This window comes from Felis catus, chromosome B1, assembly GCF_018350175.1.
Source record: "Felis catus isolate Fca126 chromosome B1, F.catus_Fca126_mat1.0, whole genome shotgun sequence".
Classification (NCBI taxonomy): domain Eukaryota; kingdom Metazoa; phylum Chordata; class Mammalia; order Carnivora; family Felidae; genus Felis; species Felis catus.
The window spans coordinates 48,035,449-48,107,537 of record NC_058371.1 but is presented as its reverse complement, the minus strand read 5'-3'; the positions used below and the strand labels follow the sequence as shown (position 1 = coordinate 48,107,537).

Below are 72,089 nucleotides of genomic sequence, written 5' to 3'. Positions count from 1 at the left end.
GACAGCTCAGAGCCTGGAGCCTGCTGTGGATTCTGTGTCTCCCTCTCTCTCTGCCCCTCCCCGCTCATGCTCTGTCTCTCTCACTCTCAAAAATGAATGAATGTTAAAAAAATTTTTTTATAGGTTATAAAGATGCACGCTTGCAATCAGAACAAGAATGAAAACATCCTTGGCTCTACCTTCAGTCCCTTGGCCACACAGAAACATATACCCATGTTGTTCTGCTTCCACAAAAATGACATTACCCTGAATTCTGACCTAGAGGAGGATGTACCATAAAGCTAGTAAAGCCTGTCCAAGGCCCTGAGAAACATTCCATCCATGGTTTCACATGGTTATGTGCTTTGGAAATTTTGCAAAAGTCAGATTATTATTTTTTTTTAACGTTTATTTTTGAGACAGAGAGAGACAGAGCATGAATGGGGGAGGGTCAGAGAGAGGGAGACACAGAATCTGAAACAGGCTCCAGGCTCTGAGCTGTCAGCACAGAGCCCGACGCGGGGCTCGAACTCACGGACCGCGAGATCATGACCTGAGCCAAAGTCGGACGCTTAACCGACTGAGCCACCCAGGCACCTGAAAAGTCAGATTATTTTTAACTGTGAATGGTCTTTTTCCACTTCAGCTTTCCCAGTCACCCACTGTCCCCATTGACTGGGCATTTCAAGGATCTCCCTAAAGGAAGTTGAGCTGAAGACATACTTAGTAAAAACAACATTTACATGATTATCTGTTCCTTCCATGCAGTTAAGTTACTGTCAAGTCAACCCAGTGTAGGCTTCCAGGAATACTACCACCAACTGTGTAGCCTCGGGGCAAACTGGGTCATTAGAAGGTTGTCACTTAAAAGAGGAATTAAGGTAGTCACTACACAAGAACATTTGAAATGCCCTGAAATCTTACAAATTCAGTATAAAAGGAGCTTGAAGAGGCATCTCCACACTTGGCAATCTTAAACATATGCGTGACATTGTTAATATTGATTCGTGATGCTGAAACTTTTCTAAACTATTGGCAATGAAAAGGAATTTTGAGCAACCAAAGCTAGATGAAAGATTCAATTATTTTTTTCTATTCTCTTTATGGCAAATTCTTTTTATAACATTGTTCTCGTAGGAAGAGGTGATCAAAGAGAGAGTTGTCAAAACTGGGGAAAATCTTACAGATGTGTGCCACAAGGTTAATTAACGAGAATATGTGTTTTTTTCTGGATTTTTGTGAGGTTTGTGACATCTTCCAGGCTTTAAAAAAATTTATAATTTGTTATAATTACTTTTCTCACTTATTTCTGGGCCCTAATTTTGCAATCTTTTTCTTAAAGGGGTCCTTCAAAGTTGTAAAAGTTTCAGGCTCCACAAAACCTGGATCCTTCCTTGGTCTGACTTCTCTGTCATCAGCTCACCAGGTCTTAGACATCAGCTGAATGTGGCTGACTGAGGTATCCAGTGGTTACGTGAGGTTAAATTCTGAGCAGATTTCAGGTTCTGGAGACTGGGTTTCTAGCCAGTATGTTAGCTACAACCTGGTGGTAGCATGATCCATTTTCCTTCTTGTTAATCCTAAATTAGCTACTTGCCAGGTAGGAAAAGGATCAGAATGTTTTGGAAAGTTTCTGGAAATCATGACCCCTACTGGTTTGGAAATTGAATCTTGATATAGTTACTGGGGAATCAGTACAAGCCATCTAGGACCTCTGTCTGGGCGCTTTGAGATTAATGAGTACTTTTAAGGTGAGCAGGAAAAAAAAAGCATTAGGACAAGGTCAGGTTAAGAGTACAATCTTAATATGAAATACACTAGAATATTTCTATGATTAGAATTCTAATCTGCTATCTTAGTCTCTGACATACTCATATGCTGCTTTATGTGGAATTAATATACCCACTTCAGCTTTCTTTTGATTAGTGTTAGCATGGTATATCTTTCTCCATCCCTTTACTTATTTATTTATTTATTAAAAAGCTTTTTTAATGTTATTTTAGTTTAGAGAGAGAGAGACAGAGTGCAAGCAGTGGGGTGGGGGACAGGGGGAGGGAGGCAGAGAGAGAGGGAGACACAGAATCTGAAGCAGGCTCCAAGCTCTGAGCTGTCAGCACAGAGCCTGACACAGGGCTCAGACCCATGAACCGTGGAATCATGACCTGAGCTGAAGTCAGTGCTCAACCTAGGCGCCCCTCTTTTTTACTGATAAATATTTGACACAAAACATTATGTAAGTTTAAGGTATATAACATGTTAGTGTGATACATGTATATATTGTAATACGATTGCCATTGTAGTAATAATTAGCACCTTTATCATGTTACATAATTATTTCTTTTTAGTGGTTGGCGTACCTAAGATCTAGTCTGTTAGCAAGTTGGATGATCACAATACAATATTGTCGTCTATGTTCACTATACTGTACATTAGATCTCTAGGACTTATTTACTATTCATTGCAAGTTTGTATCTTTAAGCAACATCCCTTTTATCCTCCAACCCCTGCCTATGGTAACTAGCCATTTACTACTCTGTTTCTGCAAGTTTGACTTACCTAGATTCCACATGTAAGGGATATCATACGCCATTTCCTTTTTCTGTCTATCTCACTTAGCATAATGTACTCAAACTCCATCCATGTTGCAAATGACAGGATGTCCTTCTTTTGCATAGTAGAATAATATTCCATTGTATGTATGTATATGTATGTGCATCAATATATCTATATATATCTCACATCTTCTTTATCCATTCTTCCATTCATGAGCACTTAGGTTGTTTCCATATCTGGCTGGTATGAATAAAGCTGCAATAAACATGGGAGTGCATATATCTCTTTGATACTCTGTTTTCATTTCCTTTGGGTATATACCCAGAAAAGAAATTGCCAGATCATGTGGTAGGTCTATTTTTAATTTTTTGAGCAACCTCCATGTTGTTTCCTGATGGCTGTACCAATATACAATATCACCAACAGTGTACAAGCATTCCCTTTTCTCTATATCTTCACTGGTGTTTGTTATCTCTTGTCTACTTGATGACAGTAATTCTAACAGGTATGAAGTGATACATCCTTATGGTTTTGATTTGCATTTTCCTGATAATTGCTGACGTTGAGCATCTTTTCCTATTGGCCATTTGGATGTCTTTGGAAAAATGTTTGTTTAGTTCCTTTGCCCATTTTCAAATTGGATTGCTTGTTTGCTTGTTACTGAGTTATTTGAGTTTCTTATATTTTGGATATTAATCCCTTATTTGACATATCATTTCAAATGCAGTAAAATTTCAGGACATTAAATGAACATACAGAAATCAGTTAAAATTCTATATACTAATAATGAAATATTTAAAAAAGAAATGAAGAAAACTACCCCACTCACAATAGAATTATAAACAATAAAATACCTAGGAATAAATTTCACCAAGGAAGAGTAAGATGTATACAATAAAAATTATAAGACTTTATTGAAAAAAATTAAAGAGGACACACACAAATGGAAAGACATTTTGTGTTGATGGACTGGAAGAATTAACATTGTTAAAATGTTCATACTACCCAAAGCTATGTATATGCTCAGTGCAATTCCTATAAAAATTCCAATGATAGTCTGCACAAAAATGGAAAAAAATCTTAAAAGTTGTGTAGAGCCATAAAAGATCCTGAATGGCCAAAGCAATCCTGAGAAAGAACAAAGCAAGAAACAACATACTATCTGGTTTTGAACTATACTATAAAGTTATAGTAATTAAGACGGTATGGTACTGGCATAAAAATAGATACATAAACCAATGGAACAGAATAGAGAGCCCAGAATTAAACCCCTGCATATACAACTAATATTCAATAGGGAGCCATGACACCTAATGGGGAGAGCATAGTCTCTTCAACAAATGGTGTTGGGAAAACTGAACAAACATATGCAGAGCAATGAAATTGTACCCCTATTTTACACCACTCACAAAAATTAACTCAAAATGGACAGAAGACTTAAACATAAGACCTGATACGGTAAAACTCATAGAAGAAAACATGGAAGAAGCTCCTTAACACTCGTCTTAGCAATGACTTTTTGGATATGACACCAAAAGCACAAACAACAACAAAAGCAAAAATCAACAAATGGGACTACATCAAACTTAAAAGCTTCTGCACAGCAAAGGAAACAAAATGAAAAAGAAACCTACAGACTGGGAGAAAGATTTTGCCAATCCATCCTTTTAATTTTAATCTACTTGTGTTTTATAGTTTTAAGTGAGTTTCTTGTAAACAATATAAAGCTGGATCTTGTTATTTTATCCACTCTAGCAGTCCCTTTCTTTTTAACTTATGTATTTACATCATTCATGTTTAAAATGCTATTGATAGGGGCTCCTGGGCGGCTCAGTCAGTTAAGCGTCCGACTTCAGTTCAGGTCATAGTCTCACGGTTCGTGAGTTTGAGCCCCGTGTCGGGCTCTAGGCTGGCAGCTCAGAGCCTGGAGCCTGCTTCAGAGTCTGTGTCTCCCTCCTTCTCTGCCCCTTGCCTGCTCGTGCTCTGTCTCTCAAAAATAAATAAACATTAAAAAAAAATAAATAAAATGCTATTAACATAGGTGGCTTACCATATTTGTCATTGTATTTTATTTGTGGCTCTTGATTTTTGTTTCTTTTTTTCCTTCCACTCTTTTTCTGCCTTTATTTTAATCAAACATTTTGTATGATCCCATTTTCTCTTCTTTCTTAGCATATCCTTCCTGTCACTCATAACATTCCTGTCATTTCTTTCACTTATCCATAAGCTATAATCACTGAAGACACGGTGGGGCTCCTAGGAGTAAAACTCACAAGAGTGTTGGGGGTTTCTTCTGACTGGGCCCTTTTGGAGTTTCTGACTCTCATACTAGGTTATACTGAGCCTCCAGTAATTTGTCAATTATACTTAATTTTTTTCCTTCCTTCCTTCCTTCCTTCCTTCCTTCCTTCCTTCCTTCCTTCCTTCCCTTCTCTTCCTTCCCTTCCTTCCCTTCCTTCCCTTCCTTCCCTTCCTTCCCTTCCTTCCCTTTCTTCCTTCCTTTTTGTCAATTATACTTAAAAAGTGTTCCTACCAATGCTGGATTCTGTGTGGGATTCTCGCCTGGGCTTCTGCTTTGTTTAGCTGTGATTCTCTATATTTTTCCACCTGTCTCCAAATTTGGTGGTAGCAGTTTTGATTTTCTGCTGGATCTAAGAAGAGTTACTGATTTTCAGTTTGTTCAAAATTTTTCTTGTTGTGAGAATGGGAGCGATGGCTTCCCAGGTCTTTATAGGTTGGGCCAGAAACTGGAAGGCTTACTTTACTTTGTAAAATGGATCCATCTTAGTGGGGAAAAAAATCTTACTTTAAAAAAAAATTAGAAATTTCTTTGATAAAAGAACCACATGTGGAGATAGATGAGACAGTCAGGGTTGACAATGTTGTGTCTCATTTGATTTTATGTTAGATGTTGTCTAAAATAAAAAGGTCTCTCTCTTGCTTGCTCCCTTTCTCCCCTTCTCTCTTCCTTTTTCCTTCCTTTCTTCAACAAAAAATTTTAAAACATAGTTTCAATCTGTGGTAGGCACTGGGGACAATGGTAAACAAGATATGGAGATCCCTTGCCCTGTGTAGAAGTAATTTTTCCCTTTGTTTGAAATTATGAAGTGTAGTAATCATAGTTGGGGTAGAACTCCCGCCTTTCAGTCGGTCTCCTGCAAAGCACCCCTCTGCCGAGGGTGAGTGATTACACATAATGAATCAGTCCTCCCTCTGACTGTTTCCAGAGTCAACATCTTAGTGGGAATGGATCTGGAGAAGCTTATTTCAGAATAGTCACCATGCAGGTCAATTAAGTACTAGTGCAGAGTGATCCTTGGAGGGCTTGATTATAGGAGCATTTCATGGTGAGGTGGAAAAGATGATTAGAGAAAATCATACTGAGTCTCTCAATCTGCACAGCAGCTCTGTCAAATGAATGCCTTCGATGTCCTCATTAAGAGGTAAAAATTGAGACTGAGAGACATTAAGTGACTGGTCCCATTTATGCAGCTGGTAAATGGTGTATTGCAACTTGAAGATAATAAGTCTGTGTCCAGAGCTTACCCACTTATCTATGAGGTCATACAGTCTTCCAATGAAGGCTATTTGGTTGAAGAGGTTCAGAAAGGAGAAGGACTCTTTTTTGCTTTAATGAAAATGGTAGAAGAGATTTGATTACAGTTATGGTGAGATTGTTTCTGTACAACATGGATCTTCTCTTTCTCTCTCTCTCTTTCTTCCTCCCCCCCTCCTCCCACCTCATATCTGAAAACAGAACGACCTCTTTTCTCCTTGGTCAGTCCTTTTGTGAATATCAGCTTGGACATTTGGGACATTTGTTTGGATTTACTATGTTCTGGGGCAGCACTGGGAATCAGTTGCTACCTGTAACGGACTGAATTGTTTTTCTGCCAAATTCATATATTGAAGTCTCAACTCCCAGTATGACTGTATTTGGAGAAAAGACCTATAAATGAGGTCATAAGGATGGGCCCTAATCTTAAAGGACCCTAATCTCATATCCTTAAAAGAGGAAGGGACACGAGAGAGGTCTTTCTCCCTCCCTGCATGTGCACAGAAGAAAGGCCATGCATATGTACAGTGAGAAGGTGGCCATCTACATGCTGGGAAAAGGTGTCTCACCAAAACCCAATACTGATAGAAACATCTTGATCTTGGACTTACAGCCTTCAGAACTGTGAGAAAATAAATTTCTACTGTTTAAGCCATTCAGTCTATGACATTCTGGTATGGCAGCCTAAGTAGAGTAATATATTACCTATTTTATATAATATACTGGAAAATGCAGGAATGAAGAGTTTCCTAGCTCAAAAGTGATTGATGTACCCTAGAATTGAAATGATTACTTTCTAAGAATTTGCATTGTGTTAGATGCCTACCTCCTTTTAAAGGAGTCCTTTGAAATGATTCATATCCAAATGCTGGTTAAAAAAAACAAAGGAAACACATCTATAACCTTACAAAGCGAAAATACAGTCTCGAAACTTTTCTTTGTATCGCAACTACTTTGCAGAGGGCCAAAACTTCTGCACCAATGCTAATCCAAAAGCCAACAAAGAGACAGAAAATGAGGGGTGAAGTTTATAAATGAAAATTCGTCAAGGTAGAATAAAATTAATGCAGTCAATTATGAAGACACATGTTGCACAGACTCTTTGCAGAAAGCATGCAAAGTGGCAGATGACCAAGTTGAATGTGCTTGCTGAATTGGACAGAGGGCGGGGAAGATGGTCAAGTGCCCTGATGGGGAGGACCAATTCCAACACTCGCTAGTACTGTGGTCGTGTTACATTGTCTCACTCCTCCAACTTTATTTTTCTTGGAGACACACGCAGATAACCACCTGGCCCTGACTACATCTCAGTATATTGGAAGGGAATAAGTGAGATTGAAAGTGTAAAGGCCTTGGCTTCCTACATCACTGGAGGCTGTGTCCTGCCACAATGGATAAAAAGGGCATATGTAAGTGGAAGCTTCTATTATAGAGCTCAGCCCAAGTAGGCACCCTAGAAATGGTTATTGAATAAACGATGAGTATTGAATAGCCTCAACTGAAACTCTGATACTCCGGATTCTAATCTTCTAGGGACTCCGAAGAGATGCTTTTGGACTTCTGCAAATGTAACTGGTGCGGTGAATGTAGAACTCCCAGGATACAATCAAAATGTCATCCTTTTTTTTTTTTTTTCCAACCCTGATCCATTAACAATTTTTCCGTGGGTGAGTTATTTTTCCTTGTCCCTAGATGGAAAATTTGGCATATCTCATACTTTTTCTGCTCATTTTTAGGAATTTGACAGTCTTATGATTGTGAATGAAAAAGAAAAAATGCTGCTTTTTTCATGGTCATTGGATGCATCCTACCCAAGATATTAATTAATTTTCTTCAATATTCCACTCAGTGTCCTCATTTCCTTTCCTTTCCCTGGGTATATAGTTGGTTGTAGCCCTTCTTTAGTTTTTTGGTTTTTTTTTTTTTTTTTTTTTTTTTTTTTTTTTTTTTTAATCTGTCACTTAATCCTTTACACACTAGCAACTTAATGTATTTTGGGCCCCTGGTTGTGAGGCTAGAGAACTGGTGAAGAGATAAGGCAGGCTTCGCTTGGCTGAGCTACTTCCAAGCAACCTGGGTCTGGCCAATGGTTAGAATTGACTCTCTCTTGGTACTTTAATGGATTCTTCAGATCTTTCAGTTGTTGGCAACTCCTAAGACCTAGGCAATGAATTCTATTTCTCAAGCTGTCACATACCTTTCAGCGCCCGATTCTTTGGTGTTTTACCCCAATTGCTATTCTTTTATGTTTCCACTGAAACTTTTGGGCAGGATTTCAAAGCGTGATGGCCCAGATCTCTTTCTCATGAATAGTCTAAATTTGCAAGGACGTACTCTTGTAACCTTTTTTCCTTGAAAGATCATAAAGGAATAGAACAATCACATTGAAGCCACCTCTTCCTTCTGCCATAGGACAATTACTTTGGCTTCGTTAGGATTGCATGGAACACACAGAAAATGCCTTTAAAGTTCCATTTTATTCACTTACTTCCTGGGTAAAATGTTAGTACCTCTCTCACCATCACTGCCCTTCCCCCCCCCCCCCCCCCCCCCCCCCCCCCCCGCGCATGCTTTGCAGGGGAGGACTCAGCAGATCAACAGCTCTTCTAAATAAAATGTTACAAACCTTTTTCTTTCTCTACTTTCTGAACCTGTTTATATCCTTGATCTTTCTGAGGGATCCAAGATTTATGGAACCTTGTCTCAATTATCTGCTATAAATCTAAGTGATGTTCATAGTGATGCTTTAGTTGAAACTTCGGTATTTACATCCTATTATATAAACAATAAACTGATATCCATGAAACTATAGAGAGTCAATACCTCTGTTCATTGTTTGTAACTGTTCATTGTTTGTAAGGAAAGAAGCAAGGGATGAAAGAGGGATCTGTTCATTGTTTGTAACTTTTTATGTAATGGAGATCAGCAAAGATTGTATCTGCAAAGAGTATTACTGCTAAGAAGAGTGGAAAATGACAGCATTAGTGAAACCACTTTGCTCAGGAGTTTTTCCATATTTCCAGTTGAATGACTATTCCTCATTTAATAAAATATGAGTCTCTTACATGAATAGCACTGAGCTAGTTTCTGGTCAGGTACCAATGCCATCCTGACTACTATTAAAACCAACATTAAGGCAACCAAAGGGTCCCGTAGGGGTTCTGTTGCCCTTCAGATCGGAGTAAAAAATTCCATCACTTTGGATCCCATGGCCCCAAACCCTATCATCTGACTTTCAATCATTCCATTAGTTAGTAACTTTGTTGGAGATATGAGGCTGAGGATGAGGAGAGAGGGTCACAAGGAAGGATCACACGAATAAATATGCAGCTTTCTGATCTCACACAATATTCATTCTCTCCTCTCTCCCCCTTCCCTCCTCCTCCAGAGAAAGTGGCAATTTCTTCCCTGCTTTCTGCTCAGATCAATTCTATCCTCAGACTACTTGGAGTAGTGCCTTGTACACTCAGCTCTTTAGGCAGAAACAGCTTACTTCATAAGGGATGTTTTGGTACATCTAATGTATCCCCCACATTATATTAATAATAACCTAATCCACATTTTTAGAATACTTTGTACTTTCTTTTCCTTCCTTCCTTTTTTTCTCTTTCTTTTTTCTTTCTTTCTTTCTTTCTTTCTTTCTTTCTTTCTTTCTTTCTTTCTTTCTTTCTTTCTCTTTCTTTCATTTTTTCTTCCTTCCTTCCTTCCTTCCTTCCTTCCTTCCTTCCTTCCTTCCTTCCTTCTTCTTTTCCTTCTCCTTCCTTCCTTCCTTCCTTCCTTCCTTCCTTCCTTCCTTCCTTCCTTCCTTCCTTCCTTCCTTCTTTCAAAAGAGAGAGCATGGGGGCGCCTGGGTGGCACAGTCAGTTAAGCGTCCGACTTCAGCCAGGTCACGATCTCGCGGTCCGTGCGTTCGAGCCCCGCGTCAGGCTCTGGGCTGATGGCTCAGAGCCTGGAGCCTGTTTCCAATTCTGTGTCTCCCTCTCTCTCTGCCCCTCCCCCGTTCATGCTCTGTCTCTCTCTGTCCCAAAAATAAATAAACGTTGAAAAAAAAAATTAAAAAAAAAAAAAGAGAGAGAGAGCATGAGTAGGGGAGGGGCTAAGGAAGAGAATCCCAAGCAGGCTCCACGCTAAGTGCAGAGTTCTATGTGGAGCTTGATCTCAGGACTGTGAGATTATGACTTGAACTGAAATCAAGAGTCACTCAACCGACTGAGCCACCAGGTGCCTCAGAACATTTTGCATTTTCTAAAACACACATAACTCTACATGTTTTCTTGATCCTTATCATTTTCTTAGGGTTCAGATAATACAGGCATTAGTATCTGCTCTTTACAGGCATGGGGACTGCTAAGATATATTACCTATACTATGAGAATTGATAATCTAGAGACGGAGACAGACATACTGATTATAAACTATGACAAAAAGGCAAGTTTAAAAAAATGCCTTTGAAAGTTGCTAGGAGAGTAGACCTTAAAACTTCTCATCACAGGAAAAACAATTTTTATAACTGTGTGGTGATGGATGTTAATTAGACTTACTGTGGCAATAATTTGATAATATATACAAATATCAAATCATTATATTGCACACCTGAACTAATATAATGTTATATGTCAATTACACCTTAATAAAAATGCATAGCATAGTGTTATACATCATAGATTAGACAGCAATTACTTCAGATTTGATAAACCATGAAAAGACTTTAGGAAAGCGAAAATAACTGAGTTGACTACTAAAAAAAAAAAGAATTTTATCCAATCAGTCAAGAAAGGAAGAAAAAACATTTTAGGCAGATATGTTCATAAGAGTATGTGAGAAAGTATATCATGTGTTTGGATCACCATCTAGAAGTTGAGCTTCAGAAGGATTAATATTAATTAATCAAATTGTTTAATGTTAATATTGTTCAATATTCTATTTTAATTAGATAAAAACTGCTATTCAGTGTGTACAACCAGATTCGTGTGTGGCTGTGAGTTGGCGCAATTAGTTATGTAGTCTCTGTTTAAAAACCAAGTTCATAACACCTAACAGAACTACTTGGAATTGTTTGTAGGAACCTTTGATTCCTATAGGTGCATGATACTTATGCTGTTGACAAATTTAATAGAAGTCTACTCATGCAACTCCTTTTTGAAATTCTCTTACTGAAGAAAGGCATTTCTTATTCCTTTAAATAAGCATCGTCCCCAAACTGCAGACTCTAGCCTGCTGTAGAAAGTAGTTACAAAAACAGAAAGAAGGGAAGGGAAGGGAAGGGAAGGGAAGGGAAGGGAAGGGAAGGGAAGGGAAGGGAAGGGAAGGCAAGGGAAGGCAAGGCAAGGCAAGGCAAGGCAAGGCAAGGCAAGGCAAGGCAAGGCAAGGCAAGGCAAGAAGTTATAGGGTATATTGTTGATGGTCTTAAGGGCTACATTAAAAAATTTGCATTTTAATTGTCTGCCTAAGGGAGCCATTAGAGGTTTTAAACAGAGAAGAAAATTGTCTAACCTTGCTAGGTATGAGATAGTCCAGTAGATTCCTTAGGATGGTGGAGAATAGATTTTTTTTTTAAAGTAATCTCTATGCCCAACTTGAGGCTCAAATTCATGACCCTAAGACCATGAGTTGTATGCTCTACTGACTAAGCCAAGAAAGTAGGATTTTTTTAACCTGACTATAATTGAGTGGTGGTGGGTAAGAAGGTGTCTATATAGTATTCTTTCTTTCGGTAATTGTTATTTGGGCACCCACTATGTGTCAGACTCTCTTATAGGGAATGTTCAAAGGGATGTAAGTATACTCATTCCAGTAGGGGCTCTTACGAGGTATACATGGATCCACAGCCACATCCCCCCCTCCTCACCTGCAGGATTGTGAAAAATTGCAGAAGCTGTCTAGGACCAGATTTGTATCTCATCCTGGCACACTAACCTCTGGAGCTGTGCTGTCTAAAGTGGTATCCACTAGCCATGTGTGCCCATGAATACTTGAAATGTGCCTAGTGCGTGTAACGAAATGAATTTTATAGTTTTTAAAGTTTTAACTAACAAGCTTAAACATATTTGATTTAAAACTTGAAAACTTTTTAAAATGTTTGGATCAGTTTATACATGTGAACCTACTTTTTTGACAGTAAATTTTATAAAATCTAGATACAGGTCAAGTCTTTCCAATGATAATATAGTATCCAAATTGAGAACTGCTATGAATGTAAAGAATGAAAAAGATTTAGTAAAAGGAAATGTTATACTTCTTATTATAATGAAAACAAATTTTTAACTTTTTTTTAATTTTATTTTTTGAGAGACAGAGCGTGAGCAAAGGAGAGGCAGAGAGAGAGAGAGAGAGAGAGAGAGACAGAATCCAAAGCAGACTCCAGGCTCTGAGCTGTCAGTACAGAACCTGATGGATGCCGGGCTCGAACCCACAGACAAGGGATCGCTACCCAAGTCAAAGATGGACGCTCAATCTACTGAGCCACCCATGTGCCCCTCTTATTATAATTTTTGTGTTGATTACATATTGAAATAATATTTAGATGCATTGCATTAAATCAAGTAAAATATTAAGGTTAACATAACTTTTTAACTTTTTAAAATGTGGCTATTAGAATATTTAAAATTACATATGTGGCTTGCATTTTATTTCTTTTGGACAGGGATGCTTTAAACCATTACATGAGAAAAGAAAATAAATTCCAATCTTTTTGAAGCCATTTTATTTTTCTTTATTTTGTAGCTAAGCCTATACCCAAACAAATTCAGCTGTTTTTACCATTTGTGTATGTGTTTGATGTTCTATAGCTTCACTATAATATAGCTAGGTGTAGATTTATTTTTATTTATTCTGCAGAGGATTTGGTGTGCTTCTTTTAATGTGTCTTTCTTAAATTCCAGAAAATTCTTTCTCATTAGCTCTTTGAGTAACAATTTTCTCTTTTACTCTGTTTTTCATTCCCCCATCAGGAATGCTTCTTTGATGTGTGTTGTGCCTGTTTTTTCTCTAGCCTGCATATCTCTTAATTATCTTTTCTATGTGCTGAATTATGGATGATTCTCTCAGATTTTTCTTCCAATTCATTAATTTTATTTTTGTCTGTACTGATAAATCCTTCTATTATGTTTTAATTTCCTGGGCTGTATTGTTCATTTGCAGAATTCCCTTTGCTTCTTGAAACTCTGCCAAATTCTTCATCCTGTCGTATACTCGCCTTAGGTTTCTATGTGTTTTCTGTCCTTTTAAACATTTTAAACATAATACTTTAAAAGTTTCTTTCATGTTGGTTTACTCATTTTTAATTTTTTGGCTGCACATTCTTTCATCCACTTATGTTTCCTAATTGTTTCTAATTATATTTTATTTCCTCATGCTATTTATAATATTTGGTTATGAAACCAGATTCAACGATGGCCATTTTCCATGGAAGTATTACTTATAAATCTTGCCTAGAGAAGCATCCTTATGATGCATTTTTACACTGGTTTCTGATAAAATCTATTTTCTTTCTTTCTTTTTTTTTTTTTTAGCATTTATTTATTTTTGAGAGAGAGAGAGAGAGTGTGTGCACGGGGGAGGAGCAGAGAGAGAAGGAGACACAGAATCTGAAGCAGGCCACAGGCTCCGAGCTGTAAGAGCCTAAAGCAGGGCTCCAACTCACGAACGGTGAGATCATGACCTGAGCCGAAGTCGATGCCTAACTGATTGAGCTGCCCAGGCGCCCCGATCTAGATCATTTTTTAGTGCAGATTCCTTGCTTTGGACTTCATGTATCCTTTGAGTGTATGAACTCAGATATCACTCCTACAAATGGCATTGGCCTCGATTCAGACACTTTTTCTTAAGATGGGCTTAAATGGATGGAAGCGTTCCTTGTCACATACCTTAGCGTCAAGGAGGATTTTTTTTTAATCCCTGTTTTACAGATAGGGTAAGTCTTTGTGCCTCTTAGCTTCACGCAGGTAGCACAGCCCAGGCTCCCTACACTTTGCAAGATGATGGCCTGGACTGACCCCTCTGCAGGAGTCAGACAGTCTTCAGTTTCCTAGTTTTTAAAGCCTATTTTTATTTCTAAAAATCTGTGAAGTGTTTTCATTTCAGTTCTTATTATTTTACTTCCAGGTGCTTTTGTTTCTAGCACCTGGGGATTTTCCTTTCTTGGTGTTAAGTTTGGTTATGTTTCCCAAAACTGAAATTGTTCTATTTTATTCAACATTCTCAATTTGTTTGAAGTGATGGTGTATGTATATCTCTATGTCAGCTTGATATTCCAGAAGTGTCTTGGTCGATGATATTTGCTGTTTTTCCAATAATCAGAAGTCTTCCATGATTTTGCTATGGGTTAATCATAAAAGTTGAAAACAAACAGAACTCACCTATTAATATAATTTAATATGTAATAATGCACATTATATATAGTTTTCATTTGCATATATATAATTTGAATGTGCATTATTAATAATATAATTATATTAAATTACATTCATTTCTTATATTAAATTATATATAATTATATTATATTCATATTTGTTACATAATTATATCATTATATAATGTAGTTATATGTAATTATAATGATATAATTACATTAAATACAGATAGTCATAGCCATAGGTTATAGTCTTGGCTCATGAGACTTTGTTTAGAGACAATTCTTCATGGGATTCTCATGCCTCTGCAGGTCTTAGGAAGAGAGGTACTAATGGCCTTTATCTTCAATTATTATTTTCAACAAGACATAGTGATCAGCCTTGGAAGATGGAGATAGTGTCTACTTCTGAAGCAAATGGCAGGCACGTCTACTGCCCATTGTAAACACTGGGGCTCCCTAAGCTCAGAGTTCTGCTCTTATAATGCAACCCCTTCCCTGTGCAGCATCTATCTGGTCCCATTGATGTCACCCCTGTGGGACTTAGAAACAAGAGGGTCTGACACAAATATCCTGATACTTATGATGCTTGCTTTGCCCTGGCTAATAAAGGCCTTGATCTGTGACCCAGGAGTTTCATCTGTTCTGCCAACATCCATGAACCTGTGACAGGTTAATGTGTTAGCTTGCAAGTAAGGTAAATTCTCAGACCCTTCCCAGTTCTTGACGGAGATTTACACGAAGTTAAGCTAGGAGGCTTCTGGGATAAAAAGTTTTTTTTTTTTTTTAAAGAACAGGTTTGGTACAACTTCTCACTTTTCTACCTGCCTCCTGCCCATTGTAAACCTGAATATAAATTCTGGAGCAGGGAGTAGCTAACTTGAGATCATTAGATAAAGATGAATTCTCTCATCACTGACTCATTTAACAAATGTCAGCAGGTTTATAGCTTACCATTACCAATACTTCATGATAATGTAAAGAAAAAAAACACGAGCAAAACCAAACTCCCAAGTCAACAAAACCCCAAAACAAACTGTTTAAACCGTTGGATAGATGGGCTGTTTCTTTGACCAACACCTTCAGTACTGTTGTTATTGATCATTGCCCCAAGGACTTGATGTTTATACTGTATACAATATTGGGCTAGGCACTAAAAAGGATAATAAATGTTTGTTATCTTTGAGGAGGATACAGCTTTCTGGAGAAAATGGTAACTAGGAAAATGAGGCAGCGCTGTAAATTTCCACGAGAGTACAACAAGTAATAAAAAGCTATCGGAACTGAGGGAAAGGATCAGCACTGAGCTCAACGAGCTTGGAGGGCAGCTGTGAAACTGTGGAGTGTAGGGAAGCCGTTTCCTCATCTATACGGTCAGAAAGCTGGTGAGACTCAGATGTTTTTGAACTGTAGTTTTCATAGCAAAGCTATGTTTGTTAAGGAAAATTTACAAAGACCTTCAATCTCTAAAACAGGTAAATGCATAGACTCATTGCAGCTTAAACCAAGAGTCTGATCACTGGACCCTCCTCCCCCAGACTGTCTCCATACCCCTCCCAAGTCCCCAGGATACCTCTCTGAAACTCCAGAAGTCACAGGATACAGTTTGAAAATCATCAGGCATGATGATTGCAAAGAATTACAGAATGAAAGGAACGCGTTCTGTAAGGATCAAGTGTATCTGTTTGAGCTTCAGTCGGGTAGCTGGGCTGGCTTTATGACCACAATGCCAGAGCCCAGCCAGGCCTTCCCTTGCTGGCTAACTTGGCTGACTGCTTAGTCACAGACAGCAGCCTAAGCAGATCTAGCCAACCTGGAGACACATGTTATTTGCTCACAGGGTGGGGAGAGTCGGGGGGAGGTCAGAAGATGTGAATGGATCGGTTCAAAATCCATCATCACTCACTAGAACAACAACGCACAGCTCATTCCTTTCTGACTGCGGGTCCTTGAGGTATCTCTACCTAAGGGAGTTCAGCTCTTGCTTGGAAGTCAGCATGTTGCCGAACATCATGAAAGGAAAAATGCTCTTTAGATTGGCTCCCCCCCCTCCTCCCCACCAACTGTACCCAGAGGGGGAGGCTATTGTGGTCATTAGCTTTTCCTGCATTAAATCTGCTTGGTGTGACTAGGCCATTTGATTTCGGGTTTATCCTGAAGCCACAGAAATTGAGTTGCTAGGTATTTACTTGGGATTAATGGCCAGTTAGGGGAAGCTGTGCTTTATACCATTAACCCGAGCCAGGTGCTAATTCCTAGAACATGCCCTGTAAGCAGAGGTTATTATTGCTATTTGAAACTGTGAATGCTACCTTAGGGACTACAGGCTTTATTTAAAGAGGAAGCCATTTTGATTGGTCAACATGGCATACTTCTGGAGAACTGATGCCCTGTGTATAAGCCAATCTGATTGCCTAGAAACATCTCCCAGTGCTTGTGCTGTTCAGCTGATAATCCACTTCTAGACATGGGGCAGCCGGCTGGAAACTGTAGCAGGTTCTATTTTTGGCACCTAAAATCAATGCCCCACTCTGGCAGCCTGGTCTGTTGCCTCATTATCCCCCCACCCTGACCTGTGCGCTGAGCACAGCTTCTCTTTGCGGGAGATTAAAGCGAGTCAGGGAATGTGATAAATGCTTTCAGTCATATCTACTGTCATTTGAATAATACTAGGTGTCAGGAAGAAATACATCCCTGGCCTGTTGTAGCCAACCATGCTCTTTTGATTCTGTCTTTCCACGTTAGTGCAGCAAGAAGGAGCTACTGCGAACACTACAAACCTCTCCTTCCACAGGTCAGGTTCAAACCTTCAGGCTGGCTTGGATGGTCTCTCTGGAAAGATCCTTTTCATTTTATCCAGCAAAATCCTACTTGCTTGGGGAGGGGCATCTCCTCTATTTACCAGAAGAGAAAGTCCTTCCATTTTGCCAGAACCTTCTAACCTTTTGGAACATGACATCACATTTTCTAACTAAATCTCGATCTGTATCTGTTTAAATTGGCCTCAGTGAATATGCTTATTCAAGGTTTGGTTTTTCTGTGACAAAAGAGGCAGAAAAATGAAGGTATGGTTAAAAGGCACGATTGGATGAACAAGTAGTATATGAGGCATGCGTTCTGGCCCTCCCTCTCAAGTCACACCATACTGTGACTGTCTACACTGCCTTCTTGTGCATTCAGACCCAGCCATGGCAGCCCTGAGGCCGGCCAAGTGGGTCTATGGTCCCCCCGGGGTCTCCCTTTAGAGGCTGTTTGCCACATAGGTGAGTTTTTCTTTGCCCCTCCTTTCTGTAAGTCAGGGTGCCTCAGTCCTCTCTCCCCTTTCTCCTCTGAGACCAGATCATGGGGAGGGATCTGATGGATTTGTTCTTGATGTCATGTTGATGGCAGGAATTATCACTGGGTAGTGGAAGACTGGCTGTCCTCAAATGCCAATGGGGTTGAGTTGTCTGGTCATTTAAGACCTATGAATGGCTCTCAGACACTGGGATGTCAGGCATTCTTGGATTCCAAGGCTGAATGCCTAAGGGCTCTGCTGTGTATGCTGGTAAGTTGACTCTCTGAGAAAAGAAAGCCCTGATTTATAGCTTTTGCTAAGTTCAGTGGTGTAACTGTTGCCTTGGTGGCTGATTTCAAGCCCCAGCATAAAGTCACTAAACTTGAAGTTGGAAGGCTCCAGTTGAGCCACTGTGAGCCCTTTCCTGGCCCTTTTTGGGGGAATTGTTCAGTGTGGGTTTTGCATTTGCTTCTCTATAGCTTTCTGATTTTACTGGAGAGGAGATAGAGTGGTGTTAAGGTTTAGACAGACAGCCTTCGCTTTGAATCCTGAATCTCTCCATTGCATACCAACTTTATGATTTTGGACAACTTAACATCACGGAGCCTTTATTTCTTTGGCTATAAAATAAGTATAATACATAACACTCAGAGGTGTTCTGAGAATGAAATTTTATACAATATGTGAAAGAAGCCAGCACGTTAGTGGCTCAAAAACCGTTTTTAGAATCTGCCTTTTATTTAGTAATACAATGTCTATCCTATTTCTTGACTTCTGTTTAATCCTAATAGAAAAAAGTAGGAAATAGCCATCATTGAGGACATCTAGAAATAGCCATTTGCTTCTACATAAGGAGGCTGGATTATTCCTTTCTCTGGTTTTTTCTTAGATCTATCCTGATCCTTGGTAAATCTCTGATGTGGAACTTAGTTGCGAACAAACATCCTTCCTTTTTCGGGTGGTGATGTATATGACAAATATGATTATTTCTCCCTCTTCTTGCCTGAAAGATAACTCTGTATCATGGTCTTGGCAATTGCTCTATTTATTTTTCAGAACTATCCAGTACTTCCATGAGAAGATTTTGCTTTTCAATAAAGAAAAGCAGTTTTAGTCAAGAGAATGGATATAATAGCTGACGTCCTTTCACGCTACTGCATGTTAGAGACTATACTCAGCCTTTTTAAAGGATTGTCTCATTTGAGCCTCACAACAACTCAATGAGATGGGCACTATTATCTCACTTTACAAGTAAAAAACGTGAGACTTAGAAATGTTAAGTAATTTGCTCAAGGCCACAAAGCTGCAGAGTGATTAATCTTTAATTATGGAATTTCAAGCATCAATGGATTTGTGCATGAGGCAAATTGGTGAAAAAGAAACCTCTTTAGGATTCCAACAATCAAGACTCATGAGTAGTCTTTGTAGGGCTAACTGTATTAATATTTGAGTATAATAAGCCCTTGGAAGGCAGGAATCATGTTCTATTCATCACCATATCTTCTCATCTGTACTTGGCACACACTTTGGACAAAGTAAGGGCTCAGTAAAGGATTGTTGAGCTGAACCTTTAATTTACTCAGTAAGTTTTCATAAAACACTTATTATGTGGTAGATACTTGTCTAGGCATTAGAGTTTGCATAGTAGAAAAACCGAAGTCAGAAACAATTCCTTGTTCTTGTAGAATTTATATTCTTTTAGAAAGAGACAAAGAATATAATTTACTCAAACTATTTCATGTATTAGAAGATGATTGCTATAAGAAAGTAAGTTAGAATAAAGGGGAAGGGAAATTGGAGAAGGGGAGTTCAATATAACTATGGCATTTGAGTAAAGATCTGAAAGAGCAAAGGAGTTAGCCATGTGGACTCATAAGCAAGAATGTTCTAGACAATGAGAAGGCCCTGAGGTGGAAGCACATTTAATTTTTTTTTTTTTTTTTTTTTTTTTTTTTTGGTATTGCAAGGAAGCCTCTGTGGCTGGAACAGAAGGAACAAAGAGAAGATGAGTCAGAGTTGGGAGGTGTCCATTTTGCAGGGCCTGTGGGGACTTTGGCTCTTACTGTAATAAAATAGAACGTGATAGAGATTTTTGAGACAAGCACCAGTGAACTTACATCTTTTGTTTATTGATTGATTTTTTTCACAGAGTATTTTCACTGCTCTAAAAATTCTTTATATTCTGTCTATCATCTCCTTCCCCCAACCTCTGGCAACCAGGATGTCATATAATTAGAATCATACAATACATAACCTTTTCAGATTGACTTTTTTCACCTCATAGTATGTATTTCCTTTATGTCTTTTTAGTACTCGTACACTTTTAACATATTGATCAGTCAGAAAAGTCCTATCAAAGTGGCCTTGAAGAACACTTGCCAGTCTTGACATCACAGGGGCTGCAACATTGCCAGATATCCATCTGACCTGACATTGACTGTCGTGTTGAGTGTAGACTACAGAGAGGAAAAGGCTGAAGGCAGGAAGACCAATTAGGAGACCATCATAATAATCTAGGTAAGTAATAATGGTGGCTAGGACCAGGGAGGTAGAAATAGAGTTAGTAGAATTTGAAAGACAGTAGTCAAAAATGATTCTGAACAGCTGGAAGTTTGGGGTTGCCATCATCTGAGGTAGAAAGACTCCCAATGGAGCAGGTTTTAGAGGCAAGATCAGAATTACAATTCTAGACATGTTAAATTTAAGATGTCTGTTGGGGATTTGTCTAGTGGGCAGCTGGGTGTAGGAACTAGAGTTCAGAGGAAATGATTAGGATGGAGATTTTTAAGATAATTGGGAGTGATCAGCATCTGGGTAGAACTTAAAGCCAAGAGATTGGAAGGGAGCCCCAAGAAGAGAAGGTTTTCAAGGTATTCAAGAGAAGGTATTCAACCCTTTGGCTCTGAAGTCGGGGAAAATAACAAGAATTTACAAAGGATAATAAGAAAGTGTGGTCAGAGTTTGGAGAAAAATCAGAACTAAAAGTTGTCCTGAATAAAAATGAAAAAAAAAAAAAAAAAAAAAAGAAGTGCATCTAAGAGAAAGCAATGAACAACTGTGTTAAATGATGCTGATATATCTTTTTTTTTTCAGTATATGAAGTTTATTGTCAAACTGGTTTCCATACAACACCCAGTGCTCATCCCAACAGGTGCCCTCCTCAATACCCATCACCCACCCTCCCCTCCCTCCCACCCCCCATCAACCCTCAGTTTGTTCTCAGTTTTTAACAGTCTCTTATGCTTTGGCTCTCTCCCACTCTAACCTCTTTTTTTTTTTTTTCCTTCCCCTCCCCCATGGGTTTCTGTTAAGTTTCTCAGGATCCACATAGGAGTGAAACCATATGGTATCTGTCTTTCTCTGTATGGCTTATTTCACTTAGCATCACACTCTCCAGTTCCATCCACGTTGCTACAAAGGGCCATATTTCATTCTTTCTCATTGCCACATAGTACTCCATTGTGTATATAAACCACAATTTGTTTATCTCTATCATCAGTTGATGGACATTTAGGCTCTTTCCATAATTTGGCTATTGTTGAGAGTGCTACTATAAACATTGGGGTACAAGTGCCCCTATGCATCAGTATTCCTGTATCCCTTGGGTAAATTCCTAGCAGTGCTATTGCTGGGTCATAGGGTAGGTCTATTTTTAATTTTTTGAGGAACCTCCACACTGTTTTCCAGAGTGGCTGCACCAATTTGCATTCCCACCAACAGTGCAAGAGGGTTCCTGTTTCTCCACATCCTTGCCAGCATCTATAGTCTCCTGATTTGTTCATTTTGGCCACTCTGACTGGCGTGAGGTGGATGCTGATATATCAGTTAAGGTGAGAACACTTAACCTAGGCTTCAGCAACATGGAAGTGACTGGCGACCTTGACATGAGCAGCTTCAGTGGAGTTTTAGCAGCAAAAGCCTCAGTGGAATGAGTTTAGGAAAGGATGGGGTAAGAAAATTGAAAAAAAACAAAACAAAACTTCTGCGAGAAAACATAATTTCATGATTTAGGATTAGCAAAGTTTCTATTGCAAACATGTCAGCAAAGTGATCATGTTGTGTCATATGGTATATATGTATGTTATATATGTGTATCTTTATTAGAAAATTCAAATCAGCAAATTATGGTTTTGTTAAATATCCTAAAAAACAGCTTGTCAAGGTTCACAACACATAAGAATGAAGTATTTGGGATTTTAGCTGGTGTTAATGGAATCTAAGAATGAGTTTGTAGATAATTGAAATTATTACATTATTGGTGATTCCAATCTAATAACATTGTACTCTTTTATGTATTTAGATATTCTTCAATGAATCTCAAAATTTACGTATAATTTGTTTCATGTGATAGAAATGTATATGAACTCTTTCTTAAAGTTATATCAATCTGTATACCTGCCATTAGGTGTGACTACCAAGCAACATAAATTTGTGATAAAATAGGGATTTTATTTTTCTCACTACATTAAAAATATATCATCTTATATTGAAAAAATTGAATAGAGAGACAACTTGCAAGGAGTTTTATTATAAAGGGGAGCAGACTTGGGGCGCCTGGGTGGCTCAGTGGGTTGAGCGTCCGACTTCGGCTCAGGTCACGATCTCGCGGTCCATGAGTTCAAGCCCTGTGTCGGGCTCTGGGCTGACAGCTCAGAGCCTGGAGCCTGTTTCAGATTCTGTGTCTCCCTCTCTCTGACCCTCCCCCATTCATGCTCTGTCTCTCTCTGTCTCAAAAATAAATAAAAAGCATTAATAAAAAAAATTTTTTTTAAAAATAAAGGGGAGCAGACATGGGACTGCAGCTGGAGGGGAAGAGGGACTGAAAACAAGTTTATTATCATTATCTCTCAAGTTGGAGAAGTAGCAAGGTGCTTTATGCTGATAGGGAAAATACAGCGGAGATGCAAAATGGATGATGAAAGAGAGAGGCAGGTTATATGTCCTTGTAGGAGAGGGGATATGGGATGCTGTGTGAATTAGGGGGCTGGCTGTAGGTAGAAGCATGGGCAGTTCATTCATAGTGACAGAAGGGAAGTCCAAGTATATGTGTATTATTTCTTCTAGGCTTCTTTGGTGAAAGATTGCTCAAAGATTATGTATTCTTCTTGTGAAGAGTGTGTGCATGTATTACAAATATGTGTGTGTTACATATATAATACAATGTAAAAATTCCTCATTTGGGATATAATTTGTCTATATATACACACATACATATATACATATACTATATATATATCGCACTATACATATATATGTATATAGTGCTATTCTCTCTAAGGTGGAAAATAATAGCAAACAAATGAATTCCCATTCCAGGAGATTTTCAAAGTCTTCAGCAATACAAAGCCACTTAAAAATTGCCAACCTTTCAAAGGTATATTGTTAAAGCTCAATTAGTTTTTCCCCCCTGTACCTCCCTGTATTAATTTAAAATGAAAGAGCAGTTAAGTATATTTAGGACACTTTATTGAAAGTGTTTTCCAATCAATGACTTTATTTATTTATTTTTTTTAATAGGGTGAATCTTTGAAGTGAGTCAGCTGCAGCTTCGCTCTCCTATAATTGAAGAGAGAGAGAATTACAGAGAAAGAGGCCAGGCACTTTTTCCTCCAGACAAAGCTGTGGTGAGTAGGAGAATGAATTGCAAATGAGGAAGACAATAGGGAAGAGGGTTCTTTTATGGAGGGAGAGAGGGTGGGTATGGCAGAGAGGGCTCTTAATAATTGCAATCCAGGCTCAGAAAGCCCTTGGGGATGGGAGTAATTCTGCAGCCATCAGAGAAAAAGAAACCTTTGGAAAGTGTCGATCTCTGGACACTAAATTGTACAGTGTGGGTGCAACATCTGTGTCCTCACAGAATGGGCCTTGCTGAAAATGGATAGGAACAACAAATGCAGTCAGTTTATTAAGCACTCTCAATTAAGAAAGGTACAAACATGAAATGATTTTATTTTTCTACAGTTAGTCTCCCAACCGTTCTATGCCAAATCTCCCTTCACTCTAGATAGATCCCTTAGTTCATCTGGGTCAGATTCCATAATTTCCCAGAGACTTTCACTTATTAAAAGGAAATACATTTTAAACTTTAATATCTCATTCAAAGTTTCCTTTGCTATCATTATATGCCAAGCTTATGACCAGGGAAATAGGAAGTGGGGAGGCAGATCATTCCAATGCAATGTCAAGCTGGCTGTCTTCTGGATGATTCAATATGTGATATGACCACTGGATCCCATGGTTATGGGTACATCCCAGGACCTCCTTCATAGAGAAGGAGGGTCCCTTGGTTAAACACCATGTTGTGTGTGATTTCTGTTTATATTGGATGAACAAATGGCTACTCTAAGCCATTTTCTTCTACTTGCAGTCAACCTCCGATCTTTACTAAGGCACTTGGCTGTGGACAGTAGAGAACACCTCTTTCCCTTCCCCTACAGGGGACAGCCTGGCCCCCATGACTGGAGAATCTCAGTATAATGTGGAACAGTTACTGGCGTTCTGTCCTCAGCTCTGGTCTCTAGTCACCAGTTCTAGGGGAAGAGAAATGGCAGTTTCATCTTGTAGTCAGTAAAGAATAAATGGACAGGAGAGCTTAAGGAGTCTGTGTTTTGTGCTATAAGTATATAGAAGTCTGCCCAGCTTGACTTCTTGGCTGGTGGTCACAGAGAGTAGAGCCCATCCTGAGTGCGAGCCACTTCTCTAGTAGCAAGGAAATAATGTGGGGGGGGGGTAGGGTGATGTATTGGTGGGAAGAGCCCACATGGCAGTTATCAGGAAACCTAGATTAGAATCCAAGTCTGCCACATACTTACTGCTTGACATTGGGAAAGTCACATATCCTTTGTGAACTGTTTTCCTCATTTTCATTTTTGAAGTGGGTGGGTCACATTTTTCCCTAGGTGTCACAAAGGACTGTTTTGGGAATTAAGTTGGGTTTGGGTATGCAAACACAGTGTAAAATAATTACAAAAAAAAAAAAAAAGTTTTCCAAAGGCAAAGGCCATATTCTTGTGAAAGGAAATGGCTGCCAAAGTTATTGTTGAGGGTCAAAGTTGATTGAACAATTGTACCTATTAGGCTATCCCTTCCACCTATCCACCCATCCATCCATCCATCCATCCATCCATCCATCTGTTGGTTCATTCATTCATTTATTCACTCATTCATTCAATAATCACTAAGCCAGTATCATGTGCTTCTTGCTAGAGATGAATGAAACATGCCTCCTGTCTTCAAAAAACTGACAATAGAGTGCATGAAGAATACATGTAAACAAACAGAATGAAGTGGGGTAGAGGTTTTGATGGGGGCAGGGTGTGGGGTATTGGGAGCAGATGGGGGGCTCCCTGACTTCTGAGTGAGTCCAATGCAGTGAAGATCTCATTACATGTGAAGGCTGGGAGAATGAACACATTTTGAATTAGGCTGGATGTCTTCTGAGAATTGTCCCAGGATGAAAATGACCTCCCGATGTGTGTTCGATGCTGCCAGTTTTCCTGCCAGGCAACACCTGCTGTAGCACCTGTAAGCCTTATGCTGATGACTATTAATGATACTCTCTCCCTGCATTGTGGTCAATTGCAGGGGAAAGCAACATCAACAGCCCCTCCATATCACGTGTGCCTTGGCCACTACCAAAAAGACCTGTGTCTCCCCTGGTGCTGCTGGGGGGCAGGTCACCCATTTCAGCAAGTCGCTCGGGTCATAGGTGACAGCAGGTGACTCTTGCCTGTAGCAAGCAAGGCTTTACCTTTCCATATGACTCCTCTTCCCCAAATGTTCGTTTTGTATCTTTGGATTTTAAGCTCTTCTCAGAAAAGGGACTTAGTTTCCCTATTTACGATTTTTTCCATGTTATCCATTCAAAACACCACGAGCAACAAAAAAGCAAATTCCCATATGTACTTATTCATTCAACAAATTTGTGCAACAGTGGGTGTGACACAGAAGTCACTGATTCACTACCCGGAACAGCCCCTGTGTTAGCCTCTTGGGTATGAGAAATAAAGACTTTTCCTAACTTCGATACGACATGTGGGTGTAAGGTAGTTTTTCTGGAGTCTGGTGGAACTAGGCTTGGATCCCAGATTCAATATTTTCTAGCTGTAAGACCTTGGACAAGTTGCTTATTTCTGCAAACCTCAGTTTCTTTCTATAGTCCTGTTTCCACAAGATACTAAGGAGGATTAAATGAGATAATGGGCATAAAATACTTATCTCAGTGCAGGCATTTCACAGAGCATGATAAATGAAAATATTATAGCTATTGCTGCTTTTTCTGTTGTCCCCATCTCTCACGCCTTGTTGTTTTCCTCTGGGATTAAGATTGATGTTAAATGGAAGATCCTGAAAGACAGAAGGGGACATGCTGGAGAAATCATGCCCACGGCCTTATTTTCAGTAGTGGGAGAAGGGTGGTTGCTTCATGATCTGAGGCAAACACTGTGATCATTTCTAAGTCTGAAGAAATGACCTAACACTATGGGAGCCTCTACATATGTGCTGGCTTTGCCTTTTTTTTTTTTTTTAAATTTTTTTTTTCAACGTTTATTTATTTGTGGGACAGAGAGAGACAGAGCATGAACGGGGGAGGGGCAGAGAGAGAGGGAGACACAGAATCGGAAACAGGCTCCAGGCTCTGAGCCATCAGCCCAGAGCCTGACGCGGGGCTCGAACTCACGGACCACGAGATCGTGACCTGGCTGAAGTCGGAGGCTTAACCGACTGCGCCACCCAGGCGCCCCAAGGCTTTGCCTTTTTAAATTCTGTTTTGTTTCTTGTAAAGAGTGAATTCCTAAATAGGGCCAGCTTTCCCATCCCTTGCTGAATATCATGAGGCATCTTTCCCTGATTGTTAAGGGCCCTCATCAACCCTACCTGAGACTAGTATGGTCTCTCCTCCGCTGGTGGCCATGGGCAATTCTCAAAGTAGGTATCTGGACACACTGCTGGGAAAAAGATGCAGAACAATTGGTGTGTTAATGAACTGGGCTCCGTTCTACCTGGAGAACACTCCCTCCTTCTGTCTTGCAAAGCAGTGCTTATAAATAATCGGGCATTACTTTTGAACTGTGAGTCTATAGGATTATTTCCACACCCTATTTTATTTCTTAAGAGAGACTTTCCTTTGGGTAGGGCCATCATTTTCTTTTTGCTGTTTATCTCTCCATTCACATTGCTGTCATTCTGATAACAAAACATCAATTAAGAGTTACATAAGAATAGTAGTAGACATTCAAGTCACGCTTGCAGGCACTAGGCTAAATACTTAGTGAATCAGCACCATGACATCTGCATGGTCCAGAAGCGAAATGGAGGCCCCGAGAGGTCAAGTTATTGCTAAATCGTAGGAGGTAATGGAACCACTTTTTTAACTCAGGCAGCCCATCTTGGGCATCCTTAACTTCTACCACTAATCATATTTGTCTTTCCTACTTGATGTTTTATGGTTTATAAAGCAGCTCCATATAGAAAATTCACTTAATACTCATAACCAGCTTGCAATGCTGGTTACTAATATTTTTCCATTTTATAAACGAGGAAGCAAGGTTTTAGGAAGTGTTTGCAATTTACCCAAAGTTTCACAGCTAGTAGCCTTCCAGCTGGAACTGGGAGCTAAGGTTTCTAACTACAAATAATATTTCCATATAGCACACTTATCCAGTTTGACAGAAGATGTCAAGCAGGGAATTTGCATAACAACTGCTCATTTGAGGAACAGTTGAATCTCAAGTCTGTTCACCCTCTTACCATAATTTTGCCTGATGTAAAATTGCATTTGGGTATTGAAAATGCTTCCCAACAACCCTGTTCTCCAAGGTCTGGTTTTCTTTTTTTCTTTCCTTTCACGCAGGAAAAAAAAAAAAAAAGAAAGAAAGAAAGCTAATTGAAATTCAAGCTGTGGTGTTATGAACTATGAGTCAGAAGAAAAGGAGCACTTAATCACTTAATGCAATGATTGTCTTTTCAAGATAGCAAAGGGGAATAGGACAGAGGTGGGGGTACAGAGACGAGCATGCAAGAGATCTTATGGAAAAGCCTTTGAAAACACAACTCCTTGATCTTTGCAGTCTTTTTGGAGCCTTCCTGTGTGACTCAGTATGTTCCTTTCTTTCTTTTTTTTTTTTTCTTTTTTTCTTAAATGTTTATTTATTTATTTTGAGGGGTGGGGGAGAGAAAATCCCAAGTAAGCTCCATGCTGTCAGTGCAGAGCCCAACTCAGGGCTTGATCTCACAAACTGTGAGATCACGACCTGAGCTGAAATCAAGAGTCAGATACTTAACTGACTGAGCCACTAATGTTCCTTTCTTATACTTTGTCAAGTAAAGAGGAAGTTAGCTGACTGTCTTTCTGTATCTGCTTTGGTGCTGGAAGACACAGCCACATGTGTCTGTTCGTTATCAGGGTCAGGTCTTCTTTATGAGTGTCCATCCATTATCCATCTGGGATACCTGGGTTACCTCTATGTTGTTTATGAGACCAGGTTGGATTTGTCTCGTAGAGTCCAGCTTAGCTACTAGGAGGGCAGATTCAGTCCTTGCCAACTTTTCCTATCTCCTTCTCCCGCTGCTTCTTCTCATCCTCTGTATTTAGGCTCCACGGTCATGGCTTATGACAAAACTCGCATGTAGTTACAATTATTCTAGAAGACTACTTCTCTGAGTTGATGCACACTGCATTGTCCTAATAAGTCCATTGCACAGCCAGCTTTTCCTTCAAGCCTTGAATTAAGTTTCTGTTTCCTTGGCTTTCTTATTCAATGAAGTGGTTGGATTGTGGTTAGAACCATGAGGTCTAAACATGTTCATTTTGGGGACAAGTCCTAAAATGGCGGTGGAGTAGGAGGACTCTAGGCTCATCTCTTCCCACAAACACACTAGACAACTATCAAATCATCCTAAATACCCCCAGAATTCAACCTGAGGTCCAGCAGAACAAATTCCACAACTAAAGGGTGAGAAGAGGCCACATCCAAGAAGTAGGGAGTGCAGAGATGTGGTTGAGAGAAGAAATGGATCTCGGGTGCTGTGGAGGGGAGGGAGTCACGGGCACAGAGAAAGGTAAGAGAGAGAGGGGCGCACAGGGGAACGCGCAAGGAGAACATTTCCCAAAGTCATTGGCTTGCAAAAAGAGAGGGGCTTGGTTTTATGAGTTCTTGGAACCAAGGGAGCTTAAAGCCTGGAGTGTTAAAGGTCAACAGGCTTGGCTGGGATAGAGCCCTGGGGGCACTGCACTGCTCCTGGAGAGAAGGCAGGCAAACAACCCGAGAACAGACAGGGTGGAAACAGTGATCTGAAGAACACTCGGTGCACACTGTGGGAGAGATTATTTGCTCTTCTCAGAGCACATCCCTGAGAGGCAGCCTTCCAGGAGAGGCCAGTCCAGAAACAAAGGAGCTGGCCAGTGCCATTTCTCTGTCCTGCCCTCGGCGTAGGCAGAGAGCCACAAAGCAGTGAAGCACCTACATTGGCTGCCTAACTTGCTTACACCAAGTCCAACCCCTCTGTGCTCTGGCAGGACTGCCCTTCTCAGTTTTGCCTCAGTCCCAGTGTGGCGGGCCCCTCCTCCAGAAGACGGACACAAAGCCCTGCCCAGACCACATCTCCTGACCAGAGAGTTCTGTGGGGCCTCTCTTTTCATGGAGTCGGTGTCAGGTCTCATTTCGTGAGCAGAACAGAGCAACTAGCTATAACTCACAATTGTCAGGCCAAGGACCAAGCACTGCGCCCAGCAGGCAAGGAGGACCTCTGTAGACAACCGGCTTGATGCATAAAAAAACAGCCAAAACACAACAACAGAGAGCATGCAGCACACACAGGAGACACTCCCTGAAGTGCCAGGCCCTGGGCTCTACAGGACCTCTTCTTCATAAGGCCATTACTTTCAAGAGTAGGAGACATGTTATTGAGTGACTGTTATTGATGCCTTTGTTATAATACTATGAGAATGTCATGATATATTCAAAGTGCCGGATAGGAAAAATCTGCAGCCAAGACCACTCCATCCAGCAAAGCTGTCATTCAGAGTAGGAGAGACGGTTTCCCAAACAAACAAAAACTAAAGGAGCTTGTGATTGCTAGGCCAGCCCTGCAAGAAATATTAAAGGGGACTCTGTGAGTGGAAAGATCATAAGTGACAAAGACAAGAGGATCAGAGAAAATCTCCAGAAATGATTACAAAACAAGTAATAAAATGGTAATAAATATATATCAGTAATTATTTTGAATGTGAATGACTAAACACCCCAATCAAAAGACAAATGGTGTCAGAATGGATAAAAAAAAAAAACAAACCCAAAAACAACACCATCTATATGTTGCCTACAAGAGACTCATTTTAGACCTAAAGACACCTGAAGATTGAAAGAGAAGGGGTAGAGAAACATTTATCATGCAAATGGATGGCAAAAGAAAGCCAAAGTACTTGCAATACTTGTAACAGACAAACTAGATTTTAAAACAGAGACTGTAACAAGAAACAAAGAAGAGCATTATATAATCATAAAGGGGCCAATCCAACAAGAGGATCTAACAATTGTAAATGTTTATGCATCCAACTTGGAAGAGCCCAAATCTATAAAACAATAACTAACGTAAAGAAACTCATTGATAATAATACAGAAATAGTAGGGAACTTTAACACTGACTTATATCAATGGACAGATTGTCTACGCAGAAAATCAATAAGGAAACAGTGGCTTTGAATAACACACTGGACCAGATGGACTCAACAGATATATTCAGAACAGTCCATCCTAAAACAGCAGAATACACATTCTGTTCAAGTGCACATGGAACATTCTCCAGAATAGATTACATATCAGGTCACAAGACAGGCCTCAGTGAACACAAAAGATTGAAATCATACCAGGCACCTTTTCTGACCACAATGCTATGAAACTAGAAGTCAACAGCAAGAAAAAAATTTGACCTGGAGTACATGAAGTACATGGAGGCTAAGTAGCATGCTACTAAACAATGAATGGGTCAACCAGAAAAACAAAGAATAAAAAAAATACATAGAGACAAGTGGAAATGAAAACATAACAGTCCAAAACCTTTGGGATGCCACAAACGTGGCACTAAGAGGGAGTATATAACAATACAGGTCTACCTCAAGAAGCAAGAAAAGTCTCAACAGACAACCTAAACTTACACCTAAGGGAGCTAGAAAAAGAACAACAAACCAATCAATGTGATATATACCACATTAATAAAAGAAAGGGTAGGAACTATATGATCATATCAATAGATGCAGAAAAAAGCATTGGGCATAACGTCCAATTATGATAAAAACCCACCACAAAGGAGGGTTAGGGGGAACATAGCTCAACACAAAATAGGCATGTATAAAACTCCACAGCTAATATCATTCTCACTGGGGAAAATCTGAGAGTTTTTTATGGTCAGGAACAAGGGATATCCACTCTCACCATTTCTATTCAACATAGTCCTGGAAGTCCTAGCCACAGCAATTAGACAACAAAAAGAAATAAATGGCACCTAAATTGGCAAGGAAGAAGTCATACTTTCACTATTTGCAGATGCTATGACACTCTATATAGAAAACCTGAAAGACTCCACCAAAAAACTGCCAGAGCTAATAAACAAATTCAGTAAAGTCACAGGATATAAAATCAACGTACAGAAATCTGTAGCATTTCTATATACCACTAATGAAACAATAGAAAAAGAAATTAAGGATTCAATCCCATTTACAACTGCGCCAAAAACCATAAGATAAAATATACCCAACAAAAGAGGTGAAAGACCCTTACTCTGAAAACTATAAAACACTGACAAAAGAAATTGAACGTGACATAAGGAAATGGAAAGACATCCAGGATCATGGACTGGAAGCACGAGTATTGTCAGAATGTCTATACTACCCAAAACAATCTACAGATTTAACGCAATCCCTATCAAAATACTAACAGCATTTTTCACAGAGCTAGCACAAACAATCCTAAAATTTGCATGGAACCACAAAAGACCCCCAAAAGACAAAGCAACCCTGAAAAAGAAAAACAAAGCTGGAGGCAGCACAGTTCCAGACTTCAAGTTATATTACAAAGCTGTACTGACCAAGACAGTATGGTATGGACCCCAAAATAGACACAGATCAATAGAACAAAATAGAAAATCCAGAAATGATTTCATAATTATATGGTCAATTAATCTTTGACAAAGCAGGAAAGAATATCCAATGGGAAGAATTCTCTTCAACAAATGGTGCTGGGAATACTGGACAGCAACATGCAAAAGAATGAAACTGACCACTTTCTTACACCACACACAAAAATAAATTCAAAATCGATTAAAGACCTGAAGGTGAGACTTGAAACCATAAACATCATAGAGGAGAACACAGGCAATAACTTCTTTAATATTTCAGCTGTAACAACATTCATCTGGGCATGTGTCCTGAGGCAAGGGAAACAAAAGCAAAAATAAACTATTGGGACTTCATCAAAATGAAAAGCTTCTGCATAGGGAAAGAAACAATCAACAAAACTAAAAGGCAACATACAGAATGGAAGAAGTTGTTTGAAAATGAGACATCTGGTAAAGGGTTAGTATCCAAAATACATAAAGAAGTTACAAAACTCAACACCAACCCCCCCTCCCCCAAAACAATCCAATTAAAAACAGGCAGAAGACATGAATAGACATTTTTCTGAAGAAGACATACAGGGGGCTAACAGACACATGAGAAGATGCTCAACATCACTGTAATCAGGGAAATAGTACAAATCAAAAGTACAGTGAGATATCCCTGCCAGAATGGCTAAAATCAATAATATGAAGAAACAACAGGTGCTGGAGAGGATGTGGAGAAAGGGGAACTGTTGGTGGGAATCAAATTGGTGCAGCCACCATGGTAAATAGTATGGTGGTTCCTCAAAAATTTTTAAATGAACCCACCTGGTTCAGGGGCACCTGGTTGGCTCAGTCAGTTAAGTGTCTGACTCTTGATTTCGGCTCAGATCATGATCTCAGAGTTTGTGAGATTGAGCCCTGCATTGGGCTCTGCACTGACAGTGCAGAACCTGCTTGGGATTCTCTCTCCCTCTATCTCTGCCCCTCCCCTACTTGTACCCACTCTCTCAAAATAAGCAAGTGAACATTAAAAAACCCCTGAGGGGTGCCTGGGTGGCTCAGTCGGTTGAGTGTCCGACTTCGGCTCAGGTCATGATCTTGCAGTTCGTGAGTTTGAGCCCCACGTCGGGCTCTGTACTGACAGCTCAGAGCCGGGAGTCTGCTTCAGATTCTGTGTCTTCCTCTCTCTCTGCTACTCCCCTGTTCACACTCTTTCTCTCTATCAAAAATAAATAAACATTACAAAAATTAAAAAAAAAAAAAACCACGATCCAGCAGGTGCACTAAGTATTTACTCTAAGAATACAAAAATACTAATTCAAAGGGATACACATACCACAATATTTATAGCAACATTATATACAATAGCCAAGATACAGAAATAGCCCAAGTGTCCACTGAATGATGAATGGATAGAGAAGATGTGGTATACATATACAATAGAATATTACTCAGCCATAAAAAAGAATAAATTCTTGCTATTTGTAACAACATGGATGCAGCTAGAGTATTTTGCTAAGTGAAACAAGCAAGTCAGAGAAAGACAAATACCATATGATTTCACTCATGTGTGGAATTTAAGAAACAAAACAAATGAGCAAAGGAAAAGAGAGAGAGAGAGAGAGAGAGAGAGAGAGAGAGAGAGAGAGGCAAACCAAGAAACAGACTCTTAATTGTAGAGAACAAACTGATGGTTACAGAGCGGAAGTGGGTGGTTGGATGAGTAAAATAAGTGATGGGGATCAAGGAGGGCACTTGTTGTGATGAGTATCAGGTATTGTATGGAAGTGTTGAATCACTATATTGTACATCTGGAACTAAAATTGCCTTGTAGGTTAGCTAACTGGAATTTAAATAAAACCTTAGTGGGGTGCCTGGGTGGCTCAGTTGGTTGAGCATCCAATTTTGGCTCAGGTCATGACCTCACAGTCCGTGAGTTTGAGCCCCACATCGGACTCTCTGCTGACAGCTCAGAGCCTGGAGCCGACTTTGGATTCTGTGTCTCCTTCTCTCTCTGCCTCCCCCCACCTCACTTGTTCTCTCTCTCTCTCTCTCTCTCTCTCTCAAAAATAAATAAACATTAAAAATAAATAAAAACTAGAAAAAATAAACATTTATTTTTAAAAATTACTTTTATTAAAATTATTATTTTTTTGTGACCTTGCATATTTGAATTTGCCTTAGTTAAATGTCATCATGTGGTACCTGTGCCGTATGGTACCTGTATGTTTGCCAAATGTTGAGGATAACTGATATTAGTGTGTTGAGTTATTCTGTGCTTAAGGCAAAAGAGGCCATTGTGTACTGCTGAGGATGTCACTCAGTAGAGGAGAGATTAGAGTCCAGGGGCATTTCCCAGCTTGGAGAGCTCTTACACTAGACTTCTCTGAACTTCCTTTGTTGTGTATTAGGTAAAAGAATGTGTCACGTTCTGTCAGTAACTGTTGACTTATTTTATTCTGCCTGGTAACAGTTCACTCAAACTTGTTTGTTCTTTATCTGTGGTGAGAGAATTTATATTCCCCTGCTTTTATGAGAGCTTGTGTTTATGTATGAGATATAAATACTGTTTACCTAGTATTTTGGAAAGATGCAGAAGAGTTGCATATTTGAGTGTGAGCCTAGAATACATGTCTATATTTTCTTAACTCTAGACAGTATGACCTTGGAGACATGAGAAATCCTTTGAGCCTCTATTTCTTTATTTGGAAATGGGGCTTATCAGTTTCAGATTTGTTGTAAGAATTTAAATAAAGCAATATGTGGGAAAGCATTTTGTGAAATAAATGGAATTGCTAAATGCAATGATTTCCTATTACACATATCAGAATTTTTATTTTATGATTTTAGGATACTATTTTGAACTATTGATATCTCTATGTGTGAAAAGCTGTGTGTGTGTGTGTGTGTGTGTGTGTGTGTGTGTGTGTGTGTGTTTATTTTTGAGACAGAGAGAGACAGAGCATGAGCAGGGGAGGAGAAGAGAGAGGGAGACGTAGAATCTGGAGCAGGCTCCAGGCTCTGAGCTGTCAGCACAGAGCCTGATGCAGGGCTTGAACTCACGAACTCGCAAGATCATGACCTGAGCCAAAGTCAGACGCTTAACTGACTTGAGCCACCCAGGTGCTCCAAAACCTTTTTTTTTTTTTATATTACAGAAAACAAGTTATTGGATTTTTAGAGGAATAATTTTAAGAAAAAAAACCTGATTAACTGTATTAGACTTTACTAAATCAGTTAAATTTTGTAAGTACAAAGGAGAAGGAAAATAAATATTGGAAGAAGAAATTTAAATAATATTTAAGGCTGTTTGTGCTTACTGTTAAGATTATGACTCCCTTGGATGATGCGGAGGGAATTTGATTAAACAATTGAGTTGATAACATATGACATGTCAGTTTGTAACATGTGGCATGGAAAATGGGTAAAAGACGAAGAGGCTGACTACACATTGCATATTTGGGATTTTGGCAGTCTCTGGATTTGGACAGCCAGGGAGATTTTGAATGTTTATGAATGTGTCACACTTCTCACGAACTTTGATTTTCAAAGATGGTCTGATTTCTGGGCGATGATATATCCCTAGAACTTTGATGATCTATTGCTCATCAGATACTGTAATCTAGGTCATCAGATACTGTAATATCTCTCAGATACTGTGTTACCCTTAAGGAATAATTGGAATATTATACTAACTCATCAGTAGAATCAACTGGTACTCCAATATATGCTTCACCCTTACTATATTCAACAAGTGAAAAAAAATAGTCTTGGTCCAGTCTCTCATAAGGTCTAGCAAGATTCAGGTATCTTCTGATATTATAACTAGAAAGGACCTTAAAGAACAGTTAGATGAATTTCTTCATTTTATGCGTATTTAAGTAGTCAGGAAAGGTACTTGCCTAAAGCCCCATAGCTAATTTATTAAAGTCTGGCTTCCAGTCTCTGGTTAGCCACTGATTTGACAGATAAGTAAATAAAAACGAAACACAATAAATTCGGGACACCAGTTTTCCGCTTTGAGTGAACACACTGACCGAGCTAATTATGAACTTGACAAGTTTCCATCTTACCCTCCGCTATGAAGGACACTCACTGGCATTTACTTAGAAATATGAACTTTCTTTGAGTAAAATAGCATTGAAGTTTATTCTTTTTTATTAAAGAAGCAAGAACATAATTCCCAAAAGTCAGAAAGGTCAGCTACAATGCAGCTACCAAAAGAAAAGTCAGGAGATGATTTTATTCTAACTTGAACTTCTTTCAGTGGTATGGGGCAGTAATAGCTAGTCTCCCAGAATAGCTCCCAGAATAGATCGTCTCCCAGAAAGGTTTTGAATTTGAAGGAAACATTGGTTGCTGTGGTAGTTCTAAAATGTATCCACAAATTCACTGGCACACCTCTCTGTAAGAGGTGGAGAATAATTTTCTTCCTTCGTGGGCTGCACTTAGTGATTGTTTCCTGACAAATAGAATAAAACAGAAGTAATGATGTGTGACTTGGGGACTAAGTCATAAAAAGGCACTGAAACTTCCTCCCTGATCCATCTCTTGTATTGCCCAGTCTGGGTGAAGTTAGCTTCCATATTCTACACACACTCATGTATCTACTCATGGTGAGGAACTGAAGTCCTATTGCCAGTAGCCAGCCAGCAAGGAATGGAAGCATCTGGCCAATAGCCATGTAAGAATGCCATCTTAGAAGCAGATCCTTGCGGGGGCTGGGTGGCTCAGTCAGTCAAGCGACCAACTCTTGATTTTGGCTCAAGTTATCACAGTTCATGGGTTCAAGCCCCACATCAGGCTCTGTGCTGACAGTGCAGAGCCTGCTTGGGATTCTCTGTCTCCCTCTCTCTCTGCCCCTTTCTCCCCCTCACTGCCCTTCCCCCCATTCTCAAAAATAAAATAAATAAACATTAAAAAAAAAGGAGCAGATCCTCTAGCCTCAGTCAAGCCATGAAATGATAGTAGACACTACTGACATCCTGACTATAACCACCTATGCCAGAATCATCTAGGTAATCCCAAGGTGATCAACCCATCCTGGTTTGCCTAGAATTTTTCTGGAGTTAGCACTGAAAGTCCCATGTCCCAGGAATCCCCTGAGTCTCAGGCAAACCAGAATGGTTTGTCACCCTAATCTTTGCTGAATTCCCAAACTATGGAAACTGTGAAATAATGATTTAAGCCATTAAATTTTGGATTCATTCATTACATAGCAATAGACACTCATCCTGGAGCCATGGTTTATTACTGGTTGTGGATGAAGTATCAAAGTGCAAAAATAAAGATTTGTGTCAGATACTCTTATACACAATCTTGAACTTTAGACTCTGATTTATCTTCATAATCTGACAAACAGTTGGCTGAAAACCCAGTCATCACCTGCTGTCTTATCCCCTAATGATCATTTGTATGCATTTCTTTTTTTTCCTAAATTTTACAGATTTTTTTTTTTGAAACCTGGTGGATATTTATCACACCTCTAAACAGTATTACCCAATATATTGTTTGCAAACTACCTGCCTTAGAATCATCTAAAGAATTTGTTTAATATAGAGATAGATACGTGGCTTCACTCCAGACCCACTCAATCAGAATTTCTGGGTGTGGGGATCAGAATTTCGTGTGCTTATTCGACGGTGCAGGTGGTTCATAGACAGTGATTTAAGAGAAATGATACAGAAAATATATTCTGCTATTAACCAGCACCTTTTGAGCTGTTAGAAATAATGCTTTGACTGCAATATGTTATGAAAGAGCTGTTATTGATAACAAGATTACAATTACCCTTGGATTCAATCTTCTTAATTTCACTGGGGGAAGGAGAGGAATGTGTACTGACAGGCCAGATGGATGAGTTCAATGATTGCTTTCAGGACATGGTTTAATGGGTCAGCAAACATGCTGTAGACTCATTTTGGGAAGTGCCTGGTCATATCTGGTGATGGGAACAGAGGGAAACAGCAGAAGTCCCCTGGCTGAGAAGCCTCCTGCATATTTCCCCATTCTCGTGAAGTTGCACAGAAGTCAGAAGGCCCAACTAATCTGTTACAAATTCAAACCATTATAACCAGAGTCAGGCTGTTTTTGAAAGGAGAGGAGCAAAAGGAAGACAAATCGAGGAGGCGCGGAAGAGCCAAAATGAGAAAAGCAATCACAGATTCAGCATAATGACAAATATGAATGGCAAACACGCCTCCTTTCTAGTGCACACATCTTTGCTAGCGAAACGCTCTACAGACTGCGCAAATAACATGCCCATCACAAAGGGGGAGGGGATACCGAAGTGAAATAATTAGGGAGAGTGGCTCTTCCCAGGGAGGATACCATAAAGCAGAAGCAACAGATGGAAGCTAATGGAAGACAAGGGAGAGGGAGCCTATGAGGTGGTTCTTGTGCTAATAGAAATGAAGAGCAGCAGGTCAAGGAGTTAGAACAGAGCAGGAAGGAAGTGAATCTCAAACAGAATATTTCTTCCTTTTTAATGAACATATTTAGTTAGCATAGATTTGATAAGCTCCAATTTGGTTAAATTTAATTCAACTCAGTTCAACATTATTAACTTCAATATACTCCACTTGGGCGTTGCGGTTGCCCAGGAAGGAGAGAGACAAGAGTCATATCCTCGAAGAGCTGACGGTCTAAAGGGCAAGAGGGGGAAGAGTAAATGGGCATAGGACAGCAAGTATGATAATTATACCAGTCTCTCTGAGAAGATATGCTTCATGCCCTCCTCTGTATCCTGATGGGTTCCTATGTCTTTGTGGGTGTACTAAGGATGAAATGATCTATGAGACTTCTCCAATTCATCTACACAATTCCGACCATCATCTTGTTGCATTGATGTTTCAGATTTTCTAAGTTCCTGCCTCTTATTTTTCCAGAGAGAAAATATTAAAGGAGTTTGTTCGGTGAAAACCATCTAGAGAAAATATTTCTCTTTGACACTTACTATTTAAATTATAGGAGATATTTATAAGCATATAGATTTCTCTAATCCTCATAATAATTATGTGGAGTAGCTATTATCATCCACATTTTAGAGATGATGGAAATAAGCTGAGACAGTTGGAACCAAGTATGTTGCCCAAGGTCACGCAGCTAGGAAGGGGTAAAGCTGCAAATTGCAGCCAATGTTTTTCTAATGTCATTACCATGCTCTCTGAAATTCCTTATGTCGCCTTTTGAGATAGAATGAAAGGAGAATGCAATAAGGGCCAAGTACTTGTGCAAATAAATTATAGGCATCCAAATGATTTTTTTCCTAACATGAGGTTAGATAATTCAAAGGCACAATGGCAGCTGGATTGGGTCTTGAAGGACGAGAAGGATTTTAAGAGGAACTGAGGAACCAACAAGAGCGAAAATACCAAGACACGCAAGTGAAGGGTGCATTTTGAAACTGTTGAGAACGTAGGGCACACGGCACTATTGAGAGAGGAGCAAGACCAGAATGATCATTTGCGACCGGTTATTTAAAAGTCCCATGAGAGAGATTTGGGATTCCATCTTGGACATAACGAGAAAGCCACAGAGGTTTTGGGGAGGCAAAGGAACTCACTTGATTTACATGTTTAGTTGAGAAAGGATGGGCATGCGATGGGCCAGAGAGACAAATGTTTGTGAGACTAACTAGAAAGCTATGGGAGTCTAGGCTAAAACAAAAACAACCAATGGAAAACAACAACAACCACCCAAACCCAAGAATATAATTGAGAGCAGAAGTGTTGCACAAGACAGAGTTTTTGGGGTTTAGGTACCTGTATGCAGTGGATGAGGAAGAAAAAGCTGCTGAAGGGAACTCCCAAAATGGGCACACGTGGTTGTAGTGTAATGACATAATTAAACAAGACAGAGCATCTCAGCAGAGAAGCAGTTGACGGGAAAGGGAAGGGGAAGAGTTCAGCTTTACTGAAACAGTTTTGAATGTGTGGAAAATGGCTGGAAATTTGTTCTAGAGCTCAAGAGAAAGATTAAGGCTTGTGATTATGGATGTGCTCATTGGGTGATTTGGAAGATTATCTCCATTTCATCCGTAGGAAACTGGAGGAAAAAACAGGAATGTGTACTTCCTTCTGATTATATAGCATATCAGTTAAAACAATCTCCACCAACATTTAATGAGGAAAAGACTCAGTCTGTGTGGCTATTGCAAGACTTCAGTTTGTGGAAGGGAAAAGAAATCGTTCAAATTCTATAAATATTCTGCAAATTCCCACGGATATCTCTCGGTATTAGAGACCCTTAACTCCTCCTGAAAGACTTTAGGAAAAATGCAACATCATGCGAAATGAGAATGTGAGAGTCTGGTGGGCCTAGGTGACTCATTTCAGCTTCTATTCAGACTTGAATCAACCTTAAAATAGGATGCTCTAGGTACGCCCATAATTCGGTATTCGTACCTTAAAATTTTTGCTGATTCTCACCATTGCTTTATTCTTCAATTGAAGATCAACTTTGCCAAATATATTATTTCATGCTTTGCGTCCAGTCTTTTTGGAATCTTGTTGTTATTCTTTCTACGACTTCTTAAGAGGTTTCTCAGTAGAAACAGCATGTATCACAATTGGGAAATCTGTCTTTTCTCTCCAGGATTAAAAGGAAGAGATTTTTGCAGCTGTCATTTTGAAAATGAATGATTTTTTATGTCACATGTGTAGCATATTATCACATTATTTTAGAAACGCTGGGAGTATTTTAGCGAGTGTGTAATAATGCTGTGAGGGTAATTATTATAATTATTTAAATCATTTCCAATAGAGCCAAGTGGATTTATGTTATTTTACAGTGAAACTTAGAGCTCTTGCAAGTTTTTTGCAGTCTTTTTGATAGTTTCTGAAGTTTAAGGATAGGAAAGGGATAGGAGAATGCCCTGTAGGTATTCTACGTATGATTGAGAATATTTTTCCAAGGTCAAGCAGGTCTTTCAATTTTATGTCCTGGGAGGTAGAACTTTTCTTATCAGCAACTTATTTAACATCCACAAGTAACCAGTTGACCATGAGTAAGTCAAATCCCTGTTCATTCATGAGGCAACTGATTTTTCAGTTCTAATACTATGCCTGTATGATAAGAAAAGGCACTCAGTATCTTATGGCCACTTGTATTCTTCCAGTTTGTTGTTGTTGTTGTTGTTGTTGTTGTTGTTGTTGTTGTTAAGTAATCTCTATGCCCAATGTGGGACTCGAACTCACGTCCCGTAGATCAAGAGTCACATCCTCTACTGAATGAGCCAGCCAGGCTCCCTGGCCACTTTTATTTGTCTAATGAGATTATTTGTCTTAGGAGAGTCTCATCTGATTTACATTATATACCACATAAGTAACCAATAATACCCAGTGTTTAAAATACTGTGTTCTATATGGATGCTATTAAGGTTTCTCAAAAACAACCTATTCTTTCATGGGAATAATTAAATGATGAGTTGTCAAAGGAGGCGGCAATGTAGTGAAAGTGTCAAATTTGGGCTTTTGTGTCAGACCTGTTTTGAGGCCAGCTTTGCCACTAACTGGTCAAGTTAGTCAAATTTTTCGATCTGTGGGAATTCTCAGTTCCTATAATAACACGGTTACAGCAGAAGGTTGTTGTAAGGATTAAATGAGAGAATGCATATAACGTGTTAACTTCAAAAGTGAGGGTTTTTTTTGGGATTTAGGTATCTTGACTATTTATTTGCTACAGGAAATTTTAAAGATCTCTGTTTAGGAGAGTAGTTGAGGGGCAGAGATAGTAATGCATGACGCAGTGTTTGTGCATGATGTCATAAGTAAGTTGGGCTTGGAGGTAAGCATGGTGATGGGATGGGACAAGGAGATTTCATTTGCATCCACTGACTTCAAGAAAGATGGTGCCTACCATAGAGAGAATGCATGTGAAGAGGAAGCCAAGAAGCTCACTTAAAAACAATTTTGGGGGCAAGGGTGGGGTTTCGTCAATGGGCACACATGCAGTTTCAACCACCTGGAGAAAAGAGTTGTAAAAAAGAGTGTTTTAGTAAGTTACTACTATGTGTTTTGTCATCTTATATATTTCATTGTATTTCCAGAGTCCTGGAATATAAGTATCATTGCATCAACATTGTAAATTAATTTCCTAAAACTTGGAAAACTTCATTTTCCCAAGGCTACACATCTAGAATGTTCCAAAGCCATATTTTAATCTCTGAACTGTAATTATAAAGCCCATGAACTTTCCATTCTGTAGTATTGCTGCCTCCCTCACCTGCCTGTATGTTCTAGGCCTAGGACTGAAAGAAATGAATCAAGGAAGAGAACACAATGGATGACTTGGCCAGGAGAATGTACTGGAAGGGCTAGTGGTTTCTCCAATATATGCAAAAAGACCCTAATCCTAGTCCTTTCTTTATAAGGTGCCAAGACACTGTACATCTATAAAGGCCACAGCAATAACCCACAAAAGTGCAGCAAACAACAGTACCCAAGGCTGGAACAGAACTAATCAGGACACTACATGTAGACTGAAGGCTAGACATAGGTTTTGGAAGGGAGAGAGAGTTCTCTGAACCTTGAAGGGTTTTAAACACAAATCTACCCAGACAAGATAGACTGTGGCCAAATTACAAATGGTCTGAATTCAATTCTGTAATTCTGAATTCTTTCCTTCAAACCTTATAACTAAGAAAGCTTTCCCACATTTGGGGCACATGGGTGGCTCAGCTGGTTGAGCATCCAACTTTGACTCAGGTCACAGTCTCATGGTTTGTGAGTTCAAATCCTGTGTCCTGTTCTGTGCTGACAGGTGGGAGCCTGGAGCCTGCTTCAGATTCTGTGTCTCCTTCTCTCTCTACCCTTCCCCACTTGTGCTCTCTCTCTCTCTCTCTCTCTCTCTCTCTCAAAAATAAATAAACATTAAAAAAATTAAAAAAAAAACTTTCCCGTGCTTTTAGATCTATCCATTTCCCAAACCCTTTGAGGCACCATTATGATTTGTTTGTTTGTTTGTTTGTTTGCCAGGGGTTTCTAAGGGTAAGTATCTGGTAATACGTACAAGTAGCTTATGGGTCCATCAGTGGGTAAACAAATAGTCTTGGTAAGGCTCAACCAGCATAATAGGACATCACAAACACACAACTTCATAGGTCCCTCTAAGGACTGGCTTGGTGATGGCAGATCTGTGACTGGCCTCATTCAGTCCAGGGAGATCACTGAGTTGGAAGAAGAGGGGAAAATTAGAGACAGCTCTGCACGTGGCACCTTCCTTCCCTACCCATCTCGTTACATGTTTTAGTCACTTATTGATTTAACAAATATTTATGAAACATTTATCTGTGTCCCAGAAACCATCCTGGAGGCTGAGAAAATGTCAATGATCATTTCTAAAAATGCCCCTGTTCTTATGGCACATATGTTTTTGTGGCTGGGTGGGCAGAGGATAGACAATAAACAGACAGAGATGTAATATAATTTGAGTTAGTGACGAGTACTTTGAAGCAAAATAAAGAAGGGTAGGGAAGGAGTCGAGGGCAACTGAAGGTCAAGGTTAAGCTAGGGTGGTTGAGGAAGATTTCTTTGAGGATATGGCAGATGCTGTTTTAGCTGATATTCTAGTTGGGGGGAGAAGGAAAGGTGGGTAGGAGGGAGGTGGCTTCTGGAGGACAAGAGGGTGACAATTTCAGGGCCATGGTTTTTTTTGCACAGGGGAGATACAGAGAGAAGGGGCAATGATTTACAAAAGAAACAGAGAGAAAAGCTTGGATTCTCAAATAGGTGCTCGTGTGTTTTGATCTCAGTGTCTTCTCCTAACTCCTAACAAATAAAGCCAGATAAACTTAGTGGTGGTGTATTGCTTTCATTTGAATATATCCTTTCCCTGACTCTTTCCTTAATTTCCTCCCAGAAGGATGTGTTGTTGGAGAAGAAGTTAATTTAACTAGAAAAGCTGAAACTGGCAACGTGGAACCTTGATTCCCTTGCAGATGCAGCCCTGATTATTACAAAATCTGCCTATGACAGGCCTAATATGTCTCTCTTTACTGGTAAATTATCATTCATCCTGAAAGGTGTGAGGACTTAATCCTTTGCATTTAAGGAGCTCAGAAACTGAGCACTGCAATTAGAAACCCATTTCTTTCTTTCTCCTTTTTTTTTTCTTATTTTTGAGAGGCTCCAAAAAGTGCTTAAAATGTATCCAAGTACCTTCCTCAGTGTGGCCTGTAGGCTCAGCTCTGCTGGCTGAGGTGTAACTGACTTGTGATAGGTTTCTCCCTGGTCCTCTTGACGTTGTTCATGTTGTGGGCAGAGCTTCGTTTGCTTAGTACCTCAGCTAAAAGCCAAAAAAAAAAAAAAAGTGTTTCACCTCGTACTATTTTCACAAGTACAGATATAGATACGTTAGGAGGCAGCACAAAGTCACGGCAAGAGTGATGCTGGAGTCAAGACCAATTGATAGAGTTCTATCTCTCATAAGCTGTTGGCGCTTGATCAAGTCAATTTACGTCCCTGAGTCTAAGCTTCCTCTTGTCCAAAATAGAGCTAATAAGAGCGACCTTGCCTGGTTACTTAGAGGAAGATTTGAACTGTGGTACCTGGATGTCAGGTCCTGGATCTGGCTAAGTCATTCAGCTCATATTAACTCATCCTTAAAATGTAACATCAAATGCTACAATGGTAGATGCAGGTCATGATACCTTGGTCCAAATTGATAGAATGGATAATCCCAAGAGTGAACCCTAAGGAAACGTAAGGACTTTGGGTGATAATAATGTGCCAGCGTAGGTGATCAGTTGTAACAAACCTACCACTGTGGTACAGGGTGTCCGTGGTGGGGGAGGTTGTGCGTGGGGGGAGACAGGAGGTATATGGGGGCTCACTGTACTCTCTTCTCAATTCTTCTGTGAGCCTCATTGCTCTGAAAAGAAATTTTATTAGTTAAAAAGAAACATGAATAAATATTAGTTGGACCACCCATCGATCATACATTGGATATCCCAGTATCCTTCCAGATATCTTGCAGGATTTGGAAAATTCTTTTATTCACCTGGGCCTTCCAGGCTTTAACCTCTGTTTCTATGCATTGCCAACTTCAGCTCTGCCTTTTCCACCTGCCTGCTGTGTTCCTTATTAAATTTTACTGACCAGGACTCTTGCAGTCTGAACAGGAAAATGCATTAAAAGTTGGAGAGTAATGGGACGCCTGGGTGGCTCAGTCGGTTGAGTGTCCAACTCTTGGTTTTGGCTCAGGTCATGATCTCATGGTTTTGTGCGTTTGAGCTCCACGTTGGGCTCTGCATTGGCAGCATGGAGACTGCTTGGGATTCTCTCTCTTTCCTCCTCTCTCTGCCCCTCCCCTGCTCACGCCTGTCTCTCTCAAAATAAATAAACAAATTTAGAAGAAAATATTAAAGTAAAAGTTTGGGAGTAATGAAGGGGGAAGCACAACCAATCAAAAATGTTAAAAGTCTCTAGGTTATGCTTGCCAGTAGTACGGTTCACTGGTCTTTGCCTGCAAAGCTTTATTCTGTCATGACTTACTGACCCTTAGGCCTGTCTCTCTGTTCCCCCCTCCCCACCCCCTTTTTTAGTCTCTCTGGAGAAACTAAACCTATCTTACATTCTTAGGAAGAACAATTTAATTTTGGTTTGTTAAAGAAAACATAAATTTTAAAAGCTAAAATCAGGACTACAAATGAACAAAAATGAACATGTGACAAATATTTCATTTAACTCATTTAATGAAAGGACTAGTAAGATTTACAGCTGTTTCAAAAGAAAATTCAAAGAAACTCATATATGCATTGGCAAAATCGATCAATATTCACGGGACAATAAAAAAACTCTCTCTTTTGGACACAACTCGCATGTCTAGAGTCATTTGCATTTCCACCGGTGTTCTATAATTTACAGTTTTAAAAGAATTCAAAGAAAATAAAAGGAGGAGATAACCTGCAACGGAATGCTAGACAGACTCCCTGACTTTTTTTTTTTTTTCCTAATTTCAAAGTCTTACACAGTTTTTCCTGACATCTCACTCCAGCTTATCTGGATTATGCACAAACGGACTGTTTTCATAGTATCTCAATTGCCTATCAATTACACAGTTTAGCTAAACAAAGATCTATTCTTTCTTTCCAGAGAAATGCTGCTGCCTCTTTGTTTCTTTCTCCACTCTGTAAATAAAAGGCCTGGTGCATTGCACACATTCAGGAAGTGTTCTTTCCCCTCTGTTCCCAGCTCAGGCACTGTGTCTCAAGCACGTGGCAGTGTTGCCCAGCACTGGAAGCATCCTTCCCTCTCTGAATTTCCACCCATTTGTGCAGTTTCTGCTCCATCAGGAAGAGTGTTAAGTGTCATAAGAGATATAGGTGTCTGATGAAGCTCTGTGTGCGACTGCTTTCAATGTCTCTAAGTGACCGTCGCAGAATCTGCCACAGAGCCGTGAACCGTGTGCAAAGTCGAATTGACTCAAGGAAGTGAACTAGAGAGTGATAAGGTAAAATTGTGGTGTTAGGTGTGTTTATCTTTTGATCATCCCTAAATCTCCTTTTAACACCAGAAGATGGTCTTGAAGAAAATGAGGCATGAGTCAGTGGCACAGAATCTGGAAGGAAGCAGATGACATAGGACTGGAAGTCCTTTGAAATCTTTCTAATTATAGGTTTCACTGAGATGACGAAAATGACTTTTATCCAGTTTGGGAGGTAAAAGCAGGGAGATGTTATTTGTCTCTTATGAAATGGAAAAAGAATCCTATTGTCTTTTAACCCATTTGGCAGTATTATAATCAGTCATGTGTTTCCCAAAGTGGGTCCCATGGTCTAACCTTATTAGAATCGTATATGGATCCACAGGCTTGTTAAAAACAGATTTTTAAACAAGGCTTTTTTTTTTCTTGGCATCACCCAGTATGTCAGAATATCTGGGGGCGATTGTCTAGAATCTGAGTTTTATTGAAGATCTTAGCTGATTCTTATGCCTCCTGAAGTATGGAAACTAGAGTTATAGAAAATATATGATTTTTATATGATATGGGGAACTCTCACTAATATGGCAGCAGCATGAACTTCCGTGGAAAGAGCAACACCGAAGCTTTCAGATGACCTAGGGTCTCAGTCACCTGCGTAAGTCTCTAAACTTCACTGGCTGCTGGGCTTATCAGAGAAAGGGTTGAACTAAATAATCACTATTTCTCTTCCAATCCTAGTTTGGTTTATTCTTGTCAGAAGTAAGCATGAAAATAAACTTATTCTGGCGCTCTTGGGTGGCTCAGTCAGGTAAGCATTCTGACTTCAGCTCAGGTCATAATCTTCTGGTTTGTGAGTTCGAGCCCCGTGTCGGGCTCTGTGCTGACAGCTTGGAGCCTGGAGCCTGTTTCAGATTCTGTGTCTCCCTGTCTCTCTGCCCCTCCCCCCATCACGCTGTATCTCTCTTTCAAAAATAAGCGTTTAAAAAATTTACGAAAACAACTTATTCTTCTGATAACCATGTATTTAAAGAATACTGTGTATTTTCTTTGGGCCTCATAGACATTAATTCAACTGCCTGATAAAAGAGCATTATTGAGCAAGGCATCATACAGGGTTAACTAATATCATTTCAGGAACCATTAGTTATCTTGGTTCTATTTGTGTGACTGATTTGTGTGTGTGTGTATGAGTGTGTGTGTTTGTTTTCTTTTGTGTAGGTATATGTAGCACTCTTCTCTTGAAAGAATTGAAGAGACACTCTTCTGAACTTCCTCCCTTGGGGGCACAGTGCGCCTGAAGCCTGAGAAAGAATTAAATAAGAATACAGGCATTCCGTATTATGGGAATTGTTCGTTCAGAAATAGACGGAATGGCAATGTTCACCCTCCCTTCTACTAGAGTCCAATTAATTTGGTTAGACTAATTTTTCTTCCCTTATTAACTGTCCTCTGTGCTTAATGGGACCAAATGCAAGATGGGAAGATGGAGTATTCAGGCACTTATAGGACTAATTTTAGCATCAAGGACATTGTGTGGGGCTGGGAGCCAGGTGCATTTCAGTCTTAATGAGGTGGCACCTCCTTGATGCTTTTGACCTTGTCCATTGTAGGTGGGAATTTGTAGAAACCATTTAGACAGCTTAAAGTACAGTTGACAGAACTGTCTGCACTATTCATCCTTATCCATTTTAGCGCCGTGAGAGCAGGCTAAGTGCTGTTTTCTGTAAATAGAAAGTAACATACATTTATTCAGTTATGGAACAGACAGAAACGTGAGTTGACACGTCCTCTTGGCTCTCTCACCCAAAACCTGAAATCAGCATTAATAAATAAATCCCAAGCGGTCCTTATTTTGCTTAGAATCACAGCAAATTGACAAGTTTCTTAGAGTGCCACCAAACCTGTGGCCAATACAGGACAATAAAAACTGTAAATTAAAACTCATGAAAAGAAGGTCTGTGTCCAGGGTCGTTTCTTCCAGGTTACATCTTTGACCTCCTCCGCCAGAACCTGGCCTACACCTCATCCCAGATCTGAAGAATCAGAAGCACAGATGGGGTCATTCCTGTATATAAACCCCTGTTTGTTGACTTCGGTGGCCTACGTAAGGATTATTTTTTTTTTTTGATTTTTTTTTTTTTTTTAGCGTTTATTTATTTTTGAGACAGAGAGAGACAGAGCATGAATGGGGGAGGGGCAGAGAGAGAGGGAGACACAGAATCGGAAGCAGGCTCCAGGCTCTGAGCCATCAGCCCAGAGCCCGACGCGGGGCTCGAACTCACGGACCGCGAGATCGTGACCTGGCTGAAGTCGGACGCTCAACCGACTGAGCCACCCAGGCGCCCCAGGATTATTTTTAAAGTGTTCCGTGACAGGAAGGATGATCGATGTCTTTGATCTTTGCTAATACTTGACCGGTCCTCCTCTTGAGTGCTCTTGAGACACATTTTGACTGAGATGATTGAGGTTTACAACAGTCCTATGCCATCCATCCATCCATCTATCCATCTATTTATCTATCTATCTATCTATCTATCTATCTATCTTCTCCCTAAGCTATACCTCTATACCTCTCACACCTTTTCGATGATAACATCATAGTAATAACTCAAAAACTGTAAAACAAACAAATGAAACTTTTCTCCACTCTCATTTTCCTGAGACACTGCCTTAAAAGTGAAGTGGACAATTGGCACAACCCACTTCAATAGAAAAGCTCTTCAAGAGCTCAGCCTGTGTGTGGGATAAGTTCCCTTGAGATGAACCTGAGATAGGTTGAATAATGTTATGGTTTATGGCTGTTGGGCTTAGTGGTAAGTCATTGACATAACAGTGATGTTAAAGAGTTGTTAGTTTTATTCAGAACATTTCATTGACGTCTAAATTTCCCATGGAAGAAAAAAAAATCTTTCCTTTCTCTTGGTTATGAATAGAAAATCGTAGAACGGGAAGACGTGTGACTAGTGACAGAGTAAGGACTGGAGTCCGGGAATGCCACACCCTATTTTTGACTCATCCGTATAGTCCAGCCTCATTAGTTCTCAAGATGTCAGGAAGCCACTACCTGTAAAATGTTCGTGCCATTGCAATAAGTGTGTGTGCTGTGTTCACTTGAGAGGGGACAGCAATCACATGCTTTCACGTACTTATTTATCTTTTGGAAGTTCTAAATTCACTTCCCCAATGCGACACCCATGCCAGAGTTTTTGGACCACCATCCTTCCATTTGTTTCTCTTACCTGTTTATCGATATTTTACTATTTGCTCCTCACAGTTTCTTCCCCTCCGCACATACCCATCCATATCCCCAAAGCATAACAGATGCATGGGTGTGTGAAGAAAGGCACAGAGGAGCATTGATAAAGGAAATCACTTTACTGCCAGCACCAGTGATCACGTACTGTTGTCAGAAAGGCAATGGGCTCAGATCAGAAGGACTTAGTTGTATTGTCTCAGTTCTATTGACTAGCCGTGTTACCATGGACATTTTAAATATCTTGAGCTCAGTAACCTTATCTGAAAAAGATATAGTAGTACCTACCCGGATTAATAGGATGGGTATCAACAGCCACTATGTTAATATACTTGAAAATGCAATTGTAGATTATTTCAGGAACGATTTAAAATGAAAAGAAAACAATTAAGGACTTTTTTTTTTGTACTACGAAAGCAGCAATTTGAGTCTAATCCAGAGTATTTACATTTTTACTAAAGGTTTATAAACCACATGGAAAAAGAGGCCTTCTTTTTTCCCCTCCTGAGATAATAGTAGTCTTCCTAATGTGCCTTTCCCATGAGTTGTTCCTTCCTATGCTGTGTCAGATCACAAAAATATTTAGGACCCAACGATCAACCAAAGTGGAGTGATCACTGAAACCCAGGAGTCTGTCTCCACAGACCAGCGAGACGGACAGTGGGAAAGCAGGTCAGACGGTGCAACTCTAGCTCCTGGCCATTCAGTCACGTGGCCAACAGGACTGCAAAGAATTGTCCGCCTCTGAAGGCTGCAGTGGGCATGCCGAGAGAAGCACAGGTTGGGATACCTCTGCAGGTGTTGTGCTAGAAAAATGAGCCCTTTGGGGCGCCTGGGTGGCTCAGTCGGTTAAGCGGCTGACTTTGGCTCGGGTCATGATCTCGCGGTCCGTGAGTTTGAGCCCCGCGTCAAGCTCTGTGCTGACAGCTCAGAGCCTGGAGCCTGTTTCAGATTCTGTGTCTCCCTCTCTCTGACCCTCCCCCATTCATGCTCTGTCTCTCCCTGTCTCAAAAATAAATAAATGTTAAAGAAACACACACACACACACACACACACACACACACACACAAATAGAAAAATGAGCCCAGCACAGAATACTGCTTGGGTGTCGAGTGCACACGATACATCAGATAAAAATTAGTGTGATAGTTTTCCAGACCCCCGGGCTGCTCTCCCCCGCAACCATGTAATACAATGCATGGAAGTTCAAATGCACCATCCAACAGAGATGGGTAAACCAGAAAAGAGTGGCCGTAGAGGCAATAGCAGGAGGAGGTAAAGCAGAAAGTCTTAAGTATTACAAAGCGGACTTAGATGAAGTGATGGTCAACAATTACCTTTTGGATAGAGATCGAGAAATATTAGAGCTGTATAAGAACGAAAATTAGGTGGGGGTAATTATGGTATCTTAGTCTATATCAATGGACGCTACCTAGGACCACGAGCGAAGCCAGGATGTGATAATCTCTCAGTGAGAGAAGATTGGGAATTGTGGCAGAATCAGATGCAAATCAGTCTTATGTTACTCTACTAAAATAACACACACACCCATCTTTTCCTTCTTTTGAATTAAACTGTTTTCATTGTCTCTATGTTCCAAATTTCTGAATATCACTAGAAGAGAAATGACACTCTGAATGGATCCAACTAAGCTGTAGACAAGATTTTGGTGCCTAATGGATATTAACTGTGGAAGAGTCTGCAAAAATGTTTTGTTGCAACATTGACAATCCAGCTGCAACCAGAATAGGAGTTGTCTCTGGTGTGGGCATGCCAGAAAAGGGTCACACACACACACACACACACACACACACACACACACAAAAACCAATGTTGGAAAACATAAAATGGGACAAAAATGCAAGGTTTTGTTGCTAAAAATAACTCCTTACCACAAACACAGCAAGTGTTTCTTGAGCTGGGTTAATAAGCTGCCAATCGGCTCTCCTGCACCTACCCACTATGCCGCTTCTCTTACTGGGGGCTTCAAGAAATGAAGGACGTTAAATTTGTTGAGAAGTATAAAGGAGGGAACACATAACGAGGATTATTTAAAAAAATTTTTTTTAACGTTTATTTATTGAGAGACAGAGCATGAACAGGCGAGGGGCACAAAGAGAGGGAGACACAGAATCTGAAGCAGGCTCCAGGCTCTGAGCTGTCAGCACAGAGCTCAACGCGGGGCTCAAACCCACAAACCGTGAGATCATGACCTGAGCTGGTCAGTCGGTTACTGAACCACCCAGGCGCCCCCCTCCTTTTTTTAAAAATTTTTTTAACATTTATTTATTATTGAGAAACAGAGAGAGACAGAACGTGAGCATGGGAGAGGCAGAGAGATGAGGATTATTATTACAGCTACATCTAAAATAATCTTTGCCTCCTAACTCTTCTTTCCTAATGGAATCTTTTTTCGTCACTTTACTAGTTTGTTAGTTCCTCACCTGTGTTTGCCCTTCTTCATTCAACAACAATCATGACTCCCCCCAACAGGTGCCACGTGCTGTGCATATAGAGTCCCAGTCATGAGCAAAACAAATTCCCTACACTTCATGAAGCTGATGGCACAGGGAGGAGGAGAAATTACATGCATAAAATTATGTGGCTGGGGTGCCTGGGTGGCTCGCTCTGTTGAGCATCCAACTCTTGACTGACTCAGGTCATGATCCCAGAGACGTGGGATCATGTTGGGCTCCATGCTAAGTGTGGAGCCTGATTAAGACTCTCTCTCTCCCTCTGCCCCTCTGCCCCTCTGCCCCGCTCACTTTCTCTCTCTAAAATATATTAAAAAAAAATTATGTGACTGTGGTGAAGGATGCATGTATCATTATGAGCTGTGATAAGTGTAAAAAGGTGCAGGGTCCAGGAGAGGATGTAAGTAGGAGAAGTTGTTTAGATTGGGGGGATCAGGGAATGCCTCTTGGATGAAGTGGCATTTAATCTGAGGCCGAAAGGAAGGGTGGAAATGGGACAATGTAAGTGTGGGAGAAAGAGTATTTCAAGCACAGAGAACAATATGTGCAAAGACACAACAGGTGAGACAGACTAGGCACATTTGAAAAACCAAGAGAGAGCCAGTGTGACCCAAGTCCAGTCTATAAGAGGCGGTGGCACGGCCAGAGGAGAGGCTGGGCTGGGAAGCTGGGGTGGCCTGTGTGACAGCAGGACCAGGATGAACATGTGGGGCTTCTCTCCCGTGGGATACCCGAGTCCGCTGGTGTTCACTTTTCCCTCCATGTCATCTCTTACCTGTGCCCCGCTCTCTTCGTGATTGTTTCCAAATCCCTCACGTCCAGATTCCCCAAACAGTCTTATCTTCTGTTGGCTGTCCCCATTTCCACTTGTTTCTTTAGTATTTCATCCAAAGGTATCCGTAAACAAAAATAACCACGGCTGAAACACAGTCATAATAGTGATTAAAAAATGACAACGATGTAGCAACCGGACCCAACGCTGCACACAAAATGGAACATGTGTATTCAGCAAGTAGCACCAGGCGGTGGACTGGCTAGGCGGATTTGGGCCTGGGGTGTCTGGGAGCAATGGCAGGTTAGCCTCCGGGGTGATGGCTTTCCAAGCACTCCCAGGCAACCTGGACTAGCAGGAGACAGAGGGGCACACCTTTTATTTCTCCTCGCAGTAGGATAGGCTGTCCCCAACTCGCCACTCGCACAGTAGTCCGTCATTCAAACACACCACAGAGGATCCCAAAGCGCAACGTGTCTCCGGCGGATCTTGGCCAGCGTAGGCTCGCGCTTCCTTGGCCAGAGCCCCTGGATTCCGAGCTCCCGAGTCTGTGAGCCCTGGCAACATCTCGCGAGACTTCAGCGGAGGCCTCCCATCGACGCTCGGTGTCCTGGGGGGGGGGGGGTAGGGTTATTCTTCCTGGTGGATCTGCTCTTAATCTTTTAAATTCTCTCCTTCTCTCAACACCTTCCCCGGTCACTGCCTCCCATACTAAGATACGGGGTCCTTAGGGGAACAGGTATCAGCAGGTGTTGACAGAGAAGGAGCTAGACAGGGAAAACAACAACAACAACAACAACAACAACAAAAACCAACCACTTTTTTCCTTAAGGATATTTTCAGTGGGCACTTATATATTTTATTTATTTATTTATTTATTTATTTATTTTTAAGTTTATTTATTTATTTAGAGAGAAACAGAATGCTCAAGCAGGGGAGGGGCAGAGAGAGAGGGGAACTGAGGATCCAAAGCGCTGTGCTGACAGCAGAAAGTGAGCCACCCAGCACCCCCAGTAGGGACCTGTGTATTTTAAATCTCTGCCCTTAAAAATATCCATTCTGAAGAAATTAATCTGATTGCCATTATTGCCAACTTTGAAAGTTTTGAAAATGGTTAACTAAGGAACTCAAAATTTAGATTATAGGAATGAAAAAGCAATCCTGCGGTGAAGTGCATTTTAATCCAGAAAGAATTTGCCCGAAAACAATAATCAACTAATTAATAGTATTTTATTATTATCACTTTTCAATAATCAACCTTTTCAAGAATTTGCCTGAAATCAATAATCAACTAATTAATATTATTTTATTATTATCACTTTTCTATTCCTCTTTGGAAAATATAACCGTGGCAGTCTCAGCAATTGCTATAGTTTTTTTTATGGAGACTGTATCTGACCTCATTTCCTTTCTTTTGCCTGTCATTTGGTTATTTATATCTAAGGTGGGAATATTAGTGTAGATCCCATAGGGCACTGAACAGTAGAAATTATTCTCTAGATTTAAATATGTGAGTTTAAATACAGCTCCAGGTGAGACCCCTGGGGGTTTTGCAGCTAGAAGAATGTTCAGCCACCACTCATATTCCCCCCCCCCACCTTTTTTTTGCATATTCCACATTACTGTCTTCCAGATCTAACACAGGCTTCCCTAGAGAAACTCTCATAGGAATAAAAAGAGAACTAATAAAAATAATGCTTAGTAATATTATTTTTTGGCAGTACTTTTCTCTTAACTCATAGGTTCACACCAAAAACTAATGGCAAGCAGCAGGTGTCAGTCCCTGTGTAAGGAGAAATTAGCTGCTAACCAGAATCCCTGGGACGTGATCTTGCTGGGCTACAAATGTGCAGAATTGTTCTGGTTAAATGGTCATTCTAGGTCTCATTTTTTAAAAACATTTTTTTTTTAAATCGGGTAATAGCATTGGTTTGTTGCTTTCACAGTGAGTGGTTAACCACAGAAGCAGAAGACTGATGAGAAAAACAGTGACGGAGCCTGCGGTGGGGTTGAGGGATTGGTTTTCAGACTTCCTTTGGAAAATAAGATTGTCATAAATTCTAGATACTGAAAGAGTTCAGAAGGTGTGTATCTTTCTGTTCTGTCAACTGCTGGTCCGGCTTTTTTCTTTGCCTCCCTCCCCACCCTCACTCCTCTCTTGACAGAAGTGATCTGGGGGAGTAGAGCTCTACTTCACAAAATATTGGTCTGGGAAAGAGTTGCTGTCCTTCTCTGATGAAGTTTCTTGGCTTTTGGATGTAGTTATAGATGCACGCTTGGATTTCTAAGATCACCGTGTCTGTTCACAAAATAAAGCTAATGTCGTCGAAGATTTATTCCTTAAAATAGATGACCATATTCTATAGAGTCCAAAATAGAAAATTTCCAGTAATTAAAAAAGAATGAGAGTCAACCCATTTAGGAAGTTTGGGAAACTGAGTAATTACAAAGAAGATAGGGCAGTTAGAATAGAAAGAAGGAAACTGATCTAAGGGATATTCAAGAGGAGAACTATCTGGGCTTATTGACCATCTGCATATAAAAAATTAAGGAAAGGAAAGTGTTAGTGATGCTTGATTGCTTAGTTAAGTGGGTCCCATCAGCCAGAAAAGGTGTATCAGTCAGAGAAAGTAGGGTCATGATGTTGCTAACAAATAAGCCCCAAATCGCAGAGGCTGCAAACAGCAAATGTCTGTTTCTTGCTCAGGCAGTTTGGCAGCAGGATCTATGCCTCCCACTCGCTCAGGGACCCAGATTGGGTGGGGTTGCTATGATGCCACTATTTCAACATTTCCCTCCATGTACTAAGAAGAATGGAACATGGAGACTAATGCAGCGGCTCTTGAATCCGTTTGCATAGAAGCAACAGACACACATTCATCTGCTCATATTTCTGTAGCATGACCATACTTCTCATTAGTGGGTAGGGAAATGTGACCTTCCTATAGGTGGAACAGCAAGAAGACTCAAAACTGGTGGCTATGGGGGCACCTGGGTGGCTCAGTCGGTTGAGCATCCGACTTCAGCTCAGGTCATGATCTCACAGTCTGTGAGTTCGAGCCCCGTGCTGGGCTCTGTGCTAACAGCTCAGAGCCTGGAGCCTGCTTCAGATTCTGTGTCTCCCTCTCTCTCTGCCCCTCCCCTGCTCATGCTCTGTCTCTCTCTGTCTCAAAAAATAAATAAAAACATTTAAAAAATTAAAAAAACAAACTAGTGGCTATGAATGTTTCCCACCACCCTAGGTAGAACAGAAAAAGTAGATAGATTGGACAGGGAGACCACAGTGATGGAAGTGGTCTTAGAGGCTGGTTTGCAGAGTGTGGGGCAGCATGCAAAGGAGAGAGGTACCTTGCATGTGGTGAATTGGGGGTTTGCTTGAGTCAAAATAAGGATACAGCATCCAGGTAAGAAGGAAGGTACTGCTCAGTAGCTCAGGAGAGGAAATCTGGCTGGGGGCAGGGGCAGGGGTTGTGATTTTGCATCATCAGATACTGTGGTACTTAAAGCCATGAAAATGTATGGAAGTTCACAGAAGGAGTATGTCAAAGGAGAAAGGAAGAACAGAAACATGACTTTGGAAAACTCCAATATTTAAGGTACAGCTAGAGAAAAAGAGCCAGAAAAAGATAGAGGTGTTTAATTAATAGTGATATGGAATATATAAAACATTTGCCAAATTAAAAATAAAAAGAACATGGAGGTGTGTGCATATTCCATATTTGCTTGGGTAAAAATAAGGGCCTAAGGGATCCCAGTTCTGCCACATGTGATTTCCAGCAAGCATGCTACACATGGGTATCCATGGTCCCTTGGAAAGTAACCTTGAAATAATTCTGTCTGCCAATCAGTCAGCAGCAGAACAGAGCTAAAAAGAATTAAACAGCTCACACAGTGAGGGAAGCAATCTTGTTAAGTTGGGTTTCTAAGTGACCCCTGACTGACATACCTCAGACTTGGGAAGTCTTTGGCTTTCACGGTGTGGAGGCTGATATCTAAAGAGCAGCTTGTCTTTTTGGTTTAATGATTACAAAAACTACAAGAAAAGTGAACTTTCAAAGTTAGGCTTGAGAGAGCCTCCAAAAGCCATCCTTGCTGCTATCAAAAGCCAGTTACTCTGATGGGCTGAGGGCTAGACACTGGAAGAGGTCATATGATCCACAAGGCAGAGCCAAGAGGTCTATGATTTAAGTGGAGATGGAAGTTCTCAGAGCTGGGCAGCCTGGAAAAATCGGGTAATGAGATAAAGCTATTATGTTTGTGATTCCTAGGTAGACTGTTATTTCAAAGAGGTCATTAATTATGCCACGGGAAAGCCTGGTCCTTGGGGGGCCAATCCTAGGCGAGATACTCTGGGGACCCCACCCACAACTCTCCCCTCTCAGGCTGGGGAGATGATCTTCTATTCAGTTTGTTAAGAACGGCTGTTATTTGGGTATATGTAGTTCTAATATTATAAAAGCTAAGAAGCATGATGAAGTGAAACACTAGTCAGGAGGCAGCAGAGAGGTGCATTTTCACAAAGAGCCTGGGAAGTAGGTGGCAAACAGAGCTGGGCTGACACTCTTGACTTTTCACTGGGGTCATTGGTTAGCAGTCATCTCTGCTCCGTGACAGTCATCCCCACACAGGCAGTAGGAACTTAGTAGGCAGGCAAAAAAAGAAGAGGTGCTCTAAAACACCTCTTAGGTGGGAGGGGAGGGAGATTTTCTTTCCATCTTCAGACAGTGCTGGCCTGAGGAAGGCAGCAACCAGAGGGCAAATATTGTCCTGCAACAAAGCTGTGCAGGCGGTAGTGAGATTCACTTTAGATGGGAAATGGAAACCAAAGGTGGAGAGGGCAGACTTTCCAAGACAGAGCGGATCTAAAGAATAGACTGGCGACTGAGTTCAGTGAAAGAAAAGTGTCAGCCACCACCCCAGGTCCTCATGGGTGAGTCTATGATTTGTCCGTATCTATGGGTTAAAATCCTGCCCTGGTTTCATACCCAAGTTCACGAGAGACAGGAAACGTAGTGGTAAGCTTGGGCACCTATCTCACATGTCCCTGCTCAACACATACACAGGAACATAGAATAAGGTCTGGGCCTCACTGGCCCAGTTATGATTGCTCCCTTATGATATTTCTCTTGGAGGTTTCTTGCTGCCAAGAAAATGAGCCATCTGGCATCCCTAGGTATAAATCCAGGGACACAGGGTCTCCCCTAACTCACTGTGCTTCCTTTTCTGGCCTGGATGGGCCTGTATACTGGCTCTCTCTAGCCCTCAGGATGGACTAGGTTATGTTCAAGTAATAAACTACTCCTAAATCCTAGAGGTTTAATAAATGTATATTTATTGTTCCTATTAGAACCCATTTCAAGGGCACCTGGGTGGCTCAGTTGGTTGAGCATCTGACTTTTGATTTCAGCTCAGGTCATGATCTTGCAGTTCGTGGGATCGAGCCCCACGTTGGGCTCTGTGCTGACAGCACAGAGCAGGCTTGGGATTGTCTCTCTCCCTCTGTCTCTGTCTCTCTCTGTCTCTCTGTCTGCCACTCTCGCATTCATTCTGTCTCTCAAAATAAATAAACGTTAAAAAAAATGAACCCATTTCAGTTGCCGAGAGCTCTGCTCCACCAACTTCCTTATTCAGAGATGAATACTACAGAGATCTATACCATCTGGAACATTACCAGTCACTGTGACACAGCAGAAGATTTATGTTGAATAGTGCACTGGCATTTGCAGGCTTTTTCCTGGAACTCACACGTATGTTCTCTGTTCATACTGCTTTCCTCAGCCAAAACAATGCCCATGGCCAACATAACTTCAATTCCAGTGGGGTGATAGAACCCTAGCCTGCACTCAGAAGGAGCAAAATTAGAAATGTTGTTGAACACCATAACTATTATCTCAGCTACTGCTTTCAATTTCAACTAGACTTTTTCCCACAGGACAAAAGCTATGCCTTGACACCTGTTGGGGATTCACTTTTGCTTCTGTATTTTTCTTATTGCCACCTCTGTGCAGATTAGCTGGAACATGATGAAATGCCTGTCAAGAATTGTTTGGATCCTTTATCATTCTGTTCTGCCCACTGTTGATAACCCTTGTGACTTGGAACTTTTAACAGCAAAAATTTTTGAACTCCTGGAAGAATATAGTGCCCCCCATGGACATAGTGCTTGGCTGACCTGGTTATATTTCTAGAGTAAGTCTTTGCATTGAATTGGTTCTCCAGGCTCTGCTCTGTTCTTGAGTGAGTCCTGAATTCATTTTACCCCCTTCTCTTCATTTCTTTCTTGACTGGGATGACATGTAATGCCTTATATCCTTGTCGTGAATTGACCATAAACAGGGCAGAGAGATACAGGTGCACAGTGGAGTTTGGAAACCAACGACCTTTAGAGAGATGTCCAGAAGAATGAACAGAACAGGGAAGGATGGCTCAATCAGTACAGAAGAGAAAGTGCCTTTAGAAGCACTCTTCAAAAAAAACCATTTAGAAGATGGGTGCCATTTACATTTGCACCAACATCAACAATTTCTAATCCAAGTCTGAGTAGCTTGGTCTACTTATCCTAGAACCGTGATTCTAGAGTGAGCTCCCTGGACCAACATTATCAGCATCACCTAAGGACTTGTTAGTAATGCAAATTCCTAGACCCCTACTCAGTCCTGTTGAATCAGGAAAGGCAAAGAACTCTCACACTTGGGTCTGTAAACTTACCGGTTGGCAATTTCTCAACCACATCCCCATAAATGAAGGAAAATATTTTCTACTCACAGGATGGATTAGCAAAGAGACTGGAGAAGCATGCCTAGAGAAACAAGATGTGAAAGTAAAGAGTGAGGAGTGTTCAAGGATATTATCACTTCCTGCCTAAAAATTTCCCTCCTGAACTCCTTTGCAAAATGTTCTTGCTCCCCATACGTCTTGAACAGTCCAAGAGAAATATTTTTGCTGGCACTTTAAGGCTGGGGTTTGGGTATTCTTTATCTTCTGTCTACATCTTTGGCCCACCTCTTTGCTCTGGTCATTACTGCAGGAACCGGTTACTACAAATGTAGAATGCCAGAAACTCATCTCTAAAGCAATGCCTTCCTTTTGCTTTTTACCCTGAGAATTCTTTGCCATGTATAACACTTGCAGGGGCTCCACTGGGCCATTCTGATACATATTCAGGCTTGGAAGTATAAGAACATCAACTCCCACTTGGGACATTTGACAAAGAGAAGAAAGGAATTGGAGGGCAAATGCTCCCTTGGTCTCTGCTTCGGGTAGATACTTTTGGGAGAGATGTATATTTCTCAGGAAGTCCTTGTTGGAGTTAAGTCTTCATTTCCCAAGGCAGTTTAGTTTTTACCTAATGTTCTTCTTCTGTTTCAGGACCCCATCCAGGATACCACATTACATTTAGTAGTCATGTTATCTTAGGCTCCTTTGTGAGATTTCACCATTGTAAAGTTACTCTCTTCTGAGACAGTCAATGCAACAGTCTGGGGACAAACCCTGTGGGTTTGGAGTGCTCTCCTTCAGGAATCGGTATGTACATTGAACCAACAGCTGATACATGAGACTGTGTCCCCAATAGTTAGAAACATGGGTCAAGGAATCAAAGGGTGAAAGTAGGATTGGTCCCTCTCACAATCTTTCCCAGTGGCCCACTTGTGGAATTTGGATTTTCCATTTATGCATTCTTATACATCATTGGTTTGGAGCTCCCAGTTCCCATAGAAGAAAACATTTACACAAGGGGATGAGTAAGGTTCCCTTTGGAATGGAATTGACTCTGATTATCAAGAGAACCTAGATCATTACTATATATAGTGGCATGGGGTGTATTCTATGAAACTTAGTGGTTTATTGGGTGTCTCTTTCTGTTTCCGTGCTTAGTAGGAATGATGAGTGGACAGTTGTGGCCACCATGGCCTGATAAATGTAAGGCAATAAAGGCATAAAATTTCTCAGGAATAAAGGTTTGTGTTACCCTATAAAGGAAAACCCTTAAGTTCATTGGAGATCTGATTGAGTGTAAGGAATATTTGGAATGGATGGTGGAGATAGGAGATGATAATACAAATTTTGGATTTGGGACAAACTGTAGCAGCAAAGACTGTAGCTTATTCCACTAACAAACTAATATTGATCTTTTGTGAAAATTGAGCTTCCTACCATACTGAAGGCTCCATGATGGCATGAATTTATGTAGGGCATGAGTGGAGCCAAGCGATTCAAGGGATGGATTGTGTTAGATTTCTTTGGTAGACTTCTTTGTTAGATTTTTGTCTTACATGGCCTCACTGAACTTCAACTGCACTGCAGACTTCTTGGTTTCTGCCCCAGGACTTTTCTACTACTGTTAGGATGTTAAAAGGCACCCTCTCGGCCTTTCTGGTACATGTGAAAATGTGGACTTCCACTATGAATTGAAATCTCTTGGAACAATCATTTACAACAGGACAACAGATCTCCACTGTGTCTCTAGTTGACAATTCTGACAATTGTAGGTTTCTTAGAAATTCCCAGCAAAATCAAGCTCCTATTACCCACATGACTGACCTTGATATATCATATTTATATTAGGTTTTCCTTTTTTTTTTCTGTTTCACTCTCCCCCCAGATTCTCTGTCTACCTCTCTTGGCTTACCAGATAAACTGCCTATTCAAACATCCTTGCATCAGGCTCTGCTTTTGTGGTAATACAAGTCAAAACAGATGAATAGGTTTGCAGGGGCCTGAGGGAGGGGGAAAGAAAATTTCATGAGTAGAGGAGTTTGAAATTACGTGAAAAATCTCATCGTAACTCAGGAATTAGGTTAAAAATCTTTTCTCTCAAATTCTATAGCTTAGGTAGATTTTTTCCCTCTTTGCTTTCTTCCCTCCACAAATTTTCATGAAATCCCAGGTAGAAGTCAGGCACTATATGACAAGTTCTGAGGAATACAGAGTCATGATCTTCATGGCCTCATGAGATCTTGGCACAAAGAAGAAATGTATGGCATACTGTGTGTATGCACACACACCCCAGTGCACTGAGAACTTGGTGAGGGAGATGGGGAAGACAGGAGTCATATTAAAAATGACTTTCAGGTCTTCTCCCATCTGATCTTGGGTTTATACTAAAAGGCCAGGTATGAGCACAGGGCAGCTAAGTGAAAACAAAAATCGCTTGGCTGTTGCTAAATTGCTCTCACTAGAGAGACAAAACCACAGACACACGTATGATTGGCGTATTCACTCTTCTCTCTGATGAGACACCTGAGACCTAACAATTCTCTCTGCCTTCCAAGCAGGCTCCCTGCAATCCACTGCCCTTGCCTAGATCACTTAGGCTCATTAGCCCCCAAAATGTGACCATCATGCACAATCATCAGTTGCTCTGAAATAAACTAACAAGGAAATAGGAAATTACTCTTACAATTTTCCGTATTCTTCAGAGTCAGCAACTGACTTGTAATCAATCAACAGCATTAGTAACTAAGGTCAGATGTACTGACATTTACCAAGTGGGAAAAATCATATGATCAACCGAAAGCATTTCCCTGTGGCGCTGTGTCCACACCAAAGCAAGTGAGTATGAAGATCCACCTACACATGTCTCTAATCAGATATGTGCGCGCACACACACACACATACACACACACTGCCTTCTATTTTAATGGGAGAGAGAATAGTGTTATGGAAAAGACAAGATTCTCTGGAGTTAAAATGTCTGGTTCTCTACTAGCTTGGCCCCTTGGTAGGTCGGTCTCTCTCTATATATATATAGGTATATGTATATGTATATGTATAATGTATATATATATTTATATTTAATAATTCACTGGGTGTTATAAGTATTATTATGTGTTTCTACAGGACATATAATATGTTGATAAGTGATAAATGTTATTAAAACAACTGAATGAAAATGTATTTCATATGCTACAGAATCTTATAAAAAGATAGATGTAGGGAGAAAATTGCGTCTTGAGAGAAACACATCAAGTAAACTTGCAGAAGATGGAACAATCCCAAAGAAATCACAGGCCTAGGGGAGAATCCCACATCCCACCCAGCACTGGGAGCCTGGGAACCTAATTCTGTTTCATTTATCCTTTTTTTTTTTCACTATTACAATTGATAACATTTTTGCCCATTCTTAGGCTTTCAAATTTTCCTGAGAATGGAGAAACTGTCTTTGCCTTCTCTTTTTCTTTTCTCTTTTTCCTTTTCTTCCACTGTTTGGTTACTGGAATTCTATATTTTTTTTAAAGTGCTCGTTCAAGTATCATGTGCTCTGAGAAGTGTGTCCCAACCTGTAGCCCTCAAGTTCGCTTCCCCTCTGGCCTCCTGTAGCATTTATGCCCTGCATCACCACCCCTGTCGCCCTTCTCTGGTGTACTTAGTGAAGACATAAAGAAGGTCTCTCCAGTTGGGCTGTTAGCATATGAAGAACAATATCTTATTTGTCTTTTCTTTTCTGATGCTAAGTATAAGCCTTCACATGTAGTGGGGGCTCCATAAATGATATATTTTGCTATTGAGGATGGTGATATCTCCAGGAGATATTATGCTGTTAATAATCCCTTCTGAAACCTTCCCAATGTGCATCTCCATGGAGATGAGTGGAGGGCACACATCTACATTATTGCCTGCAATTGATGTAATAAAATATCTGACTTTCGTACGGTCCTTAATATGATTTATCTCATGTCACGTAGTATCTATAACAAAACACTAATAATAGGATCCTCGAACATATCTGTGAGGTAGGAAAAAAGTTATATTATTCCTATTGGACAGATAATAATAACATTTAATGAGGGTTTACTGTATTTCAGGCATCCTTTTAAATGTGTTTCATCTGAAAACTCATTTAATCTTTCTAACGACCTTATGAAGTGTGCACTATTATTATCAGTTTTATTTTACAGATGAAGAAAGTGAAATGCAAAGGGTAGATCATATTTTGTACACAATTATTTACCCTTTTCCGTGTAAGAGGATCATAGATCCCTGCCCTTTGCCATTTGACTCGCTTATCCTTCTCATGGTAGGAATATACTTCTTAGCACATTGATACCATCACTTAAGTCAATGAAATGTGAGTAGAAGAGACAGTAGACCTGTTTCAAGCATTTGCTTTAAGAGTCATTCCCTGCATGGCCATTTGCTTTCTTATAATCTGCTATGAGACAGAGACACAGACTCTATCTCAGTCTGTATTACTCAGTAAGGAAGACGCATAGGGTGGAGCCACCTGTGCCATATAGCACAAGTCCTATAAACTGCCCAAGACAGGAATTTTAAGTAACTTGCCTATGGTTACGTGGTTACCAAGCGGCAAAGCTCAGATTCAAAATCAAGCCTTTCGGCTGGCGAAGCCACCTATTTAACCACCACACAATCGTGCTTCATAAGCGATAAAGATTCTGAGGCCTGGAGAGGTAATCCTTTTTGCTTGTCTAAATCATACAGGAAGTATTTTACAGAGTTTGGACTGAGACTCTAAGTCCTGAGCTCTTCCCGTGACCCTGTCAAGATTGTGACTTGGTGAGGTACTGTCGCCATGCCTGGCAGGCAATACTTTGTTCCTATCACACTAGGAAAGTTTGGAATTCATTCTTATTCTTCGTGGCCCAGCTGCAGAATGATCTAGAGTCAGCAGCACCACCTCGTCAGCATTCAGGCTCTGTCTCTGTGGCCGTCCTCCTTCTTGGGGATTATTTATGAGGGATGAAGGAAGAGGGGTTGTGCAGAGTTATTTGTTTTCTGCGAAGCTAGGGGATTGGAAATGTTTTAGAAACATAACTGGTTGACACAAAGGATAAAAAGTTAAACATACAGAGCCCAACATGTCCTCTCCGGGGACCCCTGTCTGGCTAACAGCAGGATTCACTCCGACAGCGTACTGCAGACTGAATGAGGGAAAAAAGACAACCCTGTTCAAACAAAGGCTTGGATACAATGGTTCTGAAGCCCTCATACTGAGTTCTGCGTGAGTGTTCAAGAGAAAATGCAGTTTGAGTGCTAGTTTGAGTCAAATGCAGTGACAGTATCTGCTGGTGTGGGGTCAGAACACTTGAGAACTGAATTCAGGACAAATAGGCATCTCCCTCCCTCTGCCCCCACAAGTGCGGGTTTCAGGGGAATACGACAGAGAAATGACCACTGCAACAGTTTACTTTAAAGCCTTTTTCTATTTTTACCCTTTTGTGATACTGAATACAATGGGAAGCTTTTGATAATATTAGATGATCAATTTACTAGTGCCTTGTAGGTTGCAGAATCAGAAAATGGGAAGGTTCCTTTGATACCCCATCTCTTATAGTGGAAATTTGGATCAGATGGTCTGTGGGCCGGATATGTTCAGTGGGCTTGCCTGAGACATAGTTTCAAGCAAATAGCAAGTTGGGACCGGTAAACAGATTCCCAGGGCAATGAACTTTGTCTCTATACCTTCTTAGGGAAAGCAAAACTGATGGCCTGTTGGAGTAGGAATCATCCCATCACATAGCACGGATAGAAAGAAAACCATTTTGCACCCTAAGATAAACTTAGCAAGACCACCCTGTCTTAAACTATTTCCCCCAAATCCGTGAAGCCCTGGGCTCTGGTTAGATGCTATTCTGTAATGAAAACAAATGAACTTTTGCGATCCTGACTTCTGTAATTCTGTGATTAGCCTTGCAGTCAGGATAATCACATGATGGCACTGGTGTTTCCCCACTGAAAACAGACGAATTGTACCTCGGTAGGTTAGTTTAGGTCTTTGAAGAAGCAGGTGTGAAAACCGGATTAGAGGTACAAGACCTTTCTTTTGGGAAATGTCCATATGTGATTCGGGATAAGGGAACAGGAGAAGCCAAGGAAAGCCTTCAGAGCATGATACAAGTGTGACACCCATGGAAACAAGGAGGGAAGGAAGGAGTGGGAACAAAATCTCAGCCTGCAGTGCAGTCCTGTGAAAAGCTTGCCCACACTGATGGGGAGTCCCTGAGCCAAATTCCTGTCGAAAGAATTGTCCATTGGGCAGAAATTACCCACTTCTAGTCTACTATTATTCTCAGTGGCTGGTGAGAAGCATCCCAGGGGAAGCATGGCTTGGCGTAGACACCACAGTGGATTCAAAGATGTAGTGTCTGACTACTGTCAACCATCTATCTTCACTGCACTGGGTTCTCTGGAAGGAATACTGAGCCTCCAGACTTTGGGAACCTAATGATTTTTTTTCCCCTTAAAACCTGTGGTAACCTTTATTTGAGGATCCACTTCTTCAAAGGCTAGAATTCTTTGCAAAGCATCACAAGGAAGAGTACTTTAATGCCCTTTATACTTTTGTCTCTCATATTTAAAAATAATTCAGTAGGTGCTTATTAGGAGTCAGCAGTTGTAGACGCTGGATATAGCAGTGATAAAACAGAAATGCCTGCCCCCATGTAATTCTCCACATGGGAGGGGGCAGACCATAAATTTATCTATGGCTTTGAAGTGATTTGTAATTATTCTGGAACAAAATAAAACAAGTGGGTAAAGGGTGCCAATGGGGCATATTAGAAGAGTAATAGAATGTTTGAGGTAGATGTCTCTGAGAAGTTGGTATTTGGATAGAAACTCAAAGGAAAAAAAAGAACCATGTGTTAGGAGAAACTTCTACTGATATTTACACATATTTTGAACTATCTTTTCAAGGACATTAGAGTAACAAACAGCCTCGGAAGCTAGAAATCACATGTCCCACTGAATTGGACAGATTCATTTCCTCAGTTGTATAATAAAGATGGACCATATCTTCCTTTCCTGGAGAATTTCTAGAATAATGAACTCTCTTTCCTCTCTCCAGAAAAGACTTGCTTTTATTCCAGGATAATAAGGTAATCTCTCTTTCTGGGGGGTAGGGTGGGCAAATTTTATAGCAATCCCCTTATAAGACTAGGAGCCTCCTACACTGAGTGTTTCTCAACTGTGACGTGTTCACTGAAGCAGCCTGAGACTGTTCTCATGGCCCTCGTGGGACTTGGGTGAGGAAGGGAACTAAGGCCAGCATCACATGTATACTATCTGCTATGTGCTGTGAGTAATGAACTGTCTAAACCCATTTTGGGCTTGTTTCCTTACTGGCCAAATTTATGGGCGTGAGTGCAGAATCTCTGCTGCTGCTTAGGGATTGCTTGACCACTTGGCACCATGTAGATATTTAAGGGAAAAGCATTCCAGGCAGAGGAAATTGCTAGTGCAAAGCTCTTGAGGGGTAAGTATGACTGGTTTACTTGATGAATGGCAAGAAAGCCAATGTGGCTGGAGTCAAATGAGTTGGGAAAACAAAAAAGAGAGTCCAGAGAGGAGGGGGGATGGGGCAGATTGTTTAGGACTTAATAGAACAGTGATCGCAAGGGCTTTGATTTTCCAACCTCGCCAAAGCAGAAGTCCATTGGAGACGTGGAATGGAAAAATCTGGCATCTTACAGGAAGTTCTGTGATGAGAATGAAGTATAGGAGGGGAGGATAAGAGGCAAAGAAACCAGTTAGGTAGTAATGGCAATAAGGACGGGAGCTTTGACCAGCACGGTATCAGTGAGTACGGTAATATGTGGACAGACCTGGGATATCTTTTGAAGGTGGAATAAACAGATTTGCAGGTGGATTGGACATGGATTTTCTATAAGGAGTAGATAAGATCAAATAATTATTTGGCCCCAAATTCAAGGATCACAATTGCCATGCATTAAAGTGGAACAACTGTGAGTAGAATATATTTGAGGAGAAGAAACATCAGTAGTTCAGTGTGAACAGTTTGAAGTAAGACATCAATTAGACATCCACAGGCAGCTGTTGAGTCAGGAGACAGGTTAATGGCCCTGTCTCAAGCAACAAGTATCAATTATAGTTAGAAATTTGTGAGCTATCATCATAATGATATTACATAGAGATAGGGTAACTTTTTTTTTTATTAACAACTGTGAGGCACGATTCACATATAATGAGCCACACATACTTAAATGTACAAGTTAATAAATTTCAGAATACGTATATACCCTCATAAAACTATCATCACAATCAGTAGGATGGACATATCCATTACCCCCCAAACATGTCTTCATTCCTTTTTATATTTCTTTTATCTGCCCCACTCCTATTCCCAGATCAGTGGCTACTGATCTGTTTTCTGTCATTATGGATATGTAAATGGAATTGTGCAATATGTTCTCTTTTTTGTTTGCCTTCTTTAACTCAGTACAATTATTTTAGGTTCATCCATGTTGTCTCATGCATCACGATCTCCTTCCTTTTTATTGCTGAGTAATTTTCTAATGCATGGAAATAATACAACGTGTTTATCGGTTCACCTTTTGATGTATATTTGGCTTGTTTCCAATTGGGAGTAGTATCAATAGGGCTGCTATGAAGATTTATACGTAAGTCTTAACTCCTTTCTTTTTTTAAAAATTTTTAAATGTTTATTTATTTTTGAGAGACTGAGAAAGACAGAGCATGAGCGGAGGAGGGGCAGAGAGAGAGGGAGACACAGAATCTGAAGCAGCCTTCAGGCTCTGAGCTGTCAGCGCAGGGCGTGATGCGGGGCTTGAACCCATGAACTGTGAGATCATGACATGAGTCAAAGTCTGAAGCTTAACCTAGTAAGCCACCCAGGTACCTGTTTAATTTTTATTTTCTAATTTGATTTTTTACTATTATTTCTAAACATAAGACCTTTGCCAGATTCATAGTTTGTGAATATTTTCTCCAAATCTATAGCTTGCTTTTTTCCATCTTTTAAACAGGATCTTTCATGGAATTATTTTTTTTTTAATTTTGATGAAGTCCAGTGTATCATTTTTAATTTAATTTAATTTATTTTATTTTATTTTATTTTATTTTATTTTATTTTTATTATTTTATTTTTGGATCATGTTTTTAGTGTCATGTCTAAAACCTAGTTCTGGGTCCCAAAGATTTTGTCCTATGTGTTCTTATGAAGGTTTTATAGTTTTACATTTTACATTTAAGTCCACGATCCATTTTAAATTAATTTTTGTATATGGTATGACGTCTAGATTTTAAGATTCATCTTTTTGTATATGTGTTCCAGCACCATTTGTTGAAAAGACTGTCTTCCCTTCATTGAATTGCTTTTGAGATATTTGTCAAAAATCAGGTAGGCACATATGTGCTGTTTTTAATTAATTATACAATAAGTCTTAACATTGGGTAAAATAACTGTAGCTATCCTAGTTCCTTCACCTTTCCATATAAACTTTAGAATAATTTGTCTACATCTATTAAAATCTTGTTTAAATTTTGATAAGTTTTCTTCTCTATTACTGCATTTAAGCAATTTGATTATGATGTGCTTTGCATAGTTTTGTCCATGTTTCTTGTTTTTGAGTTTCACCTGATTTCTTGGAACAGTGTGTTTACAATTTGCATCAAATTTAGAAAAAGTTTTAACTATTACTTCTTCAAATGCTTTGTGTTTCTTCCTTTTTATGGTTGCTAATTGTCCATATATTAAGTCATTTGGAGAATGTACACTTTTTTTCACTTTTTAAAAATTTATGTCTTTCTCTCTCTGTCTCATTTGGATTAGTTTCTATTACTGTGTCTTCGAGTTCACCAGACTTTTCTTCTACAATATCTAATCTGTAGTTAATCTCATATCATCTCAGTTGTATTTTTCATCTCACATGTAGTTTTCACCTTCACGTTCTGTTTGAGTGATTTTTATATCGTCCATATCTTTACTTAATGTTTGAAGATGTGGATGATAGTTACAGTTGCAATTTTAATGTCCTTGCTTGTTCCTTCCAACATCTGCATCCATTCTGGGTTGGTTTTGATTGATTAATTTTGCCGTTCACTCTGGTTCATACTTCACTGCTTCTATGCATACACAATATTGTGATTTTTATTTCAGGGGTGGTGGCTATTTCTGTATACTTATGTGTATTTTTGAACTTTGTTCTGGGATGTAGCTAAATTACTTGGAAACAGTTTGATCCTTTTGGTTCTCCTCACTTTTAAGATTTGTTAGGTGGGACGCAAGGAGTGCTTGGGCCTAGGGATAATTATCCCCCATAACTATCTGAGACCTTTCTGAGTGTTCTACTGCATGGCCTGTGAATCATGATGTTTATCAGTCTGGATAGTGGGGGTAGGTACTATTTCTGGGCTGAATTTGAGAGCCCAGATACTGTTTCCTCTAGCCCTTCTGGGTGGTTCTTTTCTCAGTCTGGGATAATTTACTCATACACATGCACTGGTCGGGGTGACCCTCTGGAGATCTCTGACATTCTTCGTCTGTGTAGGTCTCTTCTCTTCTAGCTACTTTGATGTCCTAGGATTCTCAGTTCTGGGTCCTGAACTCAAGGACTATGCCAGGCTTTGCCTGGGTTCCCCCTCCCTGTATTGCAGCCTGGAAAATTTTCAAGGCAATAAGTTTGGGAAATTGTAAGGCTCCTCATGTTAATTTTCATTCTCTCAGAGATCACTGTTCTCATAGCCTGATGTCTAGTGCTTGAAAACTTGTTTCACATATTTCGTTCATTTTTTTGCTTGTTTCAGGCAGGATGGTAAGTAAAATCCCTGTCACTTCATTTTAGCCAGAAGAAGACATCTAGGTAATATTCTCCCCTCACATCTCACTCCCCTTAGTAGTTTGTAACTTTGGTAGAATAGGACAAAGAAAGTCAAAAAATGAGAGAATTACCTTTAAGAATGACACAATCTTATTCACATTCTCTGTTCTCTAGGGTTTCCAGGCTACCTACGTGAATAGAAGAAGGTAGCTAAATAAGTTCGATTATGAGATGTTTTCTTATCTCAGAGGTGAACAAATAGAAAGATCAAACAACTTTATGAAGAAGTATCAGAAAGAGGTAGTATTCCATCTTTGGGGGATTTTCTCAGTCACTGGCAGTCTATAAGAAGTTTTTTTACTTTGGCTGCAAAACTTGTCCATTGGACATCCATATTTGCATGTCCAAAATCAGTCAGCATAGTCAAAACTGAATCTTCGTTTTCTACAGAATGTCTTCAGAGTGTCCCCCTTCCTTTCCTCGAGTCTGCTTTCTCCAGTTTTCAAACATTGACATCTTATTTTTTGCTTATGCTTCGAGGTGTATTTATTCATTCACATTGTTCTGTTTTTCTTTCCTTAAAATCCACACATACACACTGAAAACTCCCATTATCACGTTCCCATTGTTCCAGACTGATTTGCTTTCCTCTAATTCTTAACAAAGACTCCTGGTTAACCTCTGTGCTTCTTGAGTCCTCAGCCATAATCCATTTGTAGGCAGCATTGATATATCAGACTTCCCTATTTTCCACTTTAATCATGCCACTGCCTTTTCTTAGCATTCAGTTCCCACCAAAATATGACCCGAACTTTCATTAATTTTTGTGCCAACTCCTGCTACTCTGTTTTATTAATGCAGTCCTTTATTTATTTATCAATTCAACAAATATTTATCAAGTGCCTACTCCGAGCACAGTGCTTGGCTTATGGACACTAATAGTATTCCCTACACTCATGGGCTTTGTATTCTAATTGGAGAGCCAAAATAATTCATTTATATGTGAGTTTTTTAAAAAAAGGTATGTAACAAGCCAGTATGTGTTTGAATTCAAAGGCTAGTATAGAAAACAAATACAAGATGATTTGGTAATTTGGTAGGAGGGCTCACTTTGGACTGGAAAGGAGGGGGCTGGAGACTTTATTGAGGATGTCAGTGACAAGAAAAATGTCTTGAAGGATAAATAGCATTTGTTCTAGTGGGAAGAAATATGAGGGGAAGAGATCTCATTTATGGCAAATAGTATAAGGAGAAGGAATATGGTAGACATGCTTGGTTATTGTATTAAAGTAGTCCAGAAACTACAGTTGGAAGTTATTTCTTGAGGGAGTTTGAATATTCTACCCCATCTTATAAAAAGAAAAATAATAGTCATTGCAAGAGTTGCTAGTTATTAAGCTCTTATTCAGTGCTGGGGTTTTTACATATTATCTCATTTAAATCCTAACAGTATTTCTAAACAGGCAGTATTATTCCCAGTTTAGAAATGAGAACAGAAGAATCTCAGAGATTTTAATATTTTTTTAATGTTTATTTATTTTTGAGAGAGAGGGAGACAGAATGCGAGTGGGTTAGGGGCAGAGAGAGAGGGAGACACAGAATCCAAAGCAGTCTCAGGCTCCTAGCTGTCAGCACAGAGTCCGATGCGGGGCTTGAACTCATGAGCTGTGAGATCATGACCTGAGCCAAAGTCGGACGCTCAACTGACTGAGCCACCCAGGCACCCCAAATCTCAGAGATTTTAAAGGACATATAATGATATTGGGATTGAGACTGAAACCCAGTTATTCATTATTTTAAGGCCAAGATAG

General features: G+C 40.1%; 2 long non-coding RNA genes across 2 annotated transcripts; one reads left to right on the top strand and one right to left on the bottom strand.

The window, feature by feature from the left end:
- Window positions 1-21,405: 21,405 nt before the first annotated feature.
- LOC123384857 lies at window positions 21,406-55,094 on the top strand. Its single transcript, XR_006596541.1, has 3 exons — window positions 21,406-21,545; window positions 23,233-23,339; window positions 54,685-55,094. It is a non-coding gene; the product is annotated as an uncharacterized LOC123384857 (long non-coding RNA).
- LOC123384858 lies at window positions 40,919-44,182 on the bottom strand. Its single transcript, XR_006596542.1, has 3 exons — window positions 43,974-44,182; window positions 42,826-42,982; window positions 40,919-41,778 (listed from the first exon to the last, which is right to left on the bottom strand). It is a non-coding gene; the product is annotated as an uncharacterized LOC123384858 (long non-coding RNA).
- Window positions 55,095-72,089: the final 16,995 nt, after the last annotated feature.